A 72,089-nucleotide genomic window follows, 5' to 3' on the forward strand; every position below is an offset into this window, starting at 1 on the left:
GTTAAAAAAATTAAAAAAAAATATACAATGCTATACTTGGTATGCTTCTGTTTGGAAGAAGAAAGCATACATACATATATATGATTATGTATCATATGGTGATTTCATAATGATATACAAGAAACCACTGATTGTGATGGTCATTGGAAGGAAGACAGAAGGTCTCAGGTAAGAGGAAGATTATTTTTTACTCTGTACTTTCTTTTGTACTATTGGAGATTTTAACGTATAACATGTAATTGTATAATTATAGCTGTAAAATGTATAATTATTCAATTTAAAATTTATTTTTTATGTTTATTAATTTTCTTATTTTGAGAGAGAGAGAGCACAGGAGTGGCAGAGAGACAGGGAGAGAGAGAATTCCAAGCAGGCTCCACACCCTCAGTGAAGAGCCTGATGAAGGGCTTGAAATTATGAAACCATGAGATCATGACCTGAGCCAAAATCAAGAGTCAGACACTTAACTGACTGAGTTACCCAGGTGCCCCTCAATTTAAAATTTAATAAAGAAAGTTTTCATAGATACTAGTATTCAGCATGTGCATAAAATATTATTTGATAATATCAATGTCTATTAGATTTATTTTGCTTATTGCAATAAATAAATGATTCATCTAACATGATTTGATTAAATATAATTTTACACCTGTTAAAATTTGTAATTTGCAGATTCACTTAAGTACATTTTGGAAATCAGACATTTTAAAAAGTTTCCCAATTTTATTACAAAAGCAAAACATGATCACTGAAGAATAATTAGAAAATAAAGACAAAAATACATAAATATCCTTATTTCCATCATCCAGAGATTATCAAGTAATAATCTGATGAGTATCTTTCCAGAATTTATTTTATGCTAAAATATGTATACACAGAAAGGACTTGTACATAATTATAATTTTTCACTGGTAATATATTATTAATTTATTTCCATGTTTATATCTTAGAATGGAAGAAACCTTAAAATTAACTTAAAACAGAATAAACAAAAAACAGCACTTGCACAAACCACCATACGTATATTGCCCTCCTCCTTTGCATGTCCATGACAGATATGCTGACTCATCATGATCACGGCACGTTCTGGTAGACTTGAGACACAGCCTTTTGTCTTCCTCAACAAAGTGTTACACAAAACCACAACCAAAAGACTAAAGGTTAAAGTCATGCAAGCTGATTATTTTTGACTAATCTAAGCCAATAATAAGGAGTCAAGTGATTTCCTGACCAAAGCCACACAACAGCAACAGGATTCAAGGTTAGGAACTTGCTAAAATATTATATTGTCATAAATTTAAAATAGCATTTTATGGACTATGCTTCACAAAAGTAATTTTTAAACACTGAAATTAAAGGGATAAATGAAGTTTGGGGCAAAAGTATGTAATAATTAAGTGTACCTAAATTTCTATTTATTCTTTGTGTTTAATCCATATTTATACAGTGTGGCAATTTCACTGCTGCTGTGGCACCCTGTCCTGAGAACACAACTGCTCCTCTACTTGGTATTCTGCAGATTAAGACTTTTCAAATGTTTAGCAGATTAACACTGTTATACAAAAAACTAAAAGGCCCTTCCAAACTCTTTGTTTATTAAAGCCATCTAGGATTCGGAGATTCCCTGAAGCTCGTGGTGTGCATTTTAGAAATCTAACAGAGAGGAATGTCACCTCTACCGGGCTCTGGGAGAAGAAAACCATCTGTGCGTGATTCATATCTTTGGATTCCTGAATTCTCAAGGCAGGTAGTAGCCTGTGGCCTTCACCATGTGATATGTAGTGGTATCTTAAACAGCCCAGGTTCACATACTATATGAGCACATCACTGCATTAGCAATATATTGTACCCTGAAGCACACATTGTAGGACCACACTCTATCAATACAAGATGATAAATACTGCCCATTGAGTCAACAATACTTAACAAATGTTTAATGAGCATTTATCTTGTGCCAAGCACTGTGTTAGGTTCTGAGGCTACAAAGATTGGGCAGACACGGTCCCTGACCTGAAAGAGCTTGCAATAAAACAGGGGGAACAGACATAAACAATTTTTTTTCCACTTTGAGGTTTTTCTATTGTTTATACTTATTTCATGGATAAAGAAACAAGAGGTGGGGCACCTGGGTGGCTCAGTCAGTTAAGCTTCCGACTCTTGATCTCAAGGTTGTGAGTTCAAGCTCTGCATTGGGCTCCCCACTGGGCAAAACATAAGAAATGAGAAACAAACAAAAAGAAATGAGAAACAAAAAAACAAAAAAATGAGGCAATATTTACAATAATAATCTATTTTTTCTTTCCTAAATATTTTAACAAATAAATGTAGGAAACACCAAGTTACAGAACAATGTGTTTTGTTATTATATTCATAACATATATTATTTTATTTATTGTTATGTTATTTATTTATTATTATTTACTTTATTTATATATACTAGATAGACAAAAGATAGACCTGTTAACATTGGTTATTTCAGAAGACCGGTATTGTCTGCGATGGGTGAAGTGGGAAACTGTCATATTTATTCTTTATCTGCCATTGTTGTTGGCTTTTTAAGTGAAAATATATTATTTGATAATTTTAAATAATAAAAGATATCTCTAAATAATTTCCATAATTTTAAGAATAATGATATATTTTCTTATGATCCTTTTATATCATAAAGCAAGTTTTTAAAGAGGTTTAGCTAATTCCAAAACTTACGAATTTGAGTGTTGTTTTTTTTTTTTTTTTCTAATAAATCAAAGCAAGTCTGCCCTGCTCCCAACACGTGGTGATTAAAATATTTCTACAGGACCAAATAGGTGTTAGAAGTAAAAGGGTTTGCATATATTTTTATTAATTCTGTAAAAAGAGTTTTCTCATACTGGAAGGACCATCTTCAGTCCTACATTTTCTTTGTAGACCTTGTCCTAAACCAGGCATCCTCTTGAAGTCAACAGGAGCCTATGTCATCTCCAAAAGGCATACAACTAGGTGAAAAAATTGCAATTCCATCTGACAGTAAGGACATGCTAAGAACAAAAGCTCAATAGAATCACACAAAATATTACAGCACTGTCCTTCCTACCACACTCTCCTTGTAATCCATGTTGTTACAGGCTCATATTAGGTACACTAAACCCTCAATATAAATAGGATACTGGAACAAAGAAAGCAATCCAAGATTTTATAATAATGATGATGATGATAATACTACAGTATTCCTTGCATGCAAAAATACTTTGGATGGACAATAAAACAACTACAAGGTAGCTAAAAATGTTGAAAATATTCAGTGTAGAAAGAAAAACACAAAAATTAAAAAAATGTTTTAGCTTTATAATAGAAACAATACTGACATACAAGGCACTGGGCATCCCATAGTGACAGCATCTGGACAGGTGACTGTATTCCCCTCATTCTCCCAACTTTTCAGATAGTCTTTTGTTTTTGTTTTGTTTTTGTATCTTTTTATTATGGTAAGATATATGTTACATAAAATTTGCCATAAAGTGTATAATTCAGGTGGTATCTGGGTGGCTCGGTTGGTTAAGCATCCAACTTAACCTCAGGTCATGATCTCACAGTTCGTGGGTTCGAGCCTGGCGTCCAGCTCTGTGCTGACAGCTCAGAGCCTGGAGTGTGCTTTGGATTCTGTGTCTCCTTCTCTCACTGCCACTCACCTGCTCATGTGCTCTCTCTCTCTCAAAATGAATAAACATTTAAGAAAAAATTTTTTAAATAAAAAAAGAGACTATACTCGTTAAACAAGAATTCCCCAGTCTCCCTTCCCCACAGCCCGTGGTAACTTCTAATCTACTTTCCATCCCTATGAATTTGGCTGTTTTAAGTATCTCATGGATAGATGGAATTATGTAATATTCATCCTTTTGCGTCTGGCATATTTCACTTAGCATTTTTTTAAGATTCATTCATATTGTAGCATGTATTAGAACCTTATTCTTTTTCAATGCTGAATAATAGTTCATTGCATATGACACTTTGTTCATCCATTCACCTGTTAATGGACATTAGGCTTGTTTCTACCTTTTGGCTATTGTGAATAACACTGCTATAAATTTTTATACCACTTGGCTAGGTGGCTGTTTCCTGCTACTTCATTCTGAAGGCACAGGACTTTGATCAGAGCATACGTTAACTTCTGAATGGTTTTTGTTTTTGCCATGAGTGTAGTGGGGCACTAAGGAACCCACAAATTCAGATTTATTTTATCATTATCATTATTTTCTTCTTCTTCTTATTATTAATTTAGAGAGAGAGAGAGAGAGAGAGAGAGCATGAACAGGGAAAGTGGGAGAGGGAGACAGGAGAGAATCCCAACCAGGCTCCACACTAAGTGTGGAGCTGGACGCAGGGCTTGATCCCACGACCCTGGGATCATGACCTAAGCCAAAACCAAGGGTCAGACCCTCAACCAACTGAGCCACCCAAACACCCCAGATTTTGACAAATGACGCCAACGAACAGTGAAAGACAAGACTCTGAAGCTAAAAGAATTTCTTCCTTTCATATAACTTGATCTGTGATATTAGCATATTTGAAGAAAGAATGTATCAACAATTGGAAATGGCTTATATAAAGGTGTAGAAAAAGCAGAAGGTGAAGATGCAATTTGAAGCTGGAGAACCCTGATAAGCAAACTGTAAATTATAAGTCTGTGGAATAGATACATTTATTATGGAGACAGATGCAGCTATTTATTACAGTATGATAACATATTTAACTAAATAAACAAAAATATCAATGTATACCATAAAAAACAAAAAGTCTTTTCTCATAATCTACTTGATGATCATACCCTGTCACATGCTCTATAGCTCCCAGGACTTTTTACTCAGAGTTTTTAACTTGATAATTAGTTGTGCAATTATTTGTTTACTCTTTCTCTCCCTTAAGCTCAATGAGGATGGGGATTGTGTTTATCTTTTGCACAGTGCTCGCTGCATTTATAATCAGTCTCTTACAATCTTGGTTGGTCTAATCTGCTCAGCCCAGAACTTGGAAATTAAATGCCAGAACTTGAAAAGTTAAAGCTATAACTTTAAGTAATTCACCAAGATAAACTTATAATAAAGTCAGCCAGGCAATTTTCCCTAAAGAAATCTTCCCAGCCCACTGGGCACCCTCTCAAACCACAATAGCACTCAGAATTGCTCAAGCACCACAGGGATACGATAGAAATTTTCATTGATATTTCAAAATGACCTCTGTAGAAATGTGCACAAGCACTTAAATTACTGTGATTATTTCTTCCTAGCAAGATATTGTCAGAGTTTAACCACTCTATCCAAAGTGGAAACTAAAATATAGATGGAACACTACAAAGCAAAAGTACAGCATTGTTAATAATTTTTTAAATGACTCATTTAACTATCTACTCTATATTTCAAACAACTTAGAAACCATGATAAAGGACATGAAAAATTCACTCAAAGAACAAAAAGAATCACAGAGAATCCTTTACCTGTGCTCAGAACATAGCAATGGCAGTGACAAGAATAGAACTCATATATCTTGGGTTTCCAATTTCAGGGTTGCCGGAAGAGAAACTAGTTTCTGAATATGAAAGTGACCTGACAGAATCATCTTGTACCACAAGTCATGTTGTATATGACAGAAATAAGCCTCTGCTTATTTCCTTCTAGAAGGTGTTGCTTGTCTCATTTGCCTTCTCAGGAAACCTGTATCCTAACTCCACCATTTGAAGCATACTCATTAGTTCGGATTCTGTGAGTAACAGCACTGGACCTTAAGGGTCTCTTTAATAAAGAGTTTTATGGGCATTAAACAAATGACTTTAGAATAACTAACCATTCCTCACAGTGGAGGAAGAAGCAGATATGGTTTCTACATGGCTAATGTGAACAAAACTTTTACAGCATTTAGTAAATTGCTATTGTTAATTTCTGAGTCCTTCTCCCTAGGAACTATAGAAAACCCTTAGCCAAACTTACCTTGAAAAATGGTCATAACTGGGGTGCCTGGCTGGCTCAGTTGGTTAAGATCTGACTCTTTTTTTTTTTTTTAATTTTTTTTTTTTTCAACGTTTATTTATTTTTGGGACAGAGAGAGACAGAGCATGAACGGGGGAGGGGCAGAGAGAGAGGGAGACACAGAATCGGAAACAGGCTCCAGGCTCTGAGCCATCAGCCCAGAGCCTGATGCGGGGCTCGAACTCACGGACCACGAGATCGTGACCTGGCTGAAGTCGGACGCTTAACCGACTGCGCCACCCAGGCGCCCCAAGATCTGACTCTTGATTTCAGCTCAGGTCATGATCTCATGGTTCATGAGTTCGAGCCTCATGTCAAGCTCTCTCTGTCTCTCACCTTCTCTTTCTGCCTCTCCCCAGCTTGTGCTCTCTCTCTCTCTCTCTAAAAATAAATAATTAAACTCAAAAACAAAAAGAAAACTTGCTATAATCTCAAGTTTTTTTTTCTTGTTGGTTCAGTATATCAAATAGGGTTCCTGCTTGTTTCATTTTTTAATATCCGGTTCTTATTTCCATTAGAGATTTTCCTAGGCTCCCTCGCATAATAGAAATTATTAAATAAAGCTTACTTTGCACCAGACATTGCTCCAAGTATTTATATATTCATTTAATATACAAAATAAACTTCATGAGATGTGAATGATTATAACTGCACTATACATATAAGGAAAATAAGGCACAGAGAGGTTAAGAATTTGCCCAAAGTCACACAGCTAGTATGTGGCAGAAACTGAGGATTCATTCTCCATGTGATTAACTACTATGTTATGTTGCTTGTCTAAGTACCAGGTACTTGATCACAGATTTCTCTGGGCTTGCTCCCACCAGTATGCGTGAGCTCGCGCGCGCTCTCTCTCTCTCTCTCTCTCTCTCCTGTTTGGCATTCTAAACTCCAAATTAGTTTAAGGGTATGGGAAATATGACCACACAGACACTACCTCTGTGCTTGCTTTGTAGATGAAATCAAGATCTGTGAGAATTTGCACATACAAAGGTGCATGTAATTGTCTTAAACATTTCATTTTCTCATGCTCTTAATTTTTAGGGTCTAGTCAGTTAATCAAGATTATAGTCTTATTCAAGTGTCAGGAAATTAAAGTATGTAAAAAAACATACATGTTTGCTTATCTAATCATTAGAACATGCTCTTCCTTTAGCATTTCATTAATTTTTTTATTAAAAAATTTTTATTTTAAAAGAAAAATCTCTTTCATGGAGATTTAATGGATCACATATTCCTAGTCAGAAAAAAATGAAATGATTTCCATTTTGAAATATATATTCCAGGAGGAAAAAAAAATTTTATTTTTGGTGTCACTTCTATAGTGGATCAACTTCCTTGCTTTTCTATAAACTGAAACTGGGCAATATGTAGTGGTCAATGGAAAGTAGATTCACTTCTTTTGAGGATTAAAAAACATAACTCAAACACATGCAAAATTCATTGTATTGATGTTGGCACTAGATTTTCTTGCAAAGTCACTCTTCTATCACTGTTAATAAAAAGATAACACATATTGACAAGATTTTAAACATCTATTGAAAAAATTACAGTTGATTAAAAATACTGAATTATTTTTTATCTGATAGAAACATATTTATTGTTGTGCAATATTGCCCTCTTGTGTTTTCTCTAGTTAAGTCATTATTATTTTTATCAATTTAATATTCAGCTTTTAACTTTTCCATCTAAAATTAACTCACTCAATGACATGGGTAGGTCTAGAGAGTATTATGCAAAGCAAAATAAGTCATTCAGAGAAAGACAAATACCATATGATTTCACTCATACGTGGAATTTAAGAAACAAAACAGATGAACATAGGGGAAAGAAAACTATAGAGAACAAACTGAGGGTTGCTGGAGGGGAGGCGGATGGGGTAATGGGCTAAATGATTGATGAGTATTAAGGAAGGCACTTGGGGTGAGCACTGGATGCTGTATATACATGATGAATTACTAAATTCTACTCCTGAAACTAATATTATTATGTTAACTAACTAGAATTTAAATAAAAACTTGAAACATTAAAAAATAAATTAATAAAAAAAATAAACTCACTGCTAAATGAACTTCAAAGCCTTATATTCAAAACCACCCTCAAACTCAATACCCAAAAAAGGAAATAATAACCCAGTTAAGAAATGGGCAGAAGACATGGATAGACACTTTTCCAAAGGGGACCTTCAGATGGCTAAGAGACACATGAAAAGATGTTCGACATCATTCATCATCAAGGAAATACAAATCAAAACCACAATGAGATACTACCTCACACCTGTCAGAATGGCTAAAATGAACAACACAAGAAACAACAGGTGTTGACAAGGATGCAGAGAAAGGAAAACCCTCTTGCACTGCTGGTGGGAATGCAAACTGGTGCAGCCACTCTGGAAAACACTATGGAGTTTCCTCAAAAAACTGAAAATAGAGCTACTCTATGATACAGCAATTGTGCTATTAGGGTATTTATCCAAGGAATCCAAAAAGAAAGATTTGAAGGGGTACATGCACCCCAATGTTTATAGCACATTACCAACAACACCCAAACTATGGAGAAAGCCCAAATATCCATTGACTGATAAATGGATAACGATGTGGTATACACACACACACACACACACACACACACACACACACACACACACACACTGGAATATTACTCAGCCATCAAAAAGAATGAAATCTTGCCATTTGCAACAACATGGATGGAACTAGAATGTACTATGCTAAATGAAATAAGTCAACCAGAGAAAGACAATACCATATGATTTCACTCATATGTGGAATATCAGCAATTCACTCATATGTTTAAGAAACAAAACAGATGAACATATGGGAAGGAGGAGGGAAAGAGAAGAGAGGGAAACAAACTACAGGAGACTCAATGATAGAAAACAAACTGAGAGTTGATGGATGGAGGTGGGTGGGAGATGGGCTAGATGGGTGATGGGTATTAAGGAGGGCACATACAATAAGGGTGTTGTATTAAGTGATTTATCACTGAACTCTACTCCTGAAGGCAATTTTGCACTGTATGTTAACTAAATAACATTTAAATTAAAAAACAAAAAACATCATGATCAGTAGTTAATGTTAGTGTTATGGTTTATGGTATACCTATTCCTTTAAATCTCTGAGTTAATTTATAAAATATCGTGATCAAATGTTAAGAGAAGCAGAGTCAAGCAGAAGTAAATACATAAACAAAAATCTAGCATTATGTCAAGGAATACTAAAACCCTGACGCTTAGTACTCATTTTACCAAGTTATGGAAGATGCAGCCAATTTGTCTGTTAGGATAAGTCTGGCTTAATATCCTTGCAGTCAGTTTCTCCCTTTAGCTTACTTAGTTTTTATGGCTAAATAAATACACTGCTAAAATTTTAAATTATTTTGAAAACATTTTTCCTTGCCTATTAAATTAGCAAAATTTTCTTTTTAATATTGTCTAATTAGAACAAGTACTCTTGGAGTGCCCAGGTGGCTCAGTCGTTTGAATGTCCGACTCTTGATTTCAGCTCAGGTCATGATCCCAGGGTTGTGGGATCAAGCCCTGTGTCAGGCTCTGCACTGAGAGTGGAGCCTGTTTAAGATTCTCTCTCTCCCTCTGTCCCTCTACCAGCTCATGCTCTATGTTTCTCTGAATAATAATAATAATAATAATAATAATAATAATAATAATAATAAAAGAACAAGTACTTTCATATGTTGAAAGGTAAATTTGGTACATTCCCTTTTGTAAATCAAGTTGACAGTATATACTAAAAGCCTTAAAAAAAGGATTATTAGGTTTGCTTCTAAGAATTTATCTCAAATGTGCAATCCTAAGTACCCCAAAAATTTATGCTGAAACTACTCATCATAGCATTTTTTATAGTACAAACATTGGTAACAACCTAAAGATGGTTGTGTGTTGAATTTGATTGGAATATATACAGTGAAATTTTTGCAACAATTAACATTTTAGTGTAATATTTAAAATAACATGAACTTTTTCTATGTTGTTAAGTTTTAAAAATTCAGAATATAAATATACGTGTGTGTGTATGTATCACAGTGACCTAAAAGCAATTCTCCCTAAACTATAGACAAAGACTAAAATAAAATGCCTCAAAATACTAATAATGGTTATCATTTGAGGGTGGCACTATGTGTGGCTTTTTTTCTTTCCACTTCTCTGTGTTTTCCATGTTTTTATGTTGAACATGTATTACTGTTACAATGGGGGGAAGCCTGCATGTTACTGCAAAATCGAGCAGAATCGAGGCACTGTCCTCTATACAAATCAGGAATTTTATGGGCTTTCTGTGCAAGCTCAGAAAGCTTTTATAAAGGAAATGAAGACTTTGGCAATAGGCTTAGGATAGTTGAGCCATTGTAGGAAAGTGGAGAAGTCCCTCAATTAGGAAAAAAAAAGTGGGTAAGTCCCTTAGGATGGATACTTTCTCTTCTAACACTTCATTCTTTAGAAGGAGTAGAGTTAGGTGATGGATTCCTTTTCCAAACACATAAAGGAACAAAAAAGCAACAACCATTTAGTTAGTGCTTAATATGTGCTAGGTTGGTTTGAAAGGGTGAAAAGCTAAATGTGATGAATGGGTGAATGAAAAGAAGGATGGTTACAGAATTTCACTTCCAGCCATCACATAGGAAGGACCCTGCGGTCAGATTATAGCTAAAGAGCTGGTCTTCCCACCTGTAATTCAGCAATAATCCTTGTCTCCCTTACCTCCCATTCCCATCCATCTTCAAGACTGCAGAGAGAGTGATCTTTTCAAAGAACAAACCTTCAACGGATTCCCAGTACCTCTTGAGATAAAATCTAAATTTATGGTGGCTGACAACGCCCTTTAAGATCTGGTTTTGGCTTATATCTCCAGCTTCCTCTTCTGCTTCCTCACTCCACCTTCCAGGCATTCTGATCTTCCCCAGGCTTTGACCATCCAGTCTCTTTTGTTTAGCTAACTCCTGCTTGCTTTTCAAGTCTCTGGTTAAATGTTGCCTTCATTGGGAAAATACAGCTGCCCCTACAATATGCACCTACCATAATCACTGCTTTCCTTGTCATAGTCCTTTCTGTATGTTACTAAATTCTCTGGTTTGATTGTCCTTATCAGGACTATAGGGTCTGTGAGGGCAAGGGCTAAGTCTGCCCTTCACCTTGATACCTACAATGCCTAACAGCGGAGCAACAGATGTTTACTGAATAAATGGATGAATAAGTGAGATTGTTTGATTATATCCAACTTCTCCAAAACTTTCTCTAAAGACTCACTCTCACTGATGAAAATGCATATTAATATAAAGATGATACACGTTGTGATGGTGGTGGTCCCGGGGATGCTTTGAGTTCTTCATTCAGCACTGTAGTCCTGAATCCTATTCTCACTTAACAGATACATGTGCATGTGTGTATATATTTCAAGAGATTTTTCAAATTAATTTTCATGCCCCTTATGGGGAAAAAAGAGATACTCTGATACATTAACCAATTGTTTCTAATCCTTACAAAAAGATATTTTCATCCAAAAATAGGGGAGTAAATATATTATAATTCATAAAATAATTATAATTTTTAAAGACATAAGAAAATAATACCTTTTATAAAAGCATACAAACTACACATACAAAATAAGCTAATCACTTCCATACATAAAAGTACATATTATATATTTACATAATAAAAAGGTTGGAAGAAAATGCATCATATACTGTGATTCCTTCTGAGCATCATCACATGTAAAATACTGTTCTTGGGGCACCTGGGTGGCTCAGTCAATTGAGCAGCCGACTTTAGCTCAGGTCATGATTCTCATGGTCCGAGAGTTCAAGCCCCACATCTGGCTTACTGCTGTCAGCACAGAGCCTGCTTTGGATCCTCTGTCCCCCTTTCTCTCGCCCACCCCTGCTCTCTCTCCTTTAAAAATAAACATTAAAAAAAGGGCACTTTTCTTCCTTACACTTTTCAGCATTTCTCTTCAGAATGAGCATGTATTACCTTGTTTAAAACACCAGAAGTTATCTTTAAAAAACCTTATAATATAAAGACAAATTCATTTATGGGTAGGCAGTTGTTTCAAATATTGTTTTAAGACAAAAGTCTAGGCATGAACATTTTTCATAGAGCACACATATATATTTAAAAATATTTTACTGGGGGTGGCTGGGTGGCTCAGCCAGTTAAGTATCCAATTTCGGCTCAGGTCATGATCTCACAGTTAGCGAATTCAAGTACTGCCACGGGCCTTGTGCTGACCACTCAGAGGCTGGAGCCTGTTGCAGATTCTGTGTCTCCCTCTCTTTCTGCTCCTCCTCCACTCACGCTTTCTCTCTCTCTCTCTCTCTCTCTCAAAAATAAATAAACATTAAAAAAATTTTTTTAAATAAAAATATTTTACTGAATAGATGTAAAAATGCAAATATTTTCTACTTAATAGATTCAATGATACAATGACCTTTAATGTAGATGCTACTAGAAGACACTACAGAACTTAATCATCTTTATGTTTTTTACATTTTTTTAATGTTTATTTATATTTGAGAGAGACAGCATGAGCGGGGAGAGGTACAGGGAGACGGAGACAGAATCTGAAGCAGGCTCCAGGCTCTGAGCTGTCAGCACAGAGCCCGTCACAGGGCTCGAACCCATGAAACCGCGAGATCATGACCTGAGTCGAAGTTGGTTGCTTAACTGACTGAGCCACCCAGGCACCCCAAGAACTATAATCATCTTGAATCTGACTTCTCAAATATCCTCATGTTCAGAGTTTTTCATATTTCTCAAGGGAAAACAATTCTATTAAAGAATATTTCATGAAAAGTTTTGGAAAGTAAATTAATGCACATATTAATATGCCAAACACAAATAAGATGGACATTTTTAAAAAAGGATGGGTGGAGGCAATTAACCAACCATACAGGTACTGTAAGTTGATTAGGGGAGAGGTAATTTGGGCAGAACTGCCTCTTTGAAACAGGCCAGAAGGAGCAGTTTCTACAGCTAGTCTGGGAAAGTCCCTCACCTGCACCACCTATCTCAATAGATCTAGGAAGTTGCTTTTTTTTTTTTTTTTTTTTTTTTTTAGCTTAACAATAGGTTCAGTGATAAGCAAAGTTGCCCTCCTCCAAAGCTCCCTGAAGTGCAAAAGAACTAAGAAGATCAAAGGAGCCATTAACCACTCCCTGAACTTCAAAGGTTTCTCCTATAAGAACTCTGAGAAGCAGCTGTGAGTTTATAGATTACGTAGGGACTGCCATTACAGTGTATAAATATAACATAACAAATACCTTGGCTATCATATTCTTTTTATTTCTTTACTAGGGTTGCATTTTAGATTTTTCAGTTTTGTACACATACGAAAATGAACAACAAATCAAAATATATTAAGACTAGAGACCTACACATTCCCAATGAACACAACATATTCTTAGCACTGTGGTCTCTTTTTGCTTTCTAAACCTAGCTTCTTAATGTCTTGTTTCTATATTTTCCCATTCAGAAAGAAAGTAATGAAACAACGACTTTGCTTCACATAGTTTGTGTTTTTAATGCAATATTCAAACAAAATCTACAAAATCACTTACTTTTCCTGGATTGGTTTCCAGACTCAGGTCCCTAGTGATGAAAGTGTCTCTTCACTAAAGCATTTCATGCAAGCTGGGGTGACCCACAGCCCAAACAATTCAGTCAGTCATGTGCGTGCAGACTGTTGTGTTGTCATTGAACACATCGTCTCAAAGTGGTTCATTTTAACAATAAGAACAGCACCTCTAAGTGATTTTTTTTTTACTTTTAACAAAATTATTAAAAAATTAAATTCTGTATTGAAATATCACGTATATACATAAATCATAGGTTTACACTTCAATAAATGTCTATAAAAAGTATACACTCCTGAAATCACCAGCATTCGGATTTAAAAAAAAAAAAAACAGATTATAGAATATTTCCAGCACCTCAAAACTCTCTCTTTGACCCTCCTCCACATTCCTGACTTCTGATACCGACTATAGTAGCCAACAATGGCCAGACACACATAAAAACAGAGCTCTGACCCACAACCCGGAGCAACCTGCCCACCAACCCCCGTCTACAGTGAACAACCCAGGAAGCCAGGCTGCTCTGATTTGGACCTGGAGGAAGCCAGAGGGCTACCTCTGCTAACAATGTGGGAATCCAAACCAACTTTTGTAACAACTGACCCCAATGACCAGGACTTGATTAATGACTGACAGCTTCTCCAGTTTTCGTCCCTGCTTCCAACTTCAGACCAATGCGAGAAAGACAAGTATGCACCCCTAGCCAATCCTGTAAGTGTTTATTTTAATAAAAAGAATCTGAAGTGAAAGACCCTAGAAGATACTACTAGATTCTTAGGACCTTTGAAGATACTTTTCTTACCACTTCTAGTGATGAGAAGTCCTGTATAAATAAACGTGTTTAGACATTTATACCGAGAGACATTTACAGTCTGAAAAGGGGTAGAGCAAGATCAATCTTTGATTCGTGCATTCAGAATTATGTATTATGCATCTACCAGTAAAAAGAGAAGTAAGACACAATTCCCATCCTTAAAAGTCTTCTATTCTAGGAGTGCCTAGGTGGCTCAGTTGGTTGGGCATCCAACTCTTGATTTTGGCTTAGGTCATGATCTCACAGTTTGTCAATTTGAGCCTCACTCAAACAGAGGGATTCTGTTTCCCTCTCTCTCTGCCTATCACTTGTGTGCTGTCTCTCTGTCTCTCAAAAATAAATAAATAAACATTAAAAAAAAAGTCTTCTAAAAGAAGCCACAGAAGAGCAAAGAAGCCATGAGTAAGTTTGGTCACAGAAATCGGAAGAACTCAGAGTAGGGAGAAGTCAGTTTTGCAAGTGGTGAGAAGGTAGGCGTGTGTGTGTGTGTGTGTGTGTGTGTGAGAGAGAGAGAGAGAGAGAGAGAGAGAGAGAGAGAGAGAGAGAGAAATTAGGAATGGTGGAGGTAATGATTTTAAAAACCAGTAGCAGGATGAGCACAGATACACAGGCCAGAAAATCATCTTACACATTTTGGGTATTACAAGTAGTAGTTTGGTTCAAAGTTCACTCATTCATATATACAATAATTATTAAATGAATGCTTTCAGTTGAAATTGTGAATGGCAAGAAATACTCGTGCTTCAAAATAAGATGATCAAGAGGGTCTGGTCTACGCAGTGAACACAAAACATGGCCTTCCTAACATCCATTCCCCATTCTTCTTTCTAACAGAACCTCAGTTTTGTTAGTATACACCTTTCTCCCCCAACATGCATGCCTCCAAAGAAGCTCACCCACTCTTAGTCCCAGGTAGCCTAGTATTATCCATATTTAGTAAGTGGGGTAAACCTAGTCTCTTTCCACTGGCTGACTCTGGAATAGCACATGAGCAATTATAATCAAGGGGACACCAAGAGAGGTTTGCTAGAGGCTTCTGGGAAAATAACTCTGTGAGTTACCGAAAACCTGTCCCTTCCTTTCACTGGGCATGAATCAAGAAACACATAGCCCCAAACACTTATGGCAACTGTATTATAACTAGGAAGGAAAGCAGCTTTAGGATGGAGCTGACTTCATGAAAGGCAGGAGAGAGAAAGAAACCTGGGTTCTCAAATAATATCATTGAACCAATTAACCCTAAAGTTCACCTTGTCATCGATAGTCTTTTACATGACCTAGTTCACTCCCTTATTTTCTTAAAAGCTAGATTGAGTTGGTTTTTCTGTTATTTGTGACCAAAGCACCCCAATTAGATTTGATTATTAGGCAATGGGGAGTCACTGAAGAAGTTTAAGCAAAAGACTGAAATAATCGGTTTGCATTTTTTGAAACATTTATTTATTTTTGAGAGAGAGAGAGAGAGAGCAGGTGAGGCAGTAAAAGCAGGGGACAGAGGATCTGAAGCAGGCTCCATGCCAAGAGTAGAGAACCCGATGCGGATTCAAACTTATGAACTGTGAAATCGTGACCTGAGCTGAAGTAACACTGTGAATGACACTTAACCCACTGATCCACCCAGGCACCCTTGGTTTGCATTTTATGAGGACGACAGTGGCAGAAACGTTGAGGATAGATGGGTGGGATGGGAGGCTAACATCTACTGAGGGCACACCATGTGCTTACATTAGTCTGAACACTTTATATATATTAATTCATTTAACCTTCCAAAACTCTATGAGGCATGCAGTATTATCCATATTTGATAAGAACAATCTGAAATTCAGAGACATTAAGTTGTCTAAGATCACATAGCTAGTAAGTGGCAGAGCCAGGATTTGAACCCCAATTTTATTATAGATATTTCTTCACCTCCCCTGGTCCCCAGCCATATATATCAGGAAAAGCTCATCTTACTCTCAGCCTCAAATATGCCTCATTGATGTAAGAGTATACCCAATAACTGGGTTTCTGGTGACTGACTCAGGAATAGGCCAGTCACCCAATTCTGATCTGGCTTCTAACCACCAATTTATGCTGCTTATTTCATTTGGCTATTGTGAGAACTAAAATGGGCTATTGTTTATAAGATACTTAACATATGGGAGGCCCATAATAAATGCTAGCTACTGCTGTGATGATTTTAGTCTACTATATCAAGAAAAACTGAGGAGGGGCGCCTGGGTGGCTCAGTCGGTTAAGTGTCCGACTTCTGTTCAGGTCATGATCTCACGGTCCGTGAGTTCGAGCCCCGCGTCGGCTCTGTGCTGACAGCTCAGAGCCTGGAGCCTGCTTCAGATTCTGTGTCTCCCTCTCTCTCTGCCCCTCCCCTGCTCATTCTCTGTCTCAAAAATAAAATAAAAACATTAAAAAAGAACTAAAAAGGAAAAAGAAAAACTGAGGAGTGTTCAGAAGAGGAGGGCATAGGTGTGGTAGGACAGAAGCCAAGGGAAGGAGTTTCGGAAGGGCATAGCAGGATCAAATGCCATGGGAAAATAAAGTGACATGAGAGTTCAAGAAGAGACTAATGGGACTAGCCTTTGGGACATACAAGTGACTTTTGCCAGAGGTGACCGTGGAAGGGTTGAGGTGGAAGCCAACTGATTGGCTAACAAGAGACTTGCACCTGAGTGCAGACTGTGGCTACCTACTACAGATTAGCAGTTTCACTGTGATGGAAAGCAGAGAGAGAAAGGATGGTAGGAGGAGTCTCCAGATGGGGTGCATTTACAAGCTTTGAGGCAACAGCCAGCAAACGCACCACTGAAAATTTAGGAGAGAGAACGATGATGGGACAAGTCCCAAAGGAGACTTGAAAGAAACTGTAAACAGTGTATCGTTCTACTTTTTACCCTAAAACTGCTCTAAAAAATAAAGTTATATATATATATTTATATATATATAAAACTTTAAAAAAAAAGGAGACTAGAGAGAGGTATTAGTCTTGAAGAATTGGGTCATCTTCTACCCTCTAAAACTGAGGGGGAAGGATATAAGGATAAGTGCAGATATAGATGCATTTATTGACATGGGGGGGGTGGGAGTGGTGCAAGCGCGTCTCTGGAAGAGTTCCTTTTTCCTAGCGATGTGGAGGCAGGGGCATCTGCTGAGAAGGAGAGTGTGAAACAAGTAGTGGTCAAAGATGAAGCTAGCCTCGAAAACTGGTAAAAACAACTCTAGAGTACCGACAGCTGAGAGCATAGCTAAATTGGAGACCAAATATTTTCAATGGCTTTAATATAGAGGAATATATGATTCTGTCCAGCACCTCTCACTTACCCAGGTGGAGATAGGAGAATCAGCCTGTCCCTGCCCTTGGCACGTTATGAAAGTACGAGGTTGAAAGTAACAGAAATAGTGACCATTTGCCCATAGTCCTCTCTGGTTCCTCATACTCCCCTGAGGCCTCAGTTATACAAACGAAATCTGTGCCTACAATTGGGACTGCCAAACACAGCTCTCAAAGGGACAGAGCATTAAAAGAACAGAACATCATTTCCTCAAATTCAAAGGGAAAAATCAAGTTGTTAATTAAAGCACTTTACCTGGGAATCTCGTAGTGTTCCAGGATTGCAGGTGGTAAAACAACATCCTTATATTCATCCTTTGATTAAATTCTATAGACCTCAAATTCGATGTATCCCCTTTCTTTCATCTAGGATAAAACAAAGAACACTCTTATTCAAGGCTTTATGTATAATAGATAGGATTAGTAGGATTAAGAGCCACATGGCACATAAAACTATAAAATATTTAAATTATTCAGTATATGTGACTATGGCACATAACATGACATCCTGCTGAGTCAAGATAACTTAAAACATCTCTCTGTTATTAACATCTTCATTCCCAGTTACCTTTATGAAAACTGGCCAATAAGAGAAAAATGTCTAGTTGTTAGAATTAGGAAGGAACTTTTCTCCTTTCAAGCTAACTTAAGGAAGCTGCTTGAGGATATTGTTTCAAAATTGATGTTGGTTATTTTAGTTGATTTAATGAGGAGTTTTTTCTTCTAAAAAAAAAAAACAACTTAAGGTGTGTCCTTTCATTATTCAAAAGAGAACAAAGACAATAGTAACTAAGTGACTATTGTATCATAAGATATTGCCAAGCAATGAAAATACTAATTATCCAGATAAAAGACTGTCCCTTGTTACACTTCCCTGCTCCAAGGCCATTTCTTCCTCCTCACGGAGATAGTTGCCTTTTCAATGCCTCAAAATAGGCAAACATGCCCAAAGCGCTGAAGTAAATTAATCCTATTTCTATACCTAAAATAATGCTATCACCATATCAGCATATTACTCACAAACATGAGTTTGAAAATACTTTACAAATATAAGGACAGATTTCTTAGGGAAGTCTTCTGATGTCGATGGATCATCATTGGGATCTTAATACTGGGATGTAAAACAAGTCACTGGAGCTTAGATGTCAGAGATCCTATTAGCTTATTCACTAGGAAGGAGGCCAGAATTTACTTTGTAATTGTAAACATCCTGCACTGCTGAGAGAATAGCATAATGTAGTTAAAAAAAAAAAAAAAAAAAAGAAAAGAAAACCCAATAGGTCCCCTTTTATATATTAAATATGTGAATACTAAGTGAAGAAGACTCAGTCACTGACCTCAGGTAGGTCTTTATAATTCTCATCTCTCTGAAAAGAACTGTGGGACAACATTAAGTGAGCCCCTGGGTGTGGGAAAGCTCAGTGCCACGTGACAATATGGAAAGAACAGTAAGACTTGGTGCCGCTCATTCATTACAGTGGAGTCGTATCTTTCTTAGGACAGGGTTATTCCACAGATACGGAGAGGCATTTTGCTAGGTAAAAATTAAACATGTCTTGGGGAATTGTGTGGAGACACTTTGGCCATCTTTTCCCCTGCACTACTTGAACAGATCATTGTTTCCTTGGCTGCCCCCCCAGGTTAAACTTAGAAACTATGTCATTTGAAAAATATGTATTGTTAAACAATGCATGCACATTTGAAAATATGGTTTTATTTTGTACTTTTTAAAAACCATCAATGGGATCCCATTGTACTTATTAGTTTATTTTACCTCCTTAGGGTGTTTAGAAGGTCTTAAGCACTTAAGACAATGTGTGTTTTCTAAAAATGGCCACAGCAGTATTTCTGGTCCCACATGTTCTCTACAAACTTTGCTTCTCCCTATCAAGAAGTAGAATCTATCTCCCCTGCCTCTGAACCTGGATGAGGCTTTATAAGGGCCTGGGTAAAGAGAACGCAGCAGAATTGACACTGCATGACTTCTAAGGCAGATAAACCATAATATGCTTCTACCTGGCTCTCGCTCTCTTAGGATACTCACCCTTAGAACCTAACCCTCATGCTGTGAGGAGCCCAACCAAGTCCACATTAAGAGACCACCTGCAGAGGTCTACAGGGAGTTGAGCTGAGGTCTCCAGCCTGCAGCCTCCAGCCAGTATCAATCACCAACATGAAAGTGAAAAATTTTCAGAGGATTCCCATCTTCAGCCTTCCAGTTGAGGCCCTATGCATAAGGGAGCAGAAAAAAAGTCATACCTGCTGTGCTATCTCAATTCCTGACGCACAGAATCTGTCAGCATAATAAATGGCTGCTTTTTACCACTACCTTGTGGGCGTAATTTGCAATGCAGCCATAGTACCTGGAAGTGTACCAATATATTTTATTATTAATAATTCAATATATTCTATCATATTCAATCTTTCAAACAATAACATAATTAACTATAGTATTTTGGTATCTCAAGCTTAATCAGCCTGTATTGATAGACACTTAGGTGGTTTGGACTTATTTTTTCCTATTATAGACAAGGCTGAAATAAACATTTACATCTCTTTGTACACAAATGCCAGTATTTCTACAAAAACCTATAAATTAGTTTTTGTAAAAACCTATAAATGAGTTAATACATGCAAGATACTTACAGCAGTGCTAGCACAGAGTAACACATTATTTTTATCACTACAGATTGAACTTCTAGATGGAACGTGATAGCTTTTCCTTGCTGTCTTTAGTGACAAGGATCCTAACAATTGTACCTGACTGCTATGCTACAGTAGAGGCCACTTTCTAGAGTTTAGATCAAGGCAGAAAGTTGTAAACATAATCAGTCACAGATTATGTCCCTGAAAACATCCATCTGCTGCTGACATGACTAGCTCTACAAATGAATTTTCAAAAAACTTGAGTTTGCTCCCTGGGCTGGTGAGTTACAAGAACAGAACTGCTGGAAATCACCGGTTGCGGACTACAGGGGAAACAGCGCAGCCACACGCTCAAGTGCGTGCGGCTGTTCTATCTGCATCCGCCTGGGCAGACCACTTGGTGGAGTGACTGGGGAGAAGGTTCAGGACGTGTCTTTCCCGGTGACAATTTGTGTCACAAGTTTAGGAGTGTGCTTTTCCAGACGTTGTCACTTTCTTCCACCATCTCTAACTCTTCCCCAGGCGTGCTTGCATCTGTCTAGCACTTTAAATCACATTTACCTCTAAATTCCTGGGCGGAGTGAAGGGGACAAGGAGAGAGGAAGAAGACTATCTGTCCACCGTCTCTGGTCTCAAAGGGGCAGAATAGTTAAACTTAATTCACACTGCAAACAAACCAGTTTTCAACAGCTTTTAACTTCCTGTCTCTCGATTTTCTCCCGTTTTGCTCCATTTTTAAGGGACTCGGGTAACCGCCCTCCTTTCTCAGGGCAAAGGTCAGGGCAAAGGTAGCACAGCTGAGGAAGAGCATTTTTAGGAGAGTGGCGTGGTCAACAAGCCACAAGCGGGCGGGCTTCGCGACAGCTTCGTGGGGGCGACGGGGTTGGGAGAGGGAGCGCCCGTCCCGCCTATCTCTCCCCGGTCCCGCGTCGCAAGCTCTGCGGGCTGAGGAGTCCCAACGCCGAGGACAGTGGACTAGGCGCCGGAGACTCCAAAGCCCTCAGCGACTTCCCCGCCCCACAGCCCCACCCATTAGCACGCAGCCTCCCCCAGAGCCCACAGGAGACACCTTCGTCCCCGCCCCTCCACAGGTCACCTCCCTCCACGCCCCTTTCCCTTGGCCCCGGCAGCCGGCAGGCAGGGAAGTGTCGTAAAGCCAGGCCTAGGAAACTTTACCCGGGGTAACAGCCGAGGCGCTTTACGGCGACGGCGGCTGAGTGTGAACCTTGGCGGCGGTGGAGGCGGCCGCGGCGGCGGAGGAGGCGGCGGCGGCGTCTGAGGAGGAAGAGGAGTGGCGGCAGTGGCGGCGGGGACCTGTGCGGGGTGAGCCTCGCGGAGGGGACAGGGAGGGGCCGGGGGTGACAGGGCCAGCGGATGGGTGCGGGCGGACGGGGACGGTGGCCGGCTGAACAGCTGGGCGGCGCTGAAGAGCGGGGGGGGGGGCGCGGAATTCGGGGGGGCTGCTCCGTGAGGGACGGTTTCTGCCTTTGTTTCCCCCCCTCCACCTTCGCCGCCCCCCCTCCCCCCCCCCGCCCGATGCCCTCTCTGCTCCGCGCTCGTCCGCGGGGTCTCATGGCCTCCCCTCTCGGTCTGTGTCGCCTCTAGGATGGCGGAGGTACCGCCTGGGCCTAGCAGCCTCCTCCCACCACCAGCACCTCCGGCCTCGGCGGCGGCCGAGCCCCGCTGTCCCTTCCCGGCGGGGGCCGCCCTCGCCTGCTGCAGCGAGGACGAGGAGGACGACGAGGAGCACGAAGGCGGCGGCGGCGGCAGGAGCCCGGCGGGCGGCGAGGCGACGGCGGCGGCCAAGGGGCATCCGTGCCTCCGCTGCCCTCAGCCGCCGCAGGAGCAGCAGCAGCTCAACGGATTGATCAGCCCCGAACTGCGGCACCTCCGGGCGGCCGCCTCTCTCAAGAGCAAGGTTTTGAGCGCGGCCGAGGCGGCGACGACCACGGCCACCCCCGACGGGGGGCCCAGAGCGACTGCAACAAAAGGAGCTGGGGTACACTCGGGCGAGAGCCCCCCTCACTGCCTCCCCAATAATGGAAGAACTGCGCTCCCCAGCCCGGCGGAGGCAGTGGCGGCGAGCGATCCTGCGGCGGCCCGCAATGGACTGGCGGAGGGCACGGAGCAGGAGGAGGAGGAAGATGAGCAGGTGCGGCTGCTGTCTTCATCCCTGACCGCCGGCTGCAGTTTAAGAAGCCCCTCAGGCCGGGAGGTTGAGCCTGGGGAGGATCGGACGATACGTTATGTCCGATATGAATCCGAGCTACAAATGCCCGATATCATGAGACTGATCACCAAAGATCTGTCTGAACCCTACTCCATTTATACCTATAGATATTTTATCCACAACTGGCCACAGCTGTGCTTCTTGGTAAGTGGATGGAATGCAAAGAGGGTGAACGCAGCAGAGAGATCCAGGCCGTGCAGGGCAGGGAGTGTGAGGGCTGAGAGTGGCAGTGGATGTATACTTCTGCGTTTCATAGTACGTTACATGATGTAAAGTGCGTGTCCACACTCCTAGTTTTTTAATGAAACTGTTTTGAAGGTAAGACTTCTTGATCTGGCTTAACTTGGTACTTATGTAAATGCAACAAGCCTGTATGATGCATGTTGGGGGTCTTCGATTCTGTTTATATTAGCTTATAATCATGTTTAACCGTCTTTAATTACCCTCCCTCATCCTCAAAGCACTTTGCAATCATTTAATTTGAACATGGTTCTGTTCGGATACAGGCTTTATTAATCTCTCAATTACAGCCGTAATCAGGGAAGAGTGTATGCATAAACATGTTTTGGTGAACATGATTGTCAGTAAACTTGCTGTGGCCACATTGGGGAATTAAATCTTACAAGCGTTTTCTGTAATTATGGAGATTGTTTCCTTTTACTTCGACAGGACAATTCAGGACAATTAGCAGTTGTAGCCAGCCTGCTTTCTGGTGCTAGATTGTAGAAGGCACTACTAACACTTCTGGTGGCTGAAAGACCCTGAAGCTCGAACAAAATACCGTTTTGTGGAATGTAGGAAACTTAAGTGTGAAACTGTTACTAATCTCATTTTTTCCTTTAAGAAACTGATCATCCATATACGTACATATTAATAGTGACACAGGCTGTGTAAAGCACAGTTGACAGAATTTTTTGATTTCCATGTAAGTGAAAAAGATTTGGCTCTGAAGCAAGCTAAATAGTGTTCTTGGTTTTTTTTTTAATTTATGTAGTACTGGCAGTACCAATAGTTTCTTCCCAAAGATATTGACCAATTTTATTCTGAAACCTTTCACTTAAATATTAACTGGAGGTATGTTTTGTATCGTGTCCTCACAAGCATTTTATTTCTTGAATTTCACCGAAGAAAGGCAACATGCTTTTAAGAAATATTTTTTGCTATGTAAAGGGAGAAGCTACTACTATTTATGTTTTAGCATTGACGTAATTGCACTTAGCACTTCGTTGCACATCCCCCCAAGATGTTTTGACAGTTCTTTAGAAATCCATCTTTCTGATTCTGATTCTGTATGTTGGTGGTAATCTAAAAATATAATCTCAGAATTGTAGATAATGGTAGTTCTGCTGTTTTCTATGTTCACTTTGCTAAACTTCAATTTAGTATATTTGTTTAAACTGTAGGAACTATCTTATATTCTACAAAACTGCTCTTACAGGATTCTAACCATTGTATCAACATAGAAGTTCTAAGACATGCCTATGTCAGTGCATATGGGGATGATTTTATAGCACTATATATGTGTCATTAAATGCCACTGTAATTGCTAAAAATTGTAGATTGATTTAATTGTAAATTTACCCACAAAAGTATATGGCTGAGTCAAACCTTAAATTGAAATATGTATTTCTATTAATTACAGAAAATAGTTGTATGTATAATATTTAGTCAGCTTTGGGTTCTGATATTACCTGGACCTTCCTCAACTTGTCTTCCATTTTCGACTCTGATAAACCTAATATTAAACTTTAGTTTTGATTTTACATAGACTCCTTCCAGTTCGCCAGCTAATTTGTACTTTAGTTCTTAATAGTTTAATATTAAATTCTGAATATCTGGAAATTGAGATATGTACAAGTGGTTGACATCTAAGATTTATTAGCGCAAGTATGTATCTGGAGATATGGAACAGAAAACAATAGTTAATCAGGGGCCACTTAGAATTGGGGCCTTTATGTTGGCGTTTAAAAAATTTGAATTTCCTCTAAGAACAATTTAAAATAAATATAAGTGTGTATGTTTATTTTAAATCATATCATTTTAGAACTCTAACAGGTCTTAAATATAATCTAGCTCAACTTCATTTTTTTTTTTAATGAAAAAAAATTAAGGACCCGAGTGACTTAAAAATGTTTAAATCTTCAGATGTTTAGGGGTGCCTGGCTGGCTCAGTCCATGGAGCATGCGACTCTTTTTTTGTTTTTTAATGTTGATTTTTGAGGGAGAGAGAGATAGTGCGAGCGAGCCAGCAGGAAGGGGCAGAGAGAAGGAGACAGAGAATCCCAAGCAGGCTCCATGCTGTCAACACAGAGCCTGATATGGGGCTCTAATTTACAATCCATGAGATCAAGACCTGAGCTGAAATCAAGAGTCGAATGCTTAACCAACTGAGCCACCCAGGTGCCCCATAGCATGCTGCTGTTGACCTCAGGGTAGTGAATTTGAGCCCCAAATTGGATATAAGGATTACTTAAAAATAAAATCTTAAAAAAAAAAACAAAAAAAACTTCAGATATTTAGTGGCAGAGAGGTAAAGTTAGAACTTTACCTGACCTCTCATTATGGAAATAAGTAAGAATCTGAAAAATGACATACCCTTGATCTTCGGGGAAGATCATTGTGCCCCCAAGTTAAATTGTCCTGGCAAACATCAATAATCTCAAGAGATTAAAAACCTCCAAAATGTTTTTGGTTTCTATATATAACCTGTAATGGATCAAATGGAATGTATGAGGTTGAACCTTCCGTAGAAAATTGCCAGCACTTGACCAAACCTGACTAACAAAAATGACAGTTTCTTATGGCTCTTCTAATAATTGTAACAGATGTGATAGTAGAGTACTATACAAATGGGAGACCCTGTCAGTTTTTCTGTTCTTAACTAATTTATCTTTGCCATTTTTGAGTTCATGGTATTTTTATCTTTTAGTGCGTTTTTGAACTTCTTAAACTTATTACCAGTGATGTACTATAGTATTTCTGTTTATTCTAAATTTAACTTTCTGGCTTCCTCTGTTTTCCTATGTATAGCATTCTGGAATTTGGGAATTTCTATTTCATACAACTTGTAGTTTTCAAGTTTTGTAGATTGACAAGCAATTGGCCTTGTAGAGTTAAGTCTTAATCTTGCCAAGATTTTTTCAGTTCCCATCCTTGAAAAAGGAACACATTTAATAGTATGACTTCCAAATATATGTGGAGAAGTTTTTATTTGGAAAAATTGATAAGCAGTTTAGTAATTCTTACATATTCATCAGCAATTTCTCAGGAAAAAATAGCAGGGTAGGCCTTCCTCACTACGAATATCTTATTAGTAAGAGTACATTATATATTGGGCTTTTATTTTTTTGTAATTAAAAAAAATTTTTTTTTAACATTTTTTACTTGTTTTTGAGAGACAGAGCATGAATGGGGGAAGGGCAGAGAGAGAGGAAGACAGAGAATCTGAAGCATGCTCCAGACTCTGAGCTGTCAGCACAGAGCCTGACGTGGGGGCCGAACCCACGAGCCATGAGATCATGACCTGAATGGAAGTTGGACGCTTAACTGACTGAGCCACCCAGGTGCCACATTGGGCTTTTATTTTTTAACGATGAGTACCACTTGATTTTTGCTCCTACATATTCTTAATTAGGAAGAGTCAATCTAGTCCAAGCATGAACTGATAAAATACTTTGTTCACCTTTTACTACCTTGGTCAAAAGAAGATTTGTTTGAAATTCCTATCCAATTTGGAAGTATTGTCCAAATGTATTGTGTCTAGTGGTTTTGATTCTTTCTTCTTTGGGATGGTTTATTAATTGTGAAATGTAGCTGTCCTACAGTTTTATATCATAGATTTATATAGATTTCCGTTTTCCCTAATTTACAACCTAAGGTCACAAAGTTTTTTAATGTGGGGTGCCGGGGTATGGCTCTGTCATTTAAACGTCCTACTCTTGATCTCAGGGTCGTGAGTTTGGGCCCCACGTTGGGCTCCATGCTGTGCGTGAAGCCTACTTAAAAAAGTTTTTAAATGTACTTTTGGGCCTAACATGTATGTACATACATATATACACAACCACATATATTTGAGATGAGTTATTTTAAAATCAGAAAATGCTGTCAGAGTTGTTCAACCAGGCCACTTTTGTGTGTATTTCAGCTATTATTTCATAAAGAAATTTTAAGTTTGTTTTTTTTTTAATTTATTTATTTTGAGAGAGTAGAGTGTGAGTGAGAGCTGGGTAGGGCCAGAGAGAGAGAGAGAGAGAGAGAGAGAGAGAGAGAGAATCCCAAGCAGGCTCTGCACTCTCAGTGCAGAGCCCGACGCTGGGCTCAAACTCACAAACTGTGAGAACATGGCGTGAGCCAAAATCAAGAGTCCGATGCTTTACTGACTAAGCCACCGAGGTGCCCCAGAAATTTTAGTTTTGAAAACAGCTTTTACAGAACCAGATTGATTTATTGTGAATGAAAATGGAAATAACAGTTTTAGAGGTTTATTGTCCAAGATAGTTTTGGATTGTGTGATAAAACAGAAATGAATTAAGTGGATTATTCAATTTAATATCCCTTCAAAAGGATTTTTCTGACCTAGTTCAGGTTTGTGTGAAATGGATTGGAATTATCTAAAAGATTTTTCTCACAGTTTAAAAAAGTCTTTTTAATCATTTTACAGAATGATGAATTAAATGTCACATCAAAATTAAGTTAAAATTAAGTGTAAACTGAGCTTTTTAATTTTTTAAACCAATTCCTGGTTTTTGCTGTTGAAATAGTTTCTTCTGGAAATTTTATTAAGAGATAATTTGAAGTTTTCATATTTTTTAAATGAGTGCTCTTTAGAGCAAACAAATATTTCTAACTAGCTGACACATTATTAAACAATTAAAACTATTGCCCTATTGATATTTACCAGAATACAGTATTACTAGAACTTTTCATCAGTGACAGAACTTTTGAAAAACTTATTTTCAATGGTAACACTGGAAATCTTAAAAATGGGGGATTATTAGCATTTATTCAGCATTTAACCTTTAATACTCTGGAAAGACATAAGTATTTATTAAAGTAGCTCTGTAAAATTAAAGCTTTCACTTTAATATGAAGCTCTGGTTTCAAGTTCTAGATATTCTTTGAGCTTTGTGATAATGACATTGTCGGGAGTGACTGGACCATTGAGTATCTAGTCTTTGTAGTCCTTCACTAACAAAAACCCTTCGGGAGGATCCAAGGAATACCTTAATAACCATCTTTTTTGTGAAAGTCGTTTGCATTTTTTTGTCTTTGTTTTTGTTTTTTTCCTGCTCAAAATCGAACTCTACTGTCAGGTAGTATAAATATTAGGTGTTCTGTCTTTCACTAAAACTTTGTTAGAATTACATTTAAATTTATAGTACTTTGATAAGTTTCACAGTATTTTATACCCTAATGAAGAGACATTTTCTTTCTTTCTTTTGAAGAGACATTTTCTTAAAAAAATTACTTTCATGTATTTCTCCCCAAATCTTAAATATGTAGGTCTTTATTGCAAATAATTATAAGCACCTCTTATAAAGTACTTGAGTATTAACTTTGTGGAAATCTTGCTTTTTCCCCCCAGGCTCTGATAATGAGCATAAGACATTTATGCCCTAAACAGTGTTGAAAGATTTTAAAACCGGAACTTCTGAAGGAGTTCTGGGATTTAGATTTCTGAAACTTCTGTGATTGCTCTGTTACTAGAATTCTTCTCTCTTCTTTCCTCAAAAATGCTGACCAGTGGTTGGTTGCTGTTTCCCTGGGTAATTGTGCGGTACCTGACGGCAATGTATTCTTCATAACTGTTTGTTTATTTTTAAGGCCATGGTAGGGGAGGAGTGTGTAGGTGCCATCGTTTGCAAGTTGGATATGCACAAAAAGATGTTCCGCAGAGGTTATATAGCCATGTTAGCCGTGGATTCCAAGTACAGGAGAAATGGCATTGGTAAGGAAAATATTATGTCACTAAAAGAATGCATAAGTTATTTTCATTTTTGTTTTTTGAAGCAAAAGACTTAAATGTAAATGTATAGAAATGAGAAAGAAGCTAAGGGGAGAAAATTAAGGTTATTTTTATTTCAAAATATTTTCAAAATGTTCCTAAAATGAATTGTTTTCTTTATTAGTGTTTTGCTTGAGAAATTATCTTTCTAATAAGTAACAGGTGAATCAGTTTTTACTTCCAAACATTTTTTTGATCACATTCAAAATGCTTTGCATTGTATTACGTACTGCAGCTCTTAATAGCATTTTGGGGCACTTGATCACAGCCCTCTAGGAGCTGTCTATACTTGGGTTAAGTGGAGCTCAAGGCAAAATTAAGGAGAAATTGTTACCATTATTTAGTTCTAGTCCTCAAACATTATATTAGCAATTCAGGGAGGACCAGGAGAGTTGTTTCTTACTATTCCCAAATTCATCTCTTTCTTGGGTCTACTTTTCCTGGCATTTTCAGTCAATCTTATGGTTTATAATGGTCATTAGAATCATGTGGGTGGTTTAAAAACAAATGTTTCAGTCTCTCTTCCTGAGAATGTTGTGTGTCCTGTTAGAAGTAGGACTGAAGTGTCCCCAGCTGACTGTGATATAAGCCTGGTTAAGAACTACTGTCCTAGTGTCTAGGACCTACTGGCTCTTTGTTCAGGATGGGGGATTGAGCATTTGTCAGAGCATGTCAAATCCTGGGATCTAGTGAAGCTAAGTAAGTATTTGTGAAAGAAGAATTGATGCCTATTCCGGTATTTAATTACTAGCAGTTTGTCACTTGTAGTTTGTTGTTGTTGTTGTTGTTTCAAATACGAGTATTATTGTCCAGTCTAAGAGTTTGATACAGTCTGAGAGGTCATGAGAAACCATTGTGAGTATGCTGACTTAATGCATTAGATTTAACCAACTTATTTTTTACAGTGTTAGAGTTTACTGCTAGGGTTTTTAATGAATTGGACCTGTTATATTGATGCATTGAAAAGAGCTGATAAGAGCTCATGGCAAATGATAGGCAATTATCTGTCTAGTTCAGAGGGCAGAAACTGGTGGCTTGAGGATTGCATCCTGACCTTCAGACATTTTGTTTGGCCCATGTAATGTGTTCTTGCTCATGTACATGGTTTGAAAATGAAGAGATTTCCTAACAATTTGGTTTTCTTAGAATCAGATTTGTCAGTTTTTTCCCTTTAATGTACCACGTGTATCTGACCCTAAACCAGGATACATTTAGCTAGACATTTACAGAGACACCACTGGCATCATTTGGGAATGCCCGGACTCACTGGAAGGTTTGTAGGAACCAACCCAGTGTCTTGGGTCCACTCTGGGCCACAGCAGTTTCTGATGTGATCTTTGGCAAGATTGGCCCAAGGGTCTTGTAGGTTCTGGCTAGTTCAAGGATTTCCTGGGCTCTTCTGCCCGTACCATATCTTGCCTTTTTTTTTTTTTCCCCCTTTTCTCTTACTTTCAAACAGAAGAGCACAAACTCCTGCTTGGAGCAAATAATTACACCTGAGAAAAAGAGATGCCTAAGGAGCTATGTCTTTTAAGAGGGAACTTATATTACTATGTGTAGGTTTGTTGGGTTCTCAGTTTAAATCTGAATTTTTTCTCACTTAAGATAGTCTGTTGTCTGCATTCAAGGTAGAACCCAGCATTTGATATTTCTGTGCTTATAAATACGATAATTTAGGTATCCTTAAGAAACTAAATTTTCCTTCATTAATACTCAGATCTATATTCTAGGTACTAACTTGGTTAAGAAAGCTATATATGCCATGGTTGAAGGAGACTGTGATGAGGTAAGTCTTTCTAAATGTTTAAAACCTTTTTTCCTAGTCTGTATTTTATCAGTTTGGTTTTTAAATAAATATCCCACAATAAATTGTATTGCAAATTTCATCGCAAACCATTATTATATAACATTGTAGCTTGTGGTGAAAAGCACTTGAGTTTTGACCTAGAACAAATTCTAAGATGATAATGGGAACTAAAATTTGTTCTTTGTCAAAACATAAAGGTGAAATCTTAGACATTTTCAGTAAATAATTGGTATTCAGAGGAATTGGTATTCAGAGGATTTGTTATCAGTTAAGTCATTTAAGGTGGCTCTTATTACATATCTTACTGTAATTTCCTTACATATCGGCCTTAGTTTCTCTCTAAATAACTTTTTTTTTGTTTAATCTGTGGGCCAACTGTCAGTTCATATGAAAGACATTTCATGTTTGAAAAAAAAAAAATTCAGCATTAGCTAATGATAAGGCTAAGGAGAAAAAAAGACAACCACTTTTAAAATTAGACCTATGTTTCAACCTAAGAGCATCTTTTCTGTTTAGCTTGTTTGTACAGCCTAACCACAAGTATAAATTTTTTGGTATCCTACAGCACTGTGCCATACACATGGTGAGTGCTCCATAACTAATGGTGATGGTTGGGAATGTTACAATTTACTGTTTCAGGTGGAAGAGAATAAGTATAAACTAGAGAAGTGTAGATGTTTTTAATACAGCAATGGTGACTATGAAGGAACAAAGTTGTATGATGCTAGTAACTTTATGAACGTTACAAGGGACAGTTGTCTTTGTTATTAGAGGGCAAATATGCCTTAGAGAGTTCTCAAAATACTTGAAATTAGGTAATTTTTCCTCAAAAGTCTGTAACTTGTTTTGATAATTTTTTAAGGTGGGTTTTTTTCTGTACAAAATTTATACACACTCATTAACCATTATATGTATGTGTATATTTGGGGGTGCAAAGTCCCTTCTTTCCTGTCCTCACACTCTTCAATGCTTTGTTCTTCTTTCCACTTATAGCTACTGTTAATCTTTAAATATGTATCCTCACATTCTAAGCACACATCTTAGCTGTGTAATAGTTTTTCTTTATACAAACGAAACCATAATTATTATTCTGCAATAATTACTTTTTTCATTTAACAGTATCTCGTGAATGTGTTTCCATGTCAGAATACAGAGACTTACCCTAGACTATTCTCATGCTCCTTGTTCACATTAGTTTGTATTCCGACAGGTCACACTAAATAATGGTTGTATGAGTAGGCCTACAGATAGATACATTGGGTAGCACAGAGGAAGTCATCCTGAGATATCAGGGCATTCAGTGTTATTTCAAATAAGATAATTCACGTACAGTGGAGGATCTCATATAATTCACAGCTATTAATATCAAGAAGTAAAAGATGCAGTGACCCTGACCATTTTAATGTAACTAAAATTTGCAGAAGAGGATTGGACTGCATATGTTGATCTGTTTGGACCATAGTCACACTGGTGTAGCTCATCAGGAAGAGAAGTCAAGCTTCATAAAAGTTGTTGAAGAATTTGGAGAAATCTTTGGGTTGATAAGACCATGTTTTGATCCTCTACTGCTCCTGAATAGAGTGGTTTCCAGTGAGCAGGGATGTTATGAACAAGGAGTATTATGTTCCTTATAGCTATGCGTTTTGTGAGTTATCCTAGTCACTACCTGCGAGACAGGGTGTGTGCCTTACCTTAACTGAGCAAATGTTTAAATGGTATTGGTTTTTCTTTGAAAGTTCTGGGGAATGATACGGAGATTTGGGTTATATTGTTTTAGTCTCAAAGTTAGGTCCTAAATTAGTGATACGTTTTATGGTAGAAATACTCTTTTCATTGTGGGCCTAAGGATCTTGTTCTGAATTTTCTTTCGAAGCAATGAGTTTTACTTAATATTAATCTGAAACGGGGATAGTTCCATGAACTTACGTTTTTGCAGTTTGAATTACTCTGCCTTTGAATTAAAGAACTCTTCCATGTTTTTTGTTTTGTTTTGTTTTGTTTTTAACTCTTCCATGTTTTAAACAAACTTTAGTGTGTCTCATATTGTTCAGATAAAGGATTTGCTCTATGCAGGGTTAGAATTTTGTTTGCTCCTTATAAGGCTTTCACTCTCCCTTTCATTGAGTTTTAAACTATATAAGCAACAATTCTATCCCCCTCTCTCTTCTAATTCTTGATAGTTAATTTGTGTTTGTTGGTTCCACTTCCTTTTATTACCATTTCATCCCCTTTGGTTTGGTTTCTTCCCCCTCCAATCCATTGTAACTACTTTCTCACTGATGTGTTTGCTAGGCCTAGTAGCTTTTTGGCCCTCCTACTTGTTAAACTACTTCTCAGTCTTTAAGACCCAATACAATAACAATTTTTTAAAGTTTTCCTTAATCCTTCTGGACAGAATCAATTGTGTAGTTTCTGTGGTTTTCTTAACGTTTCTTTTTGTAAAATTTACTTCACTGAAATTTACTTGTTCAGAGTCTGCCTTAGCCACTGTGGAGAGCAGAGATGCCTTTTCTTGTTTACTGCTGTATTCTTAGTACTTAGTGTGGCATTTGCGATAGAGTATGATGGTTGACCAATTATTTCTGTGCCACCAGCATCTTATCTGTACCTCCTTTTTTTTTTAATGTACTTGTGAATTTCGACTTGCATAATTGTTAACTTGTCTTTCTCTTTGAGCTTTCTATAAGCTTTCTGGGAAGAGCAGTTATCTTATTTTTGTACATAGTAAAATTTTTTGAAGTATCTACAGGGAGGGGTGCCTGGGTGTCTCAGTCAGTTTGGTGTTTGGCTTCAGCTCAGGTCATGATCTCACAGTTCATGAGTTCAAGCCCCGCATTGGGCTCTGTGCTGACAGCTCAGAGCCTCGAGCCTGCTTCGGATTCTGTGTCTCCCTCTTTCTCTGCCCCTTGCCCACTCACTCTCTGTCTCTCTCTCTCTCAAAAATAAATAAACATTAAAAATTTAAAAAAAAAGTATCTACAGCATTATTAATCAGTTAAAATACCTTTTGGTAAAAAAAAAAAATTGCACATAAAAACAGTCATATATAATTCATTGTTCTGAGGAAAACTGAAATTTTAATTCTGTAAGGATGCAGTGACCAGTTTTGAAATAACCAATATGTAATTTTACTTTTATTAAGTTAGGCCAACCTTCCTAAGGTTTTAAGGGATTTAAATTACATTTTCTACTACTTAGGTCGTACTGTTTTTTTTTTTTATTATTATTATTCTTATAAAGATAGAAATGTTTAAATCTATGCACCTGTAAAGAAAGTGACATTTGGAAATCTCAAGCCTTACCATGCTCATCCAGTCAATTTTTACTTTCTCTTCTATTTGTAGAATTTGTGACCTTGAGCTGAGTTTATATTGCTCTTGGTTGCTCTTGTCATTTTTAAAATAATTTCACAGCATATTAAACCAAAGTTAGTAATCACAGAGTTGAAATGTAGATCATGTTTTTGTTCAAATAATAATGAAAGACTCTCCTGATCTAATAGATGTTTTCATTTCGCCTTACTATGACTTTCCTAACTTTTTATGTCAGACATGTTAAAACAGCATAACTAAAAGATGTTTTTCATTTTCTGTATATTTGGAGCTGTCTAAAAAATTATAGCATTAAAAAAAGAAACAAGGGGATTTGTTGCTTCATGAATGAGAAATGCATTACCCATATTACTGATCTGGCTTGAATTTGGTTACACCCACACATGCTCTTGCTGCCATACTGGTGGCTACTAGGACAAGCATCTTGGCTTTGTGTATTACATTAGGGGAAATAGTAAGAAAAATACACACAAATAGTATGAATGAGTTTTCTAGGATGTCTTATTTATTTATTTATTTATTTATTTATTTATTTATTTAGAGAGCACTTGCATGCACGCATGGAGAGGCAGAAGGATAGGGGGAGAGAGAATCCTAAGCAGGCTCCACATCCAGCATAGACCTCAATGCAGGGTTCCTTCTCACGACTGAGATCGTGGCCTGAGCTGAAATCAGTCAGACAGATGCTTAACCGACTGAGCCGCGCAGGCACCCCTAGAATGTTATTTTTAAAGTAGGATTCGTATATCTAAAATAACCCACACAGTGACTGTTTACTTTTATGTACTTTTTTCCTGAAATAAATTAGAATGGGGTGATTGGTCAGCGTGATGAGCAGTGCTTTACCTTTAATCTATAGATGTCCTTTTGAAGTCTCATCTCTGGGAATTTAAATTTCAGAAATTTTTTTTAGATTTAAAGTATGATTGCTGTGATGTCAATACTCAGAATTAACTCCTATATGATGAGAATACACCACATTTCTTAATTGAGTTTAAATGTGCTCTATGTGACCTTTAAACATTTTTAGTTGACCAGCATCTTCCCATTTCCTCTGGGATCCACCATTCTACTTTCTGCTTTTATGAGTTTATTTTAGCTTCTACATATAAGTGATATCATGCAGTATTTGTCTATGTCTGATATATTTCACTTAGCATTATGTCCTCCAGGTTCATCCATGTTGCCACAATGATAGGATTTCTTTAAGGATGAAAAATATTCCATTGTTTGTATATGCTCCTTTTCTTTATCCATTCATTTGTTGACAGACATTGGACATATCGGTTATTTCCGTATTTTGGCTGTTGTGATAATGCTGTGATAAACATGGGAGTATCTATTTGATACTAAGTACCTATTTGAGGTCCTGATTTTGATTCCTTTGGATATATACCCAGAAGTGGGATTGCTGGATCACATAGTATTTCTATTTTTAATTTTTTGAGGAACCTCCGTACTGGTCCATGATGGCTGTACCAATTTACATTCCTACCAACAGTGGTCTAATTTAGCATAACCAGTAATAAATCTGTTACATAGTAACAAAATACATATGGTATTTAGTTATGTACAAATACATATCAGGTATTTTTATTATTTTTTGATAATGTACGAAGGTGACTTTTAAGCTTTCTATGTTTAACAATTATATGTTGAACATTTTTAGTTTCGCTGGAAACCTATTTTGGCTATCAAACAGAGGCTGCTAGGTAAAGAACCGAGTAAAACGGAGTTATTTAAACTATAAGGATTTTTTGATCGAGTAGTCTGTCCTAATTAAAGAACTGGGTATGAGAATCCTGGGTTCTAGATTCATCTTCTGTCACTTAGTAGTTGTGTGATTGTAGGCAAGTCATTTAACTTTTTATAGTCTTTCTCTTTGTGTGTGCAATGTGGTAGTAATTCTGGTCTTAAAGGAATGTTATGAAGAACAATAAAGTTTATTCAGCAGTGTCAGTATAAGGTCTATGAAGTGCCAGATGATAAGCTAGTGTTTAGGTTCTAACAGTGAACAGCTTGCCCTCCCTCCAGCAGTTCCAGCCTAAAATATTAAAAAAGGCTTTCTAAACTGTAATAGTTTGGCTTGTCCTGACAGTGGTTTGTTGCTAAGAGAATCCGTGGAACTTCACTGTAATCTTTTTTTTTCTGTTAAGTAGAATTCAACTTTGCCAAGTTTCTTTGGGACCAAAATAACCTCATTATCCTTTGGCTTCCTATGTAATACTCCCATGATGTGGACTAAACGAATAGTTTCATACTGAGTTTTCATTGTAAACCCAGATTCTCTTTTAATTTAAGAGAATTTAAGTGATTAAGTATTAAAAAGTTACTTTTTTCTGACATTTCCTATTTTGTCAGATGATCTCTTTATTGACAGAATGTGAGTGTACCGAGACTATCCTTTGGTTTTAAATAAGGTCAGCCCTTTGTATAATTCCATGTCTGTGTAATTGGGCTGTATTTCACTCATCTGCTAGGATGCCAACGAAGGCGAATTCAACTCTTTACCACACCTCAAGTGTGTATTTATGTAGCCATAATTAGCCTCAGATGTGTCTTAATATTTTCAGTTGCCAAATACTAATGAACATGGACTTAGGTCCCCTTCATTGTGTCGTAAGTAGGTTAGATCTCCCATTGCCGCTTTGGTTTACTCTGGGGAAAGAATCAGGGGGAGGCACAGAAGAGTGGATATTATAAGGTCTAGTTCAGATATGGAGTCTGGTCTGTTTTTGTACTACTGGTGGCCTTAAGTTTCATTCATTTGTTAATTGGAGAAAAATCATATCTATTTCATAGGATATTTATGAAAATAACATCACAAATGGATATAAAATGACAATGCGTATAAATGCTTTACATAGCATTTAGTAAGCCATCAGTAAATATTAGCTTAAAAAAAACAAACCTGTCACTACTTTTTCTGTGAAATCAAGTTCCAAGTTTTGAGTTGTACTTTTATTGCTTCACATATTGTTTTGATGTAACATTTTAGCTGTAATTAGGTGGTGGCCTAAAACAGAGTTCTAGGAGTTACCCAAGAGATTTGTTCAAAATTGAAAACCTGTATTGATCAGACTGGACTGTCCCAGACTGGAAGATGGTATACATTACTAAAAAATAAATTTCCATATTTTTAAGGGTAGAGAAAAATTGTTGACTTTTATTCTTATCTTAAACGAGCTTGTTTGCTGTACAACATTACTTTAAATGTTCTTCCTAGGGGGGTGCCTAGGTGGCTCAGTCAGCTAAGCGTCTGACTCTTGATTTTGGCTTAGGTCATGATCTCAAAATTTGTGAGATCAACCCTGCATTGGGTTCTGTGCTGACGGTGCACAGAACTGTCTGTCTGTCTGTCTCTCTTTCAGAATAAACTTAAAAAGAAATAAGACAAATGTTCCTTCCTAGGAACATTTTCTCTTTATCCTGAATTATTAATTACCTGTTTTTAGATCTTTTATTTTTTTTTTTTTAATTTTTTTTTTTCCAACGTTTATTTATTTTTGGGACAGAGAGAGACAGAGCATGAACGGGGGAGGGGCAGAGAGAGAGGGAGACACGGAATCGGAAACAGGCTCCAGGCTCTGAGCCATCAGCCCAGAGCCCGACGCGGGGCTCGAACTCACGGACTGCAAGATCGTGACCTGGCTGAAGTAGGACGCTTAACCGACTGCGCCACCCAGGCGCCCCTAGATCTTTTAAAATTTAAGATTTAGCATGTGATTTGCTCAGTTGCTTTTTTTTTTTTTTTTTTTTTTAATTTTTTTTTTTTCAACGTTTATTTATTTTTGGGACAGAGTGAGACAGAGCATGAACGGGGGAGGGGCAGAGAGAGAGGGAGACACAGAATCAGAAACAGGCTCCAGGCTCTGAGCCATCAGCCCAGAGCCCGACGCGGGGCTCGAACTCACAGACCGCGAGATCGTGACCTGGCTGAAGTCAGACGCTTAACCGACTGCGCCACCCAGGCGCCCCTGCTCAGTTGCTTTAAGATGATGCTTTCTCTTTAAGTCCTTTGGTCATTTAAAAATTTAATAATACTTTTGTTTAATATTTAAGTAATGTGTGTAATATAATGAAAGGTGCTAAGGATGCATATAATTAACATATCTGAGAGCCTTCTATTTGTCAGGCAGTGTTAGGTATACAGGAAATGGCTGTGAAGGAGGTATACATGATCCTGCCCTTGTTGGGCTCATCAGCTAGGAGAGATGACATGGTCATCAAATGTTGAATGAAGTCAGCGGGGTAGTATAAAAAGAAAGGGATAATCCATCCAGTCTGGAAGTAACAAGCTAAGGCCAAAAGCAAAGAGGACAGGAAGAGCATCCTTCCAGACAGAAAACAATTTATGTGAAAGATCTAAGGTGGGAAAGATCAAGCTGGGTTCCAGAAACTGAAAGTTTAGTGTTGATCATGGAGAACCAGGGGGTAGACCTAAAGCAAAGTTGGTGAGGTAGGTAGATGCCATAATTTGAGGGCCTTTTAAGTTTGTTTAGATTATCTTAATTTATTTTTTAAACTTTTTTTTAAGTTTATTTATTTTGAAAGAGAGAAAGAGTGTGGGAGGGGCAAGGAGAGGGGAGGAGAGAAAGAATCCCAAGCAGGCTCAGCACAGAGCCTGATGTGGGTTCAGTCTCATGAATTGTGAAATCACAATTTCACATGATCATGACTGTCAATGACTGACATGCCTGATCATGGCTGTCAATGTGGAGCCTGATGCGGGGCTCTGTCTCACAAACCATGAGATAATGACTTGAGCTGAAATCAAGAGTCGGATGCTTAACTGACTGAGCTATCCAGGTGCCCCTAGATTATCTATAATTTGTGAACTTTATCTTGAGGACAAAAGGGAGTCAGTAAGTGGTTCTAAACAGAGGTTAACAAGAACATCATTCTACTTAAAGAAAATGGGAGACTTTTTGAGTTAGGAGTATCTTGTAATTACAGTGAAAGTTGATGCCAGCTTGGACTACAGTGGTATGAGTAGGGATAGAAGGAAAAGAGGTTATTTGAGAGATTTAAGAGAGAAGAGAAATAGTGGTTGGATGTTTATGGGGGGGGCGGTGGGTAGAGAGGAAAGAAGCTCAATAGTGACTCCTAGGTTTTCAGGTTTGAGGCATTGTTACTGACATGTGGAATTGAGGAGGAGTTGATCATGAGTTCAATTTTGGATATGATGAAGTACATTTTCTTCTCTATTATTTACATCTACTTGAATAGTTGTCAAATGTTTTGGTAGCTTGAGATAGAAAGTGACTCATAGGCTTCACTTGGACCCTTGTTTAATTATACTTTGCCCTTTTGTCTCATTTCAAACACCTGAGGGTTATGACATCCCAACAGTAACTGTGGCTCACTTTGTTGACAATTCTCAATGAGGTAGGTTGAGAATCAATAGAAAGGCAAATAGAGCTGTGTATATAAAAGGTAGGAGGATGGGATAGAGGATTTTTGGGTAGAGGAAGGTAGAAATAAATTAATAATAATAATAAAAGAAAATCACACAATGTTCAAAAAGTGTCAGTTCTTCATTGTCAGGGCCATTGTTCAGTAATACTAAAAACAACTCAGAAGTTAATATTTTATGTGTTCTTCTGTTCAGTGTTGATGTCCATAATGTATAGTCCATGGTGTCAGACTGTTGTTTTCCAACTAGCATCATCAGCATCAACTGGCAATTTTTTTAAAATATAAATTCTTGGGCCCCACCCCAAATCTACTCAGAAACTCCAGAGGAGGGTATCTGCAATCCAGTTAACTAATGTTTGGGTATCTTTGGTCTAGGATTGGCAAACTTTCTCTGCAAAGAGCCTAATGGGTAAATATTTTAGACTTTGCAGACTATAGATCTCTGTTGCAACTGTTCAACTCTGCCTTGTATTGAAAAAGGAGTCATGGACATCATGGAAACAAATGGCCATGGTTGTGTTCCAATAAAGCTTTATTGACAGAAACAAGCAGTAGACACATTTGGCTCCAGGGCCATAATTTGCAGATTCTGGTCTAGATTCTAGACAAATAGGGTAGTTGTTGCCAGGATAAATGACGACAAATTAATGAAAATATAGGAGTAAGGAGTTGGAGGTCAAATTGTATTTTCTTAAAGTTTGTATTGTTGATTTTTTTTCTTTTCTTCATCTTTTTGTCACACTACTTTTCTCCACGGGGAAATAATTCATCTTTGTTTTAGTATAAAATGTATATTCTCATTGCTAAAAATTCCAAACATCACAAAAATCAGTAGAACAGAAAATGTCCACATTCCTACCTCCTCTTGCCCCAAGAGAAAATTACTATTACGATGACCATTTTCTGGGTTCTTTCTTTACATCATTAACATTTATTGTTTTCACCATCAATCTTAAAACCGATATGGAACGTTTTTCTTAAATATTTGATGTTTACTTTGTGATTTGTCAACTTAAGAAATTATAAGCTAATTTCAAATATATAAAATTATAACTTAGTTTTCTCATATTTTTTTTGAAGGTTGTTTTGGAAACAGAAATAACGAATAAGTCTGCTTTGAAACTTTATGAAAATCTTGGTTTTGTTCGAGATAAGAGGCTGTTCAGATACTATTTAAATGGAGTTGATGCACTGCGACTTAAATTGTGGCTGCGTTGAGAAACTGATACCAAGGAACAACTTTCCAACCACGCAGAATCGACCTTTGCATGCAATGCAATTTGTACAGAATTGCTTTGCAGGTGGATTTAGTAATTTCCATGCAGCTCTTACCTGTCAGTGTCTCATTGAGTGTCGCACAATATTTGTTGCACTTTGGCATGGCGCATTTGTTCTGAATTAAAAGAGATTGTTTTAAACTTAAAGAGTTCTTTTGGTACCAGCAAGATGTGCCAGTTGATAGCCAAGATTTGTTTGTTCATTTGCAAAGTCTGCTGACAATGTTATTTACACAGTGATCATTTTGTCACAGAACCAGTAAGTGGAACACGATTTTTGTTCCTAAAAAAGCCAATGTAGATTGTAAAAATCTCTAAGTATACTAACATTTCACATGAAACCTGCCATAGTTTTCTGAAGGGGGTGGGGGAAAAGCTTCAATTTTAGGTTTTATTTTTTCAATATTAAATTTTCCATTCTTGGATATTGGTACCTCAGTGATTAGTGAATGAAAAAAAATGTTATGTAGGGTTGGGTGTGTCTTACAATGAGTAAAGATAACAATTAAATTGCGTCTGCCAGTGCCTGTGTAGATAAGTATATTTGTCTTCATCTCTAGTTTTTGAATGCATGCTCTCTTTTCCTTTTCTTTCAGGCCTTTGCAAGCAAACTTTTGTTTTTATTTAAATTCTAAATTTGATAATAAATTATTTCAGATTTTTATAATTTGGATACTTTTTTCCAGGTGAGTGACAGAGTGGTTTACTGTAAAGTCCCTTCTTTCCTTACAGTAAGAAGTTGAATCTACTTGGAAAATCTTTGAGAAATGACTCAAAAGGGATGAGAAAAGTTGATGGAGCCGGGAATTGCTGGGTTTTGGATGCACTTTTTTTTTTTTTTTTTTTTTTTTGAGAGTGAGGGAATTTTTGGAAAAGAATAGAAAATTAATGTAAATCGGTATGATTTTATTTAATCAAAATTATTGCTAAGCTGTGAAGAACAGCTTTTACAAAGTAGCTGGAACTTTTTTCCCACTTGATTTGGATTCACATTGCTTCCATTTCTTAAAATGTTTCACTTTTGGTTCTTGGTCTTGGAAATAAATTTGAAGGTTCATTGTATCCATTTTAAACTGATTTTATTTTCTTTTCACTTATTTAAGCAAATTCTTGGGGAAGCTTTGCTTAGTTTCCAGAAAAACAAAAGGGAAAATTGGAATATTTTTTTGGAGTGAGTTTTATGGGTTTTCTTAATAGTTATCACCATGTTCAGTTACATTGTATTTTGGTCAATCTGTGCAGTGTAACAAATTTATAAGTTAATTGCTTTCAACTGAGTCAGGAAACCTGTGATGGATAATTTAACTGGAAAACCTAGGTACCCATAAAAAAAAAAAAAAAGATTGATTCTCTGTGAAAAATGTTTTGTAGGAATCTATGTTGTTTTTTCTTTAATTTGGATATGCTTTACTTCTGTTCTAGGATTTGGTTTGAATTTTATTTTATGGCTATAATTACTGTATTTTTAAAAACCCTACCTCCATTAACAGTTGGTAAAAGCCCCCTTTCAGGAAAGTTTGTTGCCTTTTTTTTTTTTTTTTTTTTTTAAAGGAAAGCTGCTCCTTGCTCAGTGCAGTGTCTTGAAAGTGAACATGGTAACAAGTATTTTAAAAATAAAGATACACAGATTTGGTGAAAATAAAATCTTCCTGCTGGTGGGATCATTTATAGTTCCTCATTTTTAAAGTCAACTTTTTCTTTCATTTTATATTGCTCTTGAAAGTTTAATGGGTAGAGTACTGATTGTGTTAAAATATAACGATCACTCAATACTCAGCTTTCCAGCTGACTGTTTTGAGTATGTCTTTGATCAAATGTCATTTGGGCTCTAGCATTTAGAGGAATGCCAATCATAGTGATGCTTCTGTTATTTTTGATATGGAGGGAACTGAACTAAAAGAGTTATCAAATTTTATCTCACCACTTTATATTTGACTTGCTGATTCATTAGTAATGATTGTTGATGAACGTACATTTGCTTGACTCCCTAATGGGGACAGTTCTAAAGTAGATAGATACATGCTAGATTTTCATTTCAGCCATTATGTTTTGGCGAGTTGTCAATGAAACCATCTCTACTGACCTTTTCTCTCAGAATTGACCAGGTTTCGCTGAACTGACTGGGTGTTTGTAAACGTGACCTTAACCATGTGGCTAAAAAGTCAGATGGTCGCCGTATTGTTCAGCCTGGTGTATGTTGAACAGAAATGTCTACCTTATGTCTTTAATTGGGTATACAAAAATTGTTTACTTAAGTAGACTAAAATTTTAATGTCTAGCATGATAACCCAGCTTCAAAACTAAGTCTCCATTCCAGCTGAAGCAGCATCAAACATTCATTTACTTTTTGATATTGGGCTTTCATCTTTCTTATATAATCTTAAAACAATCTCATTTAAAATTGATAGCGTGAGTTCACTTGGCTAAAACTGAGCAAGATTGGTGCAACTTTCTTTTAACGGGGTGCTGCCTCTTAAAGACTGACTGTACTATCCACTGACACTGGTTTGGCAGTTCGTACTGCTGAACATTTTATACATGCTACCATGAAGCTATATATGTTAGTATTGAAGAAGCTAACGGGTATGCTACCATTTTTTGATGTGTGGACTGATTGTAATTTCCCTTACATTAGGATGAAACTACTCTAGGGGAGTCCACAGATCAGAAACCAGACAGTAGTTTTTGAAGTTGAAGCCAACAAAATTAAAAAAGTAAAATTATTAAGAAATTGGTTTTTTACCCTCCCTACTTACTGAGTAAATTGCCCTCCCTACTTGCTTGACAAATCTGTGTAAAGGAGTTTGTTTGTCACATGTTTTAACTTTACCTTGCCCTGTGTTATGGTATTGGCTGACATGTATAAGACTGGATGTGTATATTTATTATGGTGTCTAAAAATCATGAAGTTCATCACTTTCCAGGAGCATAGATAAAAGCAGATTGGTAGTGCATCAGAGTTACTTTTCAGTGCACCATGACATCACTAAAATGAGTGCTATAATGTTACAGGGCTTTCAGGTTTGTAAAAACATAACCATAAATTATATTGACGTCAGATATGAGTTGAGTATCTATAAAATATCACGTGTATTTCAAAATATTGGACTGCTGTTTGATGACTGGATATTGCTGCATAATTTTCTTCTATTGTCCCATATCCTTTTGGAGAGAGAGATTTAATGGGATTTGAAATGTGCAAGCTGTCTAAATAAGATGCAGTCAAATAAAGTTGGTTAAGTTGTGTTTGCATTTTTCTTTTAGATACAGCTGTGTGCATTTTATGATTGAGTTGTTCTGCTTTTACCTACTAAGAAAAAAAAAAACAAAAAAACAAGCAATCTATTCAGCTCCCCACTTCGTGCCTCCCATCCAAGAATTATTTGGAAGAAGTGATATATAATTATTATCTACTTTGTGTTCTGACAAAGTAAATTTGAAAATAACATGAACTTGATTTTCCTAAAAGTATTCAAAGTTAGTCCACTCAGATATCAATACAAATGAGAGCATTTTTGCATGCCTAAAACCGAAACTTGGTTTTTTGTCCTTGTTTGGTAGCAATTCCTAAGACTGTTTTTATTTTAATTTACTATTTCGTTGTTGTTGTTGTTTGTACTTAAGTAATGTTTCCCCCCCCCCCCCCCCCGCCCCCTTGCTAAGACACCAAAGTAAAATAGAGCAATATCTGGGCTATTTGCCCCATTCTCATGAGAAGCTTTAAATGGTAGTTACACGTGCTTTTATATTTGAAGATTTATGGATATTAGTAGAAGAAAGAGATCTGTTTTAAATACGAGTGCTGAATTACTTTCATCATCCATGCAATCTTCACTTTGTTCTTTTATAGTCAGATAGTGAAAATATCTTGAGTTCATGTTTTACTTGAGTCTTACTTAAATATGAAACTCCTGAGTACCTCATAAATTGTCTGAGTGATGGTCGGAAAGTTGACACCGTCCTGTGACAGCTATGAGCAGAGATCACTATTCATCTGTAGCCCAGAGATATAGTGATACTTTTAAACAGCTTTCAAAAAGAGTGAAAAATCTCATGAGCATATAGCACACTGCACTTTCTTCAGATCAGTGCTATCCAATAGCACTTTTTACAATAATAAAAATGTTCTTTGTGCTCTCCAGTATGGTAGCCACTAGTCACATGTAGCTAGTGAGCCCTTGAAGAGAAGCAACTATGATTGAAGAAGTGAATTTTTGATTTTAATTAATTGAAATTTAAAGTCACATGCGGTTAGTGGCTATTGGACAGCATAGCTTTAGGTAATATTTAAGTGGGAGTAACTAAGGAAAGCATTTTCTTCAATAGGACTTTTAAGACTAGTAATTTATTGAACTATGAAATGGAAGGGTTATGATTAAAAGTGATCTCTAAGCAAGAGTATAGCTGCACTGTTTCTATTGACTGTCTATTGCATCAATACAATATTTGACACTACCTCTCTCCCTGCCCCCATTGTGATGTAGCCCTTCTGAGAGCCCTCTCAGTTTTTATTTGGAAGTCTTCTGGGTTGCAGAGATGCACAGATTCAAGTGCCAAAAATGAGCTTTTGATGAGACTGTTCTGTCTTTTCAGTGTTAAGATATTTTACATAGTTAAGCCTAATTTCTCAGTTTATATGAATTTGAGGTCATTTCATCCCTAAATGAGGTTGGGCATTTCTCATTTTAACAGTAGTCAAACGAATATGAAAGTATATTCTATTTATAGTTAAATTTTAATTCTGGAAGGTCATTCATGCTGATGGAAAGGCAAGTGTTTTTTGGTTCTGAGAGAACAAGATTAATTTTGCTGTGTTCTCTGGCCACGTTGTGTGTTACCCTCGATTCTAGTTGGTCATCTAGTTCATTTAATTCATCAAAAGGGCTGGAGTGGGGGTGGAAAACACCTGGCCAAAGGGAGTGCTGGGCTTGGTACAGCTTGTTAACACTGCTGGAGAAAGAGCTCAAAGCATATGTTTGTGAGCAATCAGTGTTTGATCGTCAAATTAAAAGACCTAGGGATAACAAAGACCACCAAAGTGCCAAAATCTATCTTCTTCTACTTAAGAAAATGTAAACAATGTAGGGGTTATAATGTAAGGTTTTTATAATGCCAAGAAATAAGCTCATTTTTAGTTATGGATTTTCATTACTACCTCTGCTGTATAAATATATCTTAATTTTCTAATACCTCAATTTCCTGAGATTCTGTATATGCGCTTTTGTAAATAAAAGAATTTGCCATATGCTAGGAGAAGGACCTGGCTTTTAAAGAAATTGTATAAAGACATTTGTTACTGGATTTGTTACACAGTGAATCGATTTGAAATTTCTTAAAAAAACGTTTTATAGCCTTTTCTGGTCCCATTGAGGGTTTTTGTTTTTGTTTTTAGTAAACATTCTTACTTAGTGAGACCTGTGTTCAGGAAGCGTGTACCCTGATTTGTTAATTTACAGCTTAACAAAGATTTGTATGTCTCCTATGTTTTCCTTTCATGCCAAAGAAACACTCTTTAAAAAGCCAGCAGGTTGCACGAACTGAAAAAAAAATTTTGTACCTTAAACAGGGATTCTTAAGTTTTATTTCCTGGGATTTAGATATTTTCCAGATGAAAATATCTTCAGTTTTTTAGTTAAAGCCAGTAGAAATAATTTGTGAAAATATATGTTTAGGAATGCATTAGTTCCATTAAGGACGTAATGACAATTTTAAGGAACTGTGCTGCATTAAAATCCACAATTGCATGAACCTTTTTAAAGCTGATCTAAGATATAATCACTAAATTTTGTGTATGTATGTGAACTACTCAGGATTCAATGGCCTAACATGTAGGGGATTGATCACTACCATCTTTAGGGCCAGATTTCCCATGGTTGCACACAGCTATTGATTGTTTTAAGGGGGCTAAACCTGCTGCCTTTAAACTTTGCTACCTCCCTCCCTCCAACTGTGGTTGTAAACAGTGACTGCACAGTCAGCTAGCATCATACTTGATTTTATTGTGAATGCAAATAAAATTTGTTAAGTCCACCAAGTATTAACTAGGTAAATGTAAATTGATTTCAACCTTGTCTTTGGCCAAGTCTACGTGATAGCTTATGACAATTTGGAAATGAAGTACATCAATATGAATGTGAGCATTGTGTTTGAGTTATTGTGGGAATAATTATATTCTTCATATTTGGGACTGGTAATGAACATTTATTTAAAGTGTTTATTTCCATCCTTATGATACGGGCAAGTTTCTTAACCTCCTCTGAGCCTTTAGTGATTACTACCTGATAGGCATATTGTGAAGAATAAATTGAGATAATTTATGTAAATCACGTTAACAATGCCTAGCAGCTTAGTGCATAGTAAAGAATAAGTGGTGATTTGTGTTATTGGTATTTAATATTGGTATACATAATGTTAATATATATACCATAGGATATAGTAATTTTGTATTTTGGGCATTGGGTCTTGTAGTAACGTTTAAATGGCAAAAGTCATCCAAATATTATGTTAGATCTTATGAGAGTAGCCCAAACTATAGCAGGTGAAGAGAAAAAAGCTTTCTGCCATTTTATTATAGAGAATATTAAAATAGAAGAGTATAGTGATCTCTTCATGTACTTCTCTCAGCTAGGTCCAACAGCATGGCCAGTCTGGCCCTATCATTCCCCACCACCCCTTCTCGTATCTTTTCAAAACAAATCCCAGAGATTATAGCTTACCTATAAATATTTCAGTACTTATCTCAAATGGTAAGGTCTCATTTTTAAAGCAAAACCACAATACCATTACACACAGTAATCCTTAATCATCATACAACCAGTATTAATGCTCCAATTTCTAGGAAATTGTTTTTCATAGCAGCATTGAGATGTATAAGAAGTGGAGGATAAAGAAAATGAAAACAGAGGAGGCTACTTTTTCCTTTTCTTTTTTGAATATACTTTATTGTCAAATTGCTTTCCATACAACAGCCGGTGCTCATCCCAACAGGTGCCCTCCCCAATGCCCATCGCCCACTTTCCCCTCTCCCCCACATACCCATCAATCCTTAGTTTGTTCTCAGTACTTAAGAGTGGAGGCTACTTTTTTCAAAGAGGATGAAAGATTTCTGTTACGAGGACAGTAGATTTGGAGGTACAGACACATGACTAAGGGAAAGAGTAAGTGGGGAGGCAGAGTAAGGTTGAAAGCAGGGGCTGTACCTAGTACCCCAAGTACTTAGTGTTTTCCTGTGGGAAAACATGGAGAAACATTGGGGAAGAAATGGAATTGATAAATCTGGCAAAATTGCCAACAGTGACAAAGGAATGACTACTAAGAGAAGGGCTTGGGCTTTTGAAATATCAAAAAACCATGGCAGAAAAGACACTTGGGTGAGCAGGAAAGGATATGGTTGGTAAAATAGGCACAAAATTTTAATGGGGATGAACGCGCAAGTGAATTCAGGGGTTTTGTTTTTGTTTTTGTTTTTCTTTTGGAAGAAAACAAGGTGGCGAAAGGATAAGGATCACCCTATATCCAAACACCTCAATACTGTGGTCAGAAAGGGATCAACAGAGAAATAAGGACAAATTTGTTACAGCAATTATCAGAACTTTTTTTTTTTTTTTGAGTCAATAGTTTATTCCTTTATATTGCTGAAAAGTTCCACTGTATGGAAGTACCACAGTTTGTCTACCCACTCATTTTTTTTTAACTTTATTTTTTATTTTTTTAAATTTACATCCAAATTAGCATATAGTGCAACAATGATTTCAGGAGTAGATTCCTTAATGCCCCTTACCCATTTAACCCATCCCCCCTCCCACAACCCCTCCAGCAACCCTCAGTTTGTTCTCCATATTTAAGAGTCTCTTCTGTTTTGTCCCCCTCCCTGTTTTTATATTATTTTTGTTTCCCTTCCCTTATGTTCATCTGTTTTGTCTCTTAAAGTCCTCATATGAGTGAAGTCATGATTTTTGTCTTTCTCTGACTAATTTCACTTAACATAATACCCTTCAGTTCCATCCACGTAGTTGCAAATGGCAAGATTTCATTCTTTTTGATTGCCAAGTAATACTCCATTGTATATATATACCACATTTTCTTTATCCATTCATCCATCGATCAATTATCAGAACTTCTAAGGAAATCCTAAACTACGTGGCTAGAGTTGCTAGGAATGTACCAAATCAGGAGATTTTGTTAAGGTTTTGGTAGTGTAGCTTACACTAGATGCATATAGAGTGTGAATTACATACAGAATCTTGGTTCTCTCAAATCAGTGAGTCCAGTTTTCATTTTGTTTAAAAGAACAACTGACTGGAGACACAGAAGAACACCTAGACGTCTTTGTGCAACTGAAGAGAGGATCAGTGTGGTCTGGCCTGATACGGGATACTTGTAGCTGCTGGGGTGTGACCCCCTCAGCCCGGAGTTGGAGAGACCTGTGATTAGTGTTCTCTCTCCAATGCTGGGAGAGCAGCAGAGTAATAGTAGTAGTAAGTTGGATGCGATGAGATGCCTTCTTACAGTTTTCAGAGCAGTTTCACCTACCTTTACTCCATCTTTTTTTAAGTTTTTAAATTTATATTGAGAGAGAGTGTGCACAGGAAGGAGCGGGGAAAGGTCAGCGAGAGGGAGAGAGAGAATCCCAAGCAGTCTCCATGCTGTAAGAGCAGCGCCTGACACAGGGCTTGATCCCATGGAGCTTGAGATCATGACCTGAGCAGAAATGAAGAGTTGGATGTTTAACTGAGTGAGCCACCCAGGCACCCCTAATTCCATCTTTAAAAAGGTCTGTTGAGATGGAGAGATAAAACTGATGCTCCAAGTGCTTAAATGACACTGTCTAAGGTCATACACAGTGATGAGACCCAAACCCAGGCCTCCTGAGTCTTCTTGATCAGGTTTTCTTCCCACCACACTCAGTGTTTGATGAAACCGAAAGACAATAGAATCCAATGTGTTTCATTCTGGTGGATAAAATTAAAACGTTAAAGAATTCTACTAAATTATTTAAATTCAGCTGTTGGATTCAGCATAAAATTTAAATGCTCAAACTGTTTCATAGGTCCAATTTGTACAATCCTTTGAAGGATTTAGGATCAAGTGGTTCTTAATATCTAATTGCTGTCTAATCATTAGGTCTATAGTATCTTTCAAGAGGACTGAATTTGGTTTCTTTTTTAAAACATTTCCTTGCGTATTGTCTCATTCTGTAAAGGATGAACACTCATTTATATATTTGTTTAAATTTCCCACATGTTTTGCTTTAGCATGTAACTCTTGCCATATTTCCAGTAAACTTTCACTTTGTTAAAAATCAAATAAGCCCATGGAAATACTTCTGTTTAAGGGAAAGGATGGAGTTCATAGAAAAGCAACCTTGATTATTAATCAAGTTTGAAGTCTACTTAAAGTATGTAAAAATAGTTCAAAACACCATGCAAAATTGGGGGCATACTAATATTCTCTTCGTAGTGCTAAGCCTACATTAATGCAAACATTAGGAGATTATATTTGTGTATATATGTGTATATATGTGTGTATGTGTATGTATTTATATGTGTATGTGTATGTATGTATTTTTTAAATAGACCATTTTCCTGGTGGTAAAAACTTGCTTGAATTAGAGTATCAGTTGCTGGTTATACAGTGTAAAGTGATTGGGTTTGTCTATGAAGCTGCCTTTAAATACGTTTGGATGCTAATATACAGAAACGGTGCCACTTGATAACACTGGACAGTTCAGGCATGTCAGGCATAGTATGGAAGAAAACCTGTGTCATTTCCCTACTCATAAAAATGGGGTTATCACTATTGGCCTTTCAGGTTGGTGATACAGGTTCCACTGAAGTATAACTCCATGACAGTGGGGAATTTGTCCATGGCTGTATTTTTTCACTGCCTAGAACAGTGCCTGGAACATATTAGGCATAAAATAAATGCTTATTACCTAAAAGTATTAATGGATGCAGATTACTTTTTAAAGTGCACAACAGAACGTTTTCAGACTTAACATCATCAAAAGTATCAAAGGTGTTAACTGGTAGACAATCTGTGTATTTCCCTCCCTCCCTTTCTCTCCTCTTCCAACATTCTTCATGCATGTGTGCATCTCCTGCCAATGTTCTTTACCTTTACATCATAAGGTCATGAGAGATTATTTCCTGCCATGAGGCAACAGCTCTATTCCATTACCCATTAAACAGTTACTGGGGACCTGCTCTGGGCCAGCCATCACGTTAAGCACAAAGAAGACAGGGCCAGTCAAATGGCTTTTGTGAGGCTTACGGGTCACCCTGAAGCTCTGTGTGGAACGCAGAGGTAATCGCCAAACTGTTTTGTTTTATGATTGCAGAGATGTTAAGAAGGCAAAAACTCTGAAGAATCAGTAAGATCCCAGATATATTTCTTTCTGAATTTTTGTCCTGCTCTTTTAAAAAGAGAACCAAGCAAAGGCCGACTGTATTATGAACATAAAGATTCTTTTTATCATGTCAAACATTCAAATCCTCAGACACATTACAATTAACCCTAAGCTGTAAATGAGACCTATACATTTGAAGAAGAAAGTTGGATGGAAATTGAGATATCTGATTTATATATTTTGTCCCAAATGAAATAACTTTTCATAAAACCTAATGCAGTTGGACGCTTATTTTGTTTTAAAGTTATTTGTACGTAACTTCAGTTATGAGGGATAACTTTAGTGCTTTAAAACTTACAGTGCCTGGGGCACCTGGGTGGTTCAGTCGGTTAAGCATCTGCCTTGGGCTCAAGTCATGATCTTGTGTTCGTGGGTTCAAGTACCGCATCGGGCTCTGGTGCTGACAGGTCAGAGCGTGGACCCTGCCTCAGATTCTGTCTCCCTCTCTCTCTGCCTCTCCCTTGCTTGCTCTCTGTTTCTCTCTCTCTCAAAAATAAATAAACTTAAAAAAACCTGATGGTGCTTTTAAAACTTACAGTATACATTTTCAAGTTTTTCTAAGCCATAACCTAAATTTTCCCATTCCTTGGCCACCTGATATGTCACTTCTGTCTCCCCCACCCAAAGAAACTTGTCAAGTCAGCTATACAGCCCATCTGCTGGCAGAGCCAAAAACAGGACACATCTTTTCAGTCAAATCAGCCTATTGACAGCAAGGAGAAGGCCAAAAAACAAAAATTGATGGAAGCAAAAGGGCCAAGAGTCTTGTCATTTAAATAGAAGAAAGGGAAAGAATATTAGAGATTTTTGTGAATTGATATAGAGAGGGTTCTGAGTCTTCACACAGAATGATTTTATTTCTTACAAAAAGACATTTAAAAATCTTGTAAGGATATTATCTTTCCAAAATGCAGTGTTAGCAAAAATCATTGCGTCTACCTCTAAAGATAGGTAGCTTTTTTGCTTAGTTTGCCTTCACTAAGGGGAAACTGTGATTGGGCTTTTCTGCGTGTGTATGTGAGTCAACCGTATTTTTGACTTCGTTGGGAAGTACTGAATTCTCTTTGGAATGCTATGTGTGAGTCTTGGTTTTTATTTATTTTTTAGTTTTTTTAGGCCTCAAGGATTTAACTAAATTAATTACCAGCTAGCTTATGTGTTTGGATACCTAGGTAGAGGGACACCTGGGAAGTAATTTCAATCCTTTTGGTACCAAGTCTGAGCGTGGAAAATGAATCTGCACTGGGCAGACAGTGGGCAACCATTCAGCACAAAGGCTGAGGGACTGAGTGGTGGATTGTTGCAAGGATTAGAAGAGGTGTTGTGTGTGTGTGTGTGTGTGTGTGTGTGTGTGTGTGTGTGTGTGTGGTTTTTATTTTATTTTATTTTTTTATTTTTTATTTTTTTAATATATGAAATTGATTGTCAAATTGGTTTCCATACAACACGCAGTGCTCATCCCAAAATAGAAGAGGTGTTTAAATTCCCAGCTAGAACACATCATTTGGGCAGCTGACCTGTACTGAGCACCCACTATGTACCAGTCATGGCATCTAGCACTGTAGAGAAAAATCTCCACTCCTTTCACATCACATAGTCTGTGAGGTCGAAGACGGCAGAAGTCTAGAGAAGGGAGGAGAAGGGGCTAACTGAAGGCCAGGGGGTCCTAGAGTTATTTGTATTCTCCCAGTAGACTCCCTATATTCGAACGGGAAGCTTGGGAACACTTAAAAAAGCTTTCAGATGTGTGGTGAGTCAGAGCTCCAGAAGGCAAATTTTGAAAGAGTCATTAGGAAACAAGGGAGAAGTCCTCTCACTTGTAAGCAGTTGAAAACTGGGCGACACGAGTAGTGCAACTTGGCTGGATCTGTTCAGCAGCCCAATTTTCTCTTTTCGGGTCATAACCAGCATCTTGGAGCCTCTCTTTGTCCTTCCTCTGAAAGACAAAATTCCAAAGGCATTTGTGAGTATCATGGATGTGTGTGTGTGTGTGTGTGTGTGTGTGTGTGTGTGTTGGAGGAGGTGTCATCTACAAAGCTCCCTCAGAAATACCCCCTTAATCTTCCCTGCTACTGGGAGTGCTGCCCGCACAATCCTCAGCTGTCAGCCTCCCTCAGAACTATCTCAGCCAAAGAGATCTGCTTTGCTCAATGTTCCGTGCCTTCCTAGGGCAGCGCATATCCAAAGCCTGAGTAATGCAGGCAGGAAAGGCCGGTGGCCCTGTGCTCAACGGCCATCCCAGCACCAGAACGCCCCTTTGGCTGAGACTTGGTGGGGGCTACATGCCAGCCCAGCCATCTCTGCTCAATCCTGCTCCCTAAGAGTACTTCCTGACAAACTTCTGGATGCTGACCTCCATCCCACGGTCTGCTTTTCCAGGAAGCCCGTTTGCAACATAGGCATGCTTGGAAGACTCAAGAGACTTGTGGAGAGACTGAGGCCCTTTTAGAAAATGGCGTCAATACTGACCATCTTTGTGTTTCTGCTTGTCAAGGATGATGGAATATTGGAGGACTGTGGCAGGAAAACCAGAGCTGCTGCCAGGGTCTAGGTTTAGGGGAAGGATATTGAAAGGGCAAAATCAACCCAGTCAAAATCAAGTCAGGGTGAAAAGCACTGCTTGGGAGTCAATGAGATTTGGGTTCAAATCATGTGTGTGTTACAAAGAAATGGAAAAACATCCCATGCTCATGGATTGGAAGAACAAATATTGTTAAAATGTCTATAAAATGTATAGACTGTAGTATAAAATGTTGATACTACCCAAAGCAATCTACATATTCAATGCAATCCCTATCAAAATAACACCAGCATTCTTCACAGAGCTAGAACAAACAATCCTAAAATTTGTATGGAACCAGAAAGGACCCTGAATAGCCAAAGCAATCTTGAAAAAGAAAACCAAAGCTGGAGGCATCACAATTCTGGACTTCAGGCTGTATTATAAACCTGTAATCATCAAGACGGTATGGTACTGGCACAAAACAAGCGAAAAGATAAGTGGAACAGAATAGAGAACCCAGAAATGGACCCACAAATATACGGCCAACTAATCTTTGACAAAACAGGAAAGAATATACAATGGAATAAAGACTGTCTCTTCAGCAAGTGGTGCTGGGAAAACTGAACAGTGACAAGCAGAAGAATGAAACTGGACCACTTTCTTACACCATAAACAAAAATAAACTCAAAATGGATGAAAGGTCTTTAGGATGAAAGACCTAAACATGTGATAGGAAACCACAAAAATTCTAGAGGACAAAACAGGCAACAACCTCTTTGACCTCGGCCACAGCAACTTCTCACTAGACATGTCTCTCGAGGCAAGGGAAACAAAAGCAAAGATGAACTACTGGGACCTCATCAAAATAAAAAGCTTCTGCACAGCGAAGGAAACAATCAGCAAAACTAAAAGGCAACCAACAGAATGGGAGAAGATACTTGCAAATCACATATCAGATAAAGGGTTAGTATCCAAGATCTGTAAAGAAATGATCAAACTCAACACCCAAAAAGCAAATAATCCAGTGAATAATGGAAGGAATACATAAATAGACACTTTTACAAAGGAGACATCCAGATGGCTAACAGACACTGAAAAAATACTCATCATTCATCATCAGGGAAATAAAAATCAGAACCACAATGAGATACCACCACACACCTGTCAGAATGGCTAAAATTAACAACTCAGGCAACGACAGATGTTAGCAAGGATGTGGAGAAAGAGGAAACTTTTTGCACTGTTGTGGGAATGCAAACTAGTGCAGCCACTCTGGAAAACAGTATGGAGCTTCCTCAAAAAATTAAAAATATAACTACCCTATGACCCAGCAATTGCACTACTAGGTATTTATCCAAAAGATATAAAAATGCTGATTTGAAGGAGCACATGCACCCCAATGTTTATAACAGTGTTATCAACAATAGTCAAATTATGGAAAGAGCCCAAATGTCCATCAACTGATGAATGGATAAAGATGAGGTTGTATATAGATACAACGGAATACTACTTGGCAATAAAAAAAGAATGAAATCTTGCCATTTGCAAAATGTGGATAGAACAGGAGGGTGTCATGCTAAGTGAAATAAGTCAGAGAAAGACAAATATCGTATGATTTCACTCATATGTGGAATTCAAGAAACACAACAGATGACCATAGTGTAAGGAAGGAAAAATTAGACAAAACCAGAGGGGGAGGCAAACCATAAAGAGACTCTTAAATACAGAGAACAAACTGAGGGTTGCTGGAGGGGAGGAAGATGGGGGCATGGGCTAGATGGGTGCAGGGCATTAAGGAGGGAGCTTGTTGGGATGAGCACTGAATGTTATATGTAAGTGATGAGTCACTGGGTTCTACTCCTGAAACCCATACTACACCGTATGTCAACTAACTTGAATTTAAATAAATAAATAAATAAATAAATAAAGTCTCTGTTTGACTTTAGATGAGTTATTTAAACACTTCAAACCTCAATTTTCTCATCTGGAAAATAGAAATAATAAAAATTACTTCATATATTTGTGGCAATGATTAAACATTACCAATAGCTATGACATGATGTACTCACATTTGTCATCATCAACATCATCATCATTTAATAATGAAGTATTCAGAGCCTATGTCACATAGGCAGACCAAGGACAGAGCTTGGAGTGCCTGTGACATCAACCTGTGCGGCTCTCTGAAGTCTGGGAATATAAGGGTAGAATCCAAATATAAGACAACACAATTAGTGGCTGCCCCCTGGGCTGAAGAACCCATCCTCTGATCCTTTTGGACCTTGATCTGTAACCTGTCACCTTTGAGACAAATGTGACCAAAGTCAGGCCACCAAGGCCTAGATGATAATGGTCTACAACCAGAGAAGTCCTGTATGTGGGGATGACATAGAAAGACAAATACTGCATGGTCTCACTTATATGAGGAAACTGAAATAGTCAAACTCACAGAAGCAGTGTGTAGAATGGTGGTTGGCAGAAGCTGGGGGTGGAGGATGGGGAATGGGAAGATGTTGGTCAAGGGGTACAAAGTTCCACTTACGATAGATGAATGAGTTTTGGAGATCTAACATACTGCAAAGTGACAGTTAACAACCTTGTATTGTATGCTTGAAACTTGCTAAGAGCATGGACCTTAAGTGTTCTCAGCACACACACGAAAAAGGGAAAAAGGAAATAGTAACTATGTGAAGTGATGGATATGTTATTTATCTTGATTGCAGTGATCATTTCACAATGTATATGTATATCAAAACATCAAGTGGTACACCTTAAATACATACAATTTTTAAAAAATGTTTATTTTCGGAGAGAGAAAGACAGAGTGCATGTGTGAGCAGGGAAGGGGCATAGAGAGGGAGAGAGAGAATCCCAAGCAGGATCCGCCCTGTCAGAACAGAGCCTGATGCAGGTCTGATGTCACGAACTATGAGATCATGACCTGAAGAGAAATCAAGATTGGACACATAACTGACTGAGCCACTCAGGCACCCCATTAAATACATATCATTTTTATTTGTCAATTATACTTCAATAAATCTGTGTGTGTGTGTGTGTGTGTGTGTGTGTGTGTGTGTGTGATAGAGAGAGAGAGAGAGAGAGAGAGAGAATGAGAGAGATTCTTAGCCTTGCTTTCTATATCCCAGTCCTCACCATCCCTGTCTCCCAGCTGACGATGAAGAGATCCAGACTTGATAAGTATGAATTCTTGGGCAGGAGAAATTTCTAACAGACTTCATGCTTCTACTGTGCTTCCCCCAAATCAGCTATGATGGTGATCTAGGTAAAATGAAGTAATGAAAAAGAAGAGGGAAAAATACAATAGCGCTTAATAGGAAGCAATAAATTTAATCTAGAATATATACAAATAATATATATCATTTCCCTAGCTTCTTGTGACTTACTCCTGATGATAGTTAACACATAGAAGTTTACAAAAGGTGTTCTTCTTCATAAATTAGAGTTAATGGCATCCCTGTAATGATGTCACTTGAGTTCACATGTATTCTGATATCCTTTCTTGAATGAAAGACAAATGGGTAGCATTCCTCCAGAAAACGTATAAGGACGTGTGTCACACTTTAACTATCACCCATTGTGTATGGAAACAGAAAAGAAGTTTGAGAACTCCTAGGACTGAACTAGGAGTTGGGGATCATGATTTTCTTCTAGTTGGGTCCTGGCTCTTGATACTCCCATTTTATTTTAGTAGATACTGTTCAGGAGTAGCTATTTGCCATATGTAATACTCAGGTGAGGAAATAAGGATGTTGAGTCAAGAGTCTCTAATTAAGAACATAAAGGAAAATTAATTAAAATTGGAGATGAGTATTCTTCAGTATCTTTTATAAACAACCTCTTCTGTCAGCCCTTTAACCAATGCGAACTAAAGATAGCTAACACTTACCAGTTTGCCACGGCAATGAAGCAACCAAAGGCATTGGCAGTATGGGAATCGGCTTTGACCTAAGGTAGCTCTTATTTGCAGGGCACTTCCCTTCTTTCTTGGGTTTGTGTTGAGATGGTTTCCATCTGGGCACCTCAGGATTTCTCTTAACTGAGATGGTATATATGTCACAGAATTTTGACCCTGAGTTATTACTACAAACTGGAGTCTAGAGGGAACCAGAGAATGTTGAGGCATAGCACAGCATCTTATATCATGGTTAATTATATCTGCCTTGATATTAGAAAGTCTGGGTTCAAGCCCAGATGCAGCCACTTAACAGCTTTGTGATCCTGGAGAGTTTAATCACTCAGAGCATCTGGTTTCCTCCTCTGTAAAAGGAAGAGAATAATGATAGTCCTTATTTCACAGGGAAATGGGCATGATTAAATAAAACAATGCATGTAACATATTTAGCAAAGGGCCTGACGCAGAGTAAGTATTTAATACATGTGAATTGCTTGTATTATTATTGTTATTAGTGGAAAATATCGGGACTTGCTTTCCGCAAAGTAAAAAAAGCAAGGACCTGTTATTTTAACGTGAAGATCTGTATATTATGTAAGTTTCTAAGAAGGGAATTTGGGCAAGAGAATCAAACTGTGGACCCAGGTCATCTTTGCAAAGAGTTATATACCAGGAAGCTGTCAGCAGAGGCTTCAGCTAAGGGGTTATCCTACACTCAGCCTGAGATCTGTTGTCTGACAGGTGGGGCTGCATTTCTTCCTGAAGAGCTCTGAGCATCCTGGACAATACCTTGTTCCTCCTGGATTGAGTTACTAATGTTCCTTACAGGGCTGTCTTCCTCAAGGGTAGACATTTACTACTCACTTATTTATGGAAATTAAATCTTTCCTTTTGTGAAAAAAACAAAGAGGTTAGAGTGGGAGAGAGTCAAAGTATAAGAGACTCTTAAAAACTGAGAACAAACTGAGGGTTAATGGGGGGTGGGAGGGAGAGGAGTGTAGGTGATGGGCATTGAAGAGGGCATCTTTTGGGATGAGCACTGTGTGTTGTATGGAAACCAATTTGACAATAAATTTCATATATTAAAAAAAATAATAAATAAATAAATAAATAAATAAAAATTAAAAAAAAAATCTTTCCTTTTATATTTAATCTACCCTTTTGGGTTGGCACTTGAATAAAGCAAGATGACTATATATATATATATATATATATATATATATATATATATATATATTTTAATTAAATTTCCAATTTATGAGGTTAGGGTACACATTAAAAACTTTATATTTTGAAATAATTTCAAATTTTCTGAAAATTTGCAAATAATAATACAAAGGACTCCTACATATCTTCCATCAAGATAGCCCAATTGTTGGGACACCTGGGTGGCTTAGTTGGTGGAGAGTCCGAATCTTGATTTTGGCTCACATTGTGATCCCAGGGTTGTGAGATCAAGCCCCTCAGCAGGCTCCACATTGTGTGTGGAGACTGCTTAAGATTCTTTCTCTCTCTTTCTCTCTCTCTCTCTGCCCTGCTTGTGCATGCTTTCTCTCTCTAAAAAAAAAAAAAAAAAAAAAAAAAAAAGAGGTTTCCCAATTGTGAATGTAGGGAACCACTCAGAACCTCAGAGTTGGTATCAAGATGATTTGAGGATAAAGAGATGCAGAAAGAAGCGTTTTTGGAGCTTTCCTGATCTAACTAAAAGCGGCAATTTCTGTAAAATAAATTCCTTCTTTTGGGAAGATCTACTCCCAGCAGGGAAAACATAAATAGAGTCTAACCCAAATTTCTTCACCCAGGAGTTTTGTGGCCCTGAGGGAGACAGAAAAACCATTCATACCTATATTGACAAACACTATCACTTTCTTATCTCTCGATTGTTCTAAGCACTCATTTGTTTGTCCGAAAGAAACCTATTTATTCCTCTCAGAAAAGTCTTTCTCTCACCTTTCCTTCTATCAAGTTTCGTATACAATAAAGCCTTGGATTGCGACTAACTTGTTCTGTGAGTGTCCCAGTGTTCTGGAAGACAGCAAACATTTCTAACAAATTTTAACTTGATAGGCGAGCAATGTCTTGCGAAACTGGTAGTACGTGATGCCTAATGTCACATGCTCACAACTGAGCCAACAGTTCTTTTCTCTCTGCCTCTCTCTTTCTCTCACTGCGGGACTGTGGGTGATCGTCTCCCATGCTCAGATGCTCCATCTCAGGCCACGGTAGAAATCAGGGCTTTTGCAGAACGTTGGAAGGTGCCCACAACTGGCACTAGTGTATTTTTTGTCACTTCAATGCACCAATGGACAGTTCTTTGCTTTGCTTTTCTTTTTTCTTTATTTAATTTATCTTTTTAAATTTATATTCAAGTTACTTATCATACAGTGCAACAATGATTTCAGGAGTAGATTCCTTAGTGCCCCTTACCCATTTAGCCCATCCCCCCCCCCACACCCCCTCCAGTAACCCCCAGTTTGTTCTCCATATTTAAGAGTCTTTCATGTTTTGTCCCTCTCCCTGTTCTTATATTATTTTTGCTTCCCTTCCCTTATGTTCATCTGTTTTTTACCTTAAAGTCCTCATATGAGTGAAGTCATATGATATTTGTCTTTCTCTGACTGACTAATTTCACTTAGCATAATACCCTCCAGTTCCATCCACGTAGTTGCAAATGGTAAGATTTCATTCTTTTTTGATTGCTGAGTAATGCTCCATTGTGTGTATATATATACCACATCTTCTTTATCCATTCATCCATCGATGGACATTTGGGCTCTTCCCATACTTTGGCTATTGTTGATAGTGCTGCTATAAACGTGGGGGTGTGTGTGTCCCTTTGAAACAGCACACCTGTATCCTGTGAATAAATGCATAGTAGTGCAATTGCTGGGTCATAGGGTAGTTCTATTTTTAGTTTTTTGAGGAACCTCCATACTGTTTTCCAGAGGGGCTGCACCAGCTTGCATTCCCACCAGCAATGCAAAAGAGATCCTCTTTCTCTGCATCCTCGGCAACATCTGTTGTTGCCTGAGTTGTTAATGTGAGCCATTCTGACAGGTGTAAGGTGGTATCTCATTGTGGTTTTGATTTGTATTTATTTCCCTGATGATGAGTGATGTGGAGCATTTTTTCATGTGTCAGTTGGCCATCTGGATGTCCTCCTTGGAGAAGTGTCTATTCATGTCTTTTGCCCATTTCTTCACTGGATTATTTGTTTCTTGGGTGTTGAGTTTGATAAGTTCTTTACAGATTTTGGATACTAACCCTTTATATGATATGTCCTGTGCAAATATCTTCTCCCATTCTGTTGGTTGCCTTTTAGTTTTGCTGATTGTTTCCTTCGCTGTGCAGAAGCTTTTTATTTTGATGAGGTCCCAGTAGTTCATTTTTGCTTTTGTTTCCCTTGCCTCTGGAGACATGTTGAGTAAGAAGTTACTGTGGCCAAGATCAAAGAGGTTTTTGCCTGCTTTCTCCTCGAGGATTTTGATGGCTTCCTGTCTTACATTGAGGTCTTTCATCCATTTTGAGTCCGTTTTTGTGTCTGGTGTAAGAAAGTGGTCCAGGTTCATTCTTCTACATGTCACTGTCCAGTTTTCCCAGCACCACTTGCTGAAGAGACTGTCTTTCTTCCATTGGATACTCATTCCTGCTTTGTCAAAGATTAGTTGGCCATACGTTTGTGGGTCCACTTCTGGGTTCTCTATTCTGTTCCATTGGCCTGAGTGTCTGTTTTTGTGCCAGTACCATGATGTCTTGATGGTTACAGCTTTGTAATACAGGTGAAAGTCTGGAATTGTGATGCCTCCTGCTTTGGTTTTCTTTTTCAAGATCACTTCGGCTATTCAGGGTCTTTTCTGGTTCCATACAAATTTTAGGATTATTTGTTCTAGCTCTGTGAAGAATGCTGGTGTTATTTTGATAGGGATTGCATTGAATGTGTAGATTGCTTTGGGTAGTATCGACATTTTAACAATATTTGTTCTTCCAATCCATGAGCATGGAATATTTTTTCCATTTTTATGTGTCTTATTCAGTTTCTTTCAAAGGCTTTCTATAGTTTTCAGGGTATAGATATTTCACCTCTTTGGTTAGGTTTAATCCTAGGTATTTTATGGTTTTGGGTGCAATTGTAAATGGGATTAATTCCTTGATTTCTCTTTTTGTCGCTTCATTATTGGTGTATAGAAATGCAACCGATTTCTGTGCATTGATTTTATATCCTGCAACTTTGCTGAATACATGAATCAGTTCTAGCAGTTTTTGGTGGGATCTTCTGGGTTTTCCATATAGAGTATCATGTCATCTGCAAAGAGTGAAAGTTTGACTTCCTCTTTGCCAGTTTGGATGCCTTTTATTTCTTTGTGTTACCTGATTGCTGAGGCTAGGACTTCCATACTATGTTAAATAACAGTGGTGAGAGTGGACATCCCTCATGTTCCTGACCTTGGGGGGAAAGCTCTCAGTTTTTCCCCATTGAGGATGGTATTAGTGGTGGGTCTTTCATATACAGCTTTTATGATCTTGAGGTATGATCTTTCTGTCTTTTTTTAAATGTTTTTATTTATTTTTGAGAGAGAGAGCGTGAGAAGGGAGGGGCAGAGGGAGGGAGACTCAGAATATGAAGCAGGCTCCAGGCTCTGAGCTGTCAGCCCAGAGCCAGATGTGGAGCTTGAAACCAGGAGCTGTGAGATCATGACATGAGCTGAAGTCGGATACTTAACCAACTGAGCCACCCGGGGGCCCCAAGATATGATCCTTCTGTCCCTACTTTCTTGAGGGTTTTTATCAAGAAAGGATGCTGTGTTTTGTCAAATGCTTTCTCTGCATATATTTAGAGGATCATGTGATTCTTACACTTTCTTTTATTAATGTTTCACATTGATTGATTTGTGGATATTGAACAAGCCCTACCTCCCAGGTATAAGTCCCACTAGATTGTGGTGAATTATTCTTTTAATGTATTGTTGGACCTGGTTGGCTAGTATCTTGTTGAGAACTTTTGTATCCATGTTCATCAGGGACATTGGTCTAGAGTTCTCCTTTTTAGTGGGGGTCTCTGTCTGGTTTTGGAATCAACATAATGCTGGCCTCAGAGAATGAGTTTGGAAGTTTTCCTTCCATTTCTATTTTTTGGAACAGCTTCAAAAGAATAGGTGCTAAGTCTTCTTTAAATGTTTCATAGAATTCCCCTGGAAAGCCATTCAGCCCCGGACTTTTGTTTTTTAGGAGATTTTTTTAAATTTCTAATTAAATTTCTTTACTGGTTATGGTCTGTTCAAATTTTCTATTTCTTCCTGTTTCCATTTTGGTAGTTTATATATTTCTAGGAATTTGTCCATTTCTTCCAGATTGCCCAATTTATTGGCATATAATTGCTCATAATATTCTTATTATTGTTTGTTTATCTGCAGTGTTGGTTGTAATCTGACAAGAGTTTATTAATAATGTACCATAGTCAACATCCATATACATGTATACAATGGCCCCCATGCAGAACAAAATTCCATTGAGCCAATAGATAGCAGTGAGTACGGTAGTGATAGTGAAAGTCATTCTACACAATAACACTCCTCTCTCTCGTCTCCCTCACACCAGTCATGATGGTTTTCAAGGTAAGTGCAGGTTAATTTATTTACCTTTCTTTATATTTTGTATTTTCTTTACTATTTTATATTATATTCCAGTATGATAATCATTTTTATATGAATATTTTTGGGTTGTGGAACAAATCATCCGAGTTCCCCTTATTTCTTATGGGGAAACTCACTGTGATATACAAGTGCTTTGGATTACAAGCATGTTTCTGGAATGAATTATGTTCACCAACCAAGCTTTTACTCTATAGGCCTTTACCTTAAACCATTTAAGAAGCCAGCTACTTCTTTTACTGGCTCCCATGTGTACATGAATAAATCTTTTTCTCCTGTTAATCTGTCTTTTGTCAGTTTAATATGCAAGCCTTAGAGAAAGAACATGTCAAGACATTGACAAATTTTGCCTCCTCTACCTTAACATTTTACCACTTTTGCTTTATCATTTCCTCTTTCATGGATATTCCTAATTTTTCCTAAACCATTTGAGTTATTGCCCCTTAATACTTCAATGTATAATTCCTAAAAATAAATGCTCTCTTTTATATAACCACAAGAAATTAATGTTGAACAATGCTATCATCTAATCCACAGACCGCACTCAAAATTTGCTGACTGTCCCAATAATGACCCAGTAAGATCCTTAATAGTCCAGGATCCAATCTAGGATCATGTGTCATATTTAGTTGTCATTTCTTTTAGTTTCCCTCAATCCAGAACAGTTCCCTAGTCTTTCCTGTCTTTCCTTATCTTTTGTGACATTGACAGTTTTAAAATTTTACTCTGTGAAATGTTTCTCAATTTTTTTCTTTTTGGTGTTTCCTTATGATTGGATTCAGATTATACATTTCTGGCAGGAATACTACCGAAGTGATGTGTGTTCCTCTCAGTGTATAATATCAGGAGGCACATAGTGTTTGTTTGTCCCATTACTGTTGCTGCTCCCTTTTGTCCCTTGGTTAAGATGGTATCTTCCTGGTTATTTTATTATAAAATGAATAACTATTACTCATTTATTAAAAAGCAATGAATAAGTGTTTTGTGGGCAGATGCTTTGGGATTATCTAAATATTATGTTTTTCATCAAATTTTCACTCATTAGTCTTAGCACCCATTGGTAATTCAGAATTAAATAAATTAGTACCATGATAATTGCCAAGTGGTGATTTTCTAATTCCAATATTCCCTCTATATTTATTCTTTAGAGTCCTTATAATTCATTCCCTTTCATTTATTTATAAGTTAATTTTTATCTGCATGGACTCATGGATTTCTGTTTTATTCAGCGTGTTATTACCTGTTGCTCTCATTATTAGTGCCTCAGGCTGGCTCCTATGTCCTTTTGACATGTCCCCAACATTCTCTGAGCACTTCTTTACTTTCTGGCACAACACCACATTCTAGGCTCATCTGCTATTTCCCTGCAGCAGCCCTGAAATCAGTCATTTCTTTAAAGTGTCCTGGTTTCTTTTAGTGGAGAATGTAATTTAGAAACCATGACCATGGTGATCATTAGTACTGGAATGTCATGGCTTTTAGGTCTTCTCAGCAGACTAGGAAATATGACACACTCACACATATACACATCCATATCTATCTATCCATCCATCCATCCATCCATCCATTCATCTCTCCATCTATGTGTATATGTTAAAAACCATGAATTTCTGCTGATTCCTTCAATTCCAATCCAACGGTCAGTTCTCCTGTGTGTAACCAATGTCCTAACCACATGGTCTGCCTCTTTGGCTCCAGCCCCACTGACCAAATTTATATCTTAATTAAGGGATATGGAAGAGGAAGAGATGGCAGGTGTTCTCTTTAATGAAGCTTGAAGTGGAGATTCTGCTACTCAGTAGAATGTAAAGTGTTTTTCCTACTTAAATCCAATTCTAAGTTCACAGCAGACAAGGAAAAGCCTAAAAGAAAGGTTCCCATTCACTTGTTACACGTGGCAAGTGGTTATCTACTGTGCTTCTTCTAATTATCAGAGACTGATGTAACACTCTATTGAAGCCATTAGTAAGTCGTTTTTATTACCTTATGGACAGACCTGCCCATTTTAGTACAACCAATGTGTTTGATTAATGTAGTAAAATATCAAAAATCAGATTTTGCCACCAGTTTACACATTTCATATTTCACTCCATTTTTTTTAACGTTTATTTATTTTTGAGAGAGAGAGAGAGAGAGACTGAGCGTGAGCAGGGGAGGGACAGAGAGAGAGACACACACAGAATCTGAAGCAGCCTCCAGGCTCTGAGCTGTCAGCACAGAGACTGACGCGGGGCTCAAACTCAAGAGTTGTGAGGTCATGACCTGAGCTGAAGTTGGACACTTAACTGACTGAGCCACCCAGGCACCCCTCAGATTGCACTCCGTTTTAAAATTATAACCAATATTTTGGAATTCAGCACTTCAGTATACTTAAACACTATCCTGGCTTGAAGTATTATCTATTACATATAGCCCTTTAAGCCTTAGTAGTTTGAAAGGGTTTGTTTAACCGGTCCTCAAATTTTAATAAGCATCCAAACTCCTGTGGTGAAGGTTAACATGCTGATCCCTGAGCCCACACCTAGAGATTCTGATTCAGTAGCTCTGGGGATCGCCTCCATTTTAATGAGACCCCTGGAAGTTTCAGGAGCAGGTGGCCCAGGGACCACACCTTGAGAAATACTGGATTAACATGTTTTCACTCAAATCCAGGAGAGTTCCAGTTTAGAATCTGTAGTTGATCACTCCTAGTCATAAGCAAGGTAGAATTGTTCATTAGTGTAGCCAAAGTTCAGCTTTGCCAGAGCACCCAGCTCTGGGGACCCCAAAAGATCAGATTCTGCCACTCGTCACGGACAAAAGCCAAAGGCAGGGAGACTAGTGGCGGTGAAACAAGAAAGGAATTTATTTCAGTGAGGCCAACATCGGGAAGACCACAGACTAGCGTCTCAAAGACTGTCTTCAAGGGGCCAAAAGTACTTCCAGATTTATATAAGAAAAATGTGGGAGAAAGCTACATGCAGGTGGGCAGTAAAGTTCAAGTCGATCATTGTCTTGGGGTCAGTCACACGGGGTCTTCCTGGTTCAGGAGAGTCCTTACTGCCTGAGAGGGTAGTTTTGTTTCCATCAAAAGCTGGAAAGAACTTAATCAATTAGAAAGTTTGGAGGCGTGAAAATGGAGGCAGTTAAAGTCTTCTTTCATTAGGACTCAGCAAAGCTTTCGCAGTCAACAAGTGTATCAGTGGGATGAACCTTGGTTTCCAGCACCTACAACTGCAGGACAAATGTTATGCTTGTTCATCACCATCCATGTGTCAAGGCTGCGCTAGTGTGTCCAACAAGGGTGGCATAAAGCCAGAACCTTGATTGACCAAGCAGAGTTGCAGCAGGCTGTCCTCCAGCATGCCAACTTGGAGGGCCAGGCTTTCAGATGTTTGGGTTTGGCTGGTTAGTGTTCTTTAAGACTCAGAAGTGACTGGAGACACACTGAGTACACATGCCGCATGATCCTACTTAAAGTGTATTTCCCTCTTTGGTTTTCCCTGTAGAACAAGGACACATGACTGAAAAAATTATACTCTTCAGCAGAAAGAAAGCAACTATCAATCAAGCCCTCTTTAATCATTTATGCTGAGTCTCTTCACAGAGTGTTGCATTCAATCACCATAATTACCTGGTGAGGAGGGGACTTTATTATCATAGTTCCACAGATGAGGAAAGGGAGATGCAGAGAATATGAAATTTGTACATGATCACACAGCTAGTAAGTGGACATGAAGAGTTTTGACTCTTGCTCTTTTGTCTTTTTTTTTTTTTTTTAACATTTTTATTTATTTTTGAGAGACAGAGAGAGACAGAGCACAAGTGGGGGAGGGTCAGAGAGAGAGGGAGACACAGAATCCGAAGCAGGCTCCAGGCTCTGAGCTGTCAGCACAGAGCCCAACGCGGGGCTCCAAACCACCAACTGTGAGATCATGACCTGAGCTGAAGTCTGACGCCTAACCAACTGAGCCACCCAGGTGCCCCTTTGTCTTTTGTCTTTAAATCCAGTGCTTTGTGCAATAAACACTATACTGGGGAACCTCTTGTATTTTGATTTTGTTTTCCCTTCCAAGGGATGTTATTCATGGATGAAAGTAAGCCTAGCAGTAAGACCCGTGCATATTGGGAGCTGTTACACAGCACACTTCTCCCCTCTCTCCAGATCTACAATTGTTAGAGAAAACAGTAGACTCTAGCCTGCTAGACAATCCTGGGTCTTTCCCTCTCATGGGTGGAGTGGGAACCAGGCCTTGGTTATGCAAAGTGAAAGCAAAGATCCTCTTCTGAAGTGGAAATATTTCATAGAGGGTTTTTTTCTTTACATTTGTACAATAAAAAGGACCACTGTGTGATTTCATAAGAAAAAACCAGCCTGCTCTCCAAGGATTACTGTGGAACTCATCATTTCCAGATCTAAACTGCTACTTTGGATGCCTCCCACCTTCCCCAGCTTCTTCCTCTCAAGATTCCAGCCCAGTGCCCATTACATGAGTCAAGGATCCCATGGTCCATAGACCTCAGTGGCAGCACCTGAGTTCATGACCCAGAAACTTGAATAGACCAATGTCTTCCAGCTTCTAAGAGCCAGAGCCAGAACTCAAGCCAGATCTCCTGACCTCAAGTGATTCCTCTTTCCTCAGAGTGTGGCAGTGGGTGTGAATATGTGTGAGTGTGGTGCGTGGGCTAGACAGCAGCCCCAGCTCTCTCCTAATAGTCTTCCAGATTTCATGTAAAATACTTGGATCAGTCCTTTTTGGGGACCAATTCAGTCCCTTTTCCTGGGACCCTACAACTCAACCCATCCAGTGATGCACTAGCACAGCCGCCCCTAAAAGTCAGTGCTTTGGGTGGATAGCACAGAAATAATACTGAGTATAACATGAAACTTCCATACCCATCATCATATCTAATCCATCACCGAGATGGATTAATTTTACTCTCTAAATATCTGCCCGATGGGTCCACTTCTCTCTATCTCCATTGCCACTATTCTTGCATAAACCACCAGTATTTCTGGTGGGGCCACTGCAGGGATCCCCTAGGGTCTCCCTCCTTTGTATACTCTGGTGCCCCCTTCAATGTATTCTCCTCCCTGCATCCTAAGTCAACACCTTCTCTCTTGACTGTCCTAAACAGCTTTCCCCTAACCCTTTTGTCTATGTAACGTCTGCTTATTCGTCAGATCTCAGAACCATCAGGGTTACTCCTTAGGGAGGGTGTTTTTGCCTCACAAGTTCTTGTGCTGTTCATTCGTATAGAAATATCCTCTATAACTTCATAGCATTTACCTCCAATCATAATTAAATAGATGTAACTATTGCATTAATGGATGTTTCCTCTGTTAGACTATAAAATCCACGAGAAAAGGGGATACATCTGTATCAGTCTCTCCCTCTCCCTTCGCTCCTCTGTTTCTCCCTACCTCCATTCTTCTTCCTCACTTAAGGTTTTTTTGTTTGTTTGTTTGTTTGGCCATAGGAATTCTATCTTCTCATTGGACAAAAGGTATGAACTATTTCACATTGAAAAGGAAAAATGGAAGTTATTTCAAGTCAAAAAATTGAAGGGCAGGCTTCCAAATATCTGACATGTTCCACTAAAGTCTAAGTTAAAGCAATTCTGCCAGGTCCCCCCCCCCCCCCACCTTTAATGCTTGTAACTCACTTCTCTCACTTTTGTTTTTCTTTTTTCATTCTTCCACAGTTTTATTTCTTAAAATTTTCAACAGAAAATTTCAAAATTAAATAGGTGAATACAGTATTATTAACTTTCATGTACTATCACCAGCTTTAACAGTTAATAGCATCTTGTTTCATCTTTCTCTTTCCACTTTTGTTGTTGGTGATGGTGGTGGTAATTTAAAGCAAATGCTGACATCATATCATTTTATCCACAAATAGTTCAGTAATTAGCTTTACACACAAGGATTTTTTAAAACATAACTCTTAACAATAATAATTCTTTCATGTAGTTTTAATAATATTTAATTCCCCATCCACGCTCATATCTTCTCCATTTTCTAAAAACTATACTACAGTTGATTCATTTAGGCTAGGATCAAACAAGATCCACACATTGCATTGTTTCTGAAGTCTCTCTCTCTCTCTTTTTTTAAGTTTATTAATTTCTTTTAGAGAGAGAGAGAGAGAGAGAGAGAGCAAGTGGGGGAGGTACAGAGACAGAATCCCAAGCAGGCTGACATTGGGCTCGAACCCACAAACCATGAGATCATGACCCGAGCTGAGATCAAGAGCCGGATGTTTAACCAACTGAGCCACCCAGGTGCCTCTCCTGAGTCTGTCCTTCTCCTCCATCTTCGAAAATTCCGCTGATTTGTTGAAGGAACTGGGTCATTGATTGCATACAATTTCCTATATTCTAGATTTGGCTGATCGCCTCCTCCCCCAACTTGATCTTTTATTCCCTTGTTCTACCTGTCCTTTTATTATTTTCAAGCTAGCAGTGAGATCTCTAGACTTGATGAGATCCAGATACTTCCTCTTTGGAAAGGATGACTCCTGGGTGGTGCTGTGTACTTCTTATTGCATCACAGCAGGAGACATCAGACGCCCCATTTTTAGTGATGTGAAGACTGATCCACAGATTAGACTGTTGGTAGACAATTCTCCGTGGGGCTCTTGCGTTTCTCCATGTTTTGCAAGAAAGAAGTTTAACTGCTTTTTGTCTATATTATCTTTTCAAGGATGTTTGCCTATGAACGGTCTTAGAAGAAAGGGATAGTGTCTGTTGCTGGAGCAAAGGACAGACAAGCTTGCTGTACAGTATGAAATATCAGAATTCCCTAAACTTGGGATTCCTGTCCTGTAAAACAACCCACTAAATATACAAGGTCATCTGATCCTTTTTGTGTTGCTCTATTAGAACTGGGGCTCAGGGAACCAGTTTAAAAATGATGATACTAAAAATAGCCACTGCTTATTGCTGTAATTGATAGTCCTTGGTATTAGACTGGATTCTCCAGAGAAACACACACACACACACACGCACACACACACACATGAGAGAGAGACAGACAGACAGACAGAGACAGAGACAGACAGAGATGGAGAGAGACAGAGAGACTTATTTACTGTAAGGAATTGGCTCATATGATTACAGAGGCTGACAAGGCCAAGATCTGTAGTCATGCAGCTGGGAAACCCAGGAGATATAAGTTCCAGTCTGAGTCCAAAGGCCTGAGAAGCAGGAAAGCTGATAGTATAAGTTTCAGTCGGAATCCAAGTCTGAAGGTGGGAGAAGACCAATTGTGGCAGCTGAGCTTGAATACGGAAAGAATTTTTTCTTGCTCAGCCTTTTGTTCTATTCAGGCCTTGGGTGGAGCAGATGAGGCCCACCCACACTGCGGAGGGCAATCAACCTTTAGTCCATCTACAGATTCAAATGTTAGTCTTATCCAGAAGCAACCTCACAGACACACCCAAAAATAATGTTTAAAGCAAATATCTGGGTACCCCATGGTCCAGTCAACACATAAAATTAAACATCACAGTCTTTAACCCAGAGTCTATATATTTAATCAGCTTCCATGAAATTTGGCAGGTTAATTTGTTATCTTGCAAATGGGGTAAAATCTCAGACCCTTCACAGCTCTTGATATACCCTTCATTAAAAAAAGAAAAAGATTTGTCAATGGGTTCAGGGTGTGTCAGTCTGATATCTCCATTGCAAAACTTCCAGCAGCTTTTCACCTTCAGATTTAGTATTCTTCGATTTTCACTGCTTAGATTCATTCTTTTATTAGGGGTTGCAAAGTGGTGTCCATCTAATTCTACCATTCTGTTTGCATTTATTTAGTAGGAATATTTCTACCAAGAAGAATTTTCTTTCATGCTATTTGGTTATGCTGAAATCCAATTTATACAGGAAAGGCAGGATTAATTGCTAGTTCCTTCCTGTTATTTACTAGTTTTAAGAATCATGAGTTGGTGTGGTCGAAACCTCCAAAGTGATGGGGCGTCTGGGTGGCTCACTCGGTTTGAGTGTTTGACTCTTGGTTTCAGCTCAGGTCATGATCTCACAGTTTGTGAGATCAAGGCTCACATCAGACTCTGCACTGACAGCATGGAGCCTGCTTGGGATTCTGTCTCTCCTTCTCTCTCTGCCCTTCCCCTGCTCATGCTCTCTCTCAAAAATAAATTAATTAATTTAAAAAAAAGGAAATCTCCAACGTGATAACTATGTTTGTCTTTTGAGTTATTATTTTACTTATTATAAATGAATAGATATTTTTTTATATTTCATATTTGTGATTCATTGCAGTTACTCTCTTTACTCAAATTGATCCATCTTTGGCCATTTGGAGCCCCTTCTGACGGCCACTGTAACCTTTATTTATTTTTAAAAAAACTTTTTTAAGTCTTTATTTATTTTTGAGACAGAGACCGTGTGTGAGCAGGGGAGGAGCGGAGAGAGAGGGAGTCACAGAATGTGAAGCAGGCTCCAGGCTCTGAACTGCCAACACAGAGCAGGACGCGGGGCTCGAACCCACAAACCCATGAACCGTGAGATCGTGACCTGAGCCAAAGTCAGACGCTCAACTGACTGAGCCACCCCGGCAAACGGTAACCCTTAAATATGATTGCAGTGGTACTTGATAATTTCTTCACTTTCTTGCACAACGAAGTGGCCCGGGATCATCTTACACATTCTTGCTGTTTCCTGGAATCAGTCGTTTCTCCAAGCAGTCCTGACTTCTTTCGGTAGTATGTAGTCTTTAGAGGACACAATTTGGGTGGAGGTGGTACTCGAAGCTACTAGACTGTTACTGTTTTCAGGCCCTTTTAGGGGCTAGAGCTGGGAAATATATTTTATTTTAAAGGAAAAAATATGCATTCATATTGAAATTTCCAATTCAAATTTGTAAGTATAGAGTTTTACCGAACTTCTTTGATTTTATATTTAGCTGTCATGCTGGAATATCTTGGTTCATTATTATTTACGTGCTTTAGTGTCTAACAAACACATGATAATTTCAAATACTATCACTATCAGTATGTTAACTGATACAATTTATTTTCTTTACGGTTCTTTTACCTTTAGGCTTTTATCATATATCCCACTCATGATATGGAGTTAAAATGCTGTGCTTCAGAGTTATTTGAAATAGTGATTCTCTGTGTGGTCATGCCACCAATTTGATATACTTGGGTTTATTTGT

The 72,089-nt window shown here is 38.0% G+C and overlaps 1 protein-coding gene and 1 long non-coding RNA gene across 2 annotated transcripts; one reads left to right on the top strand and one right to left on the bottom strand.

Moving 5' to 3' along the window:
* Nucleotides 1-6,329: 6,329 nt before the first annotated feature.
* On the bottom strand, nucleotides 6,330-21,445 carry LOC123583898. Its single transcript, XR_006705039.1, has 3 exons — nucleotides 19,788-21,445; nucleotides 18,000-18,109; nucleotides 6,330-6,378 (listed from the first exon to the last, which is right to left on the bottom strand). It is a non-coding gene; the product is annotated as an uncharacterized LOC123583898 (long non-coding RNA).
* A 152-nt stretch (nucleotides 21,446-21,597) lies between these two features.
* On the top strand, nucleotides 21,598-43,720 carry NAA30 (N-alpha-acetyltransferase 30, NatC catalytic subunit). The gene is made up of 5 exons (XM_045451084.1): nucleotides 21,598-21,712; nucleotides 21,995-22,763; nucleotides 28,443-28,566; nucleotides 30,354-30,409; nucleotides 40,261-43,720. The coding sequence occupies exons 2-5, from the start codon at nucleotides 21,996-21,998 to the stop codon at nucleotides 40,396-40,398; spliced, it is 1,086 nt and encodes a 361-aa protein (XP_045307040.1). The 5' UTR covers nucleotides 21,598-21,712; nucleotide 21,995; the 3' UTR covers nucleotides 40,399-43,720.
* The last annotated feature ends 28,369 nt before the right edge of the window (nucleotides 43,721-72,089 follow it).

This window comes from Leopardus geoffroyi, chromosome B3 (assembly GCF_018350155.1).
Source record: "Leopardus geoffroyi isolate Oge1 chromosome B3, O.geoffroyi_Oge1_pat1.0, whole genome shotgun sequence".
NCBI classification, from domain to species: domain Eukaryota; kingdom Metazoa; phylum Chordata; class Mammalia; order Carnivora; family Felidae; genus Leopardus; species Leopardus geoffroyi.

Excerpts from the sequence above, each read along its gene's own strand:
- NAA30 (XM_045451084.1), top strand. The coding sequence starts at position 21,996 with ATGGCGGAGGTACCGCCTGGGCCTAGCAGCCTCCTCCCACCACCAGCA. Across the intron at positions 22,764-28,442 it reads GGCCACAGCTGTGCTTCTTG|GCCATGGTAGGGGAGGAGTG; the intron begins GTAAGTGGATGG and ends TTTATTTTTAAG. Across the intron at positions 28,567-30,353 it reads GTACAGGAGAAATGGCATTG|GTACTAACTTGGTTAAGAAA; the intron begins GTAAGGAAAATA and ends TCTATATTCTAG.